Source organism: Salvia miltiorrhiza, chromosome 2, assembly GCF_028751815.1.
Source record: "Salvia miltiorrhiza cultivar Shanhuang (shh) chromosome 2, IMPLAD_Smil_shh, whole genome shotgun sequence".
In the NCBI taxonomy this organism is placed as follows: Eukaryota; Viridiplantae; Streptophyta; class Magnoliopsida; order Lamiales; family Lamiaceae; genus Salvia; species Salvia miltiorrhiza.
Window position 1 is genome coordinate 58,707,324 of NC_080388.1, and position 72,089 is coordinate 58,779,412.

Below are 72,089 nucleotides of genomic sequence, written 5' to 3' on the forward strand. Positions count from 1 at the left end.
GCTCTATCGTGTTTTCAAGGTTCATGAAACCGCGAAACAATTGTGGGAGGCCCTTGATCTGAAATATCAAGTGGACAAGGCAAATACTACCAAGTATATTGTCGCCAAATGGTTGGAATATAAAATGGTCGACTCCCGGCCATTGATGGACCAAGTGGAAGAGTTCCAAAATCTTTCACATGAGGTTCAAGCCGAAGGGATGCCCTTGGCGGATGCATTGCTCGTTGCAATCATCATAGAGAAATTACCTCCTAGTTGGAGGAAATTTCAAAACCTTTTGAAGCATGAGCGCTCGGAGATGTCCGTGCCGATATTAATATCCAAGCTTCAAATGGAGGATCACGTGAGAAGTCGTGATCAAAAGGGAAAAGCTCCAATGGAGGCAAAGGCCAATCTCACCGAGAAAGGCGGTCCCTCCAACAAACGTGGTCGCCCTAACCCTAATAATAAGGGTAAAGGGAAGCAAGGCGGACATCAACCATCAAAGTTTGATGGTGTATGTTATAATTGTGACAAAAAAAGGTCACATGGCTAAGGATTGCCGCAAGCCAAAGCGGAAGAAAGCAAATGGCAACGTGAACAACGTCGAGAAGGACTTCGACGATTGGAACCACGATGACTTTGCTGCCATGATCTCCGAGGTGAATCATGTGGACAACCCGAACGCTTGGTTCGTGGACACCGGCGCTACCGTCCATATATGCATAAATCGTGAGTTGTTCCACAACTACAAAGAAGTGGAAAACAAAACGATAATGGAGGCTAGCGAACGGACATCCCAAGTCCTTGGCATGGGAGATGTGATTCTTCAACTCACGTCGGGCGTGGAGATCACATTGAAAGACGTATTACACGTTCCAACTGTCCGAAAGAATTTAATTTCGGGCTTTAGGCTTACGAATAAGGATTTTGAATTGTTTTTCAAATCTGACTATGTTGTAATACGCAAGTGGGGAAAGTTCCTAGGGAAAGGCTATGCCTCCGAAGGACTTTTCAAACTTGGTGTAAGAGCTTGTAAGCCTGCCAAGGTTAAAATCAATAAAGATGCATCAACTTCTTCTGCTTACTTGATTGAGTGTTCTGATTTATGGCATTGTAGACTTGGACATGTTAATCTAAATACTATAAAGAGATTAGTAAAAATGAATTTACTAAAAGTTGATGAATACAACTCACAAGAAAAATGTGAAGTTTGTGTTGAAGCCAAAATGGCTAAGTTACCGTTTAAATCGGTAAAAAGGAGCACTCAACCATTGGAACTTATTCACACCGATGTTTGTGATTTAAAGTTCGTGCAAACTAGAGGTGGCAAGAAGTACTTTATCACCTTTATAGACGATTGCACAAAGTATTGTTACCTTTACTTATTGAAAAGTAAAGATGAGGCTATTGAAGCTTTTAGAAACTTCAAAAATGAAGCCGAGAATCAACTTGGATGTCGAATTAAGATGGTTCGAAGTGATAGAGGTGGAGAATATGTAGCTCCGTTTGCTGAATTATGCAACGAAAGTGGTATAATCCATCAAACGACGGCTCCTTATTCACCACAATCTAACGGCGTTGCTGAACGCAAGAATCGAACTCTTAAGGAGATGATGAATGCCTTGTTGATTAGTTCAGGATTACCCCAGAACATGTGGGGGGAAGCTGTCTTAACGGCCAACTATATCTTGAACAAGATTCCACTCAAAGGGAAAGATGTAACTCCCTATGAGCTATGGAAAGGAAGGAAACCTTCGTATAAATACCTCAAAGTGTGGGGGTGTTTAGCCAAGGTAGAAGTGCCTTTACCAAAGCAAGTTACAATAGGACCTAAAACGGTGGATTGTATCTTCATTGGTCATGCACTTAATAGCAGTGCCTATCGTTTTATAGTGCACAGATCGGAGATACCTGATATACATGTTGGGACAACGATAGAATCAAGGAATGCTATATTCTTTGAAATTATCTATCCTAACAAGGATAAAGGTACATCGAACTCTAATGATGGAGTTGATGGTGATGCTACAGGTTCTAAACCTATGGAAGTAGCTAGTAATTCTACTCAAGTAGATGATGCCACGGGTTCTAATCATGTACCACCTAATAGGAAAAGACCAAGGTCTAAACCTATGGATGTAGAACCGAGACGTGGGGAACGAGTTAGAAAAGCTAATGTCTATGGACCGGATTATGTTGTCTTGATGCTAGATGGCGAACCGGTGACGATTAAAGAAGCTATGTCTGGCTCAGATGCAGCTCTCTGGAAAGAAGCCATCGATATTGAGATTGATTCCATTATGCAGAATCATACTTGGGTGTTAGTGGATCTACCACCTGGAAGTAAAGCTTTAGGATGCAAATGGATCCTAAAGAAGAAGTACAAATCTGATGGTACTATAGATAAGTACAAAGCCCGACTTGTCGTTCAAGGTTTCAGGCAGAAAGAAGGGTACGATTTCTTCGATACCTATTCACCTGTGACCAGACTAACATCTATTCGGATGCTTCTCGCTATTGCTGCCTTGCACAATCTCGAGATTCACCAAATGGATGTGAAAACTGCGTTCTTGTATGGCGAGTTGGAAGATGAAATATATATGAAGCAACCTGAAGGGTTTGTAGTACCTGGGCAAGAGCACAAAGTATGCAAACTTCAAAGGTCTTTATATGGGTTGAAGCAAGCACCGCTTCAATGGCATTTAAAATTTGACAGTGTTATGTTGTCAAATGGATTCAGAATCAATGAGTGCGATAAATGTATCTACATTAAGAATTCTAATAACGGATATGTTATTGTTTGTCTTTATGTAGATGACATGCTCATCATGAGAAGTAATTCCCGAGTGATTCAAGAAACCAAAGACATGCTAAGTAAAAATTTTAGCATGAAAGATATGGGCTTAGCTGATGTTATCCTTGGAATTAAAATTCTAAGAAGACCTGATGGTATTACTATAACACAATCTCACTACGTTGAGAAAGTGTTAAAGAAATTCAACGCTTTTGACAAACCAATAGCTAAGACACCATGGGAACCTAGTGTGCATTTAAATGTACACAAGGGAGAACCTGTTGACGCGATAGAATATGCGAAGATTATTGGGAGCTTGTTGTATCTAACAAATTGCACTCGTCCCGATATAGCATGCTCGGTCAACAAGTTGAGCAGCTTTACAGCTAACCCTAGTAATGAACATTGGAAAGCTCTTGAAAGGGTTTTGAGATATTTGAAATATACTCAAAACTATGCGATTCATTATACTAGGGAACCCTCTGTACTTGAAGGGTACTGTGATGCAAATTGGATATCTGATGCCAAAGACTCGTTTTCAACGAGCGGTTATGTATTCACTGTGGGGGGTGGTGCTGTGTCTTGGAAATCCAAGAAGCAAACATGTATTGCTAGATCGACCATGGAATCAGAATTCATAGCTTTGGATAAAGCTGGTGAAGAAGCCGAGTGGCTTAGAAATTTCCTCGAGGATATTCCATGTTGGTCGAAACCTGTGTCGTCCGTGATAATTCATTGTGATAGTCAAGCTGCTATCGGACGAGCACAAAACCATTTGTATAACGGTAAGTCGAGACATATTCGTCGACGTCATAATACCGTGAGACATTTGATCACTAGTGGAGTTATCTCAATTGATTATATAAGATCAATTGATAACATAGCGGATCCTTTGACAAAAAGTATCCATCGAGATCAGATGTATAAACTGTTAGGGGGAATGGGTTTGAAGTCCACAAATTAAGGATAATCATAGTGGCAACCCAACCATGATGACTGGAGGATCCCAAGAACTTGGTTCAATGGGACAACTAAGTTATGAAAATCCGTGTGTTGAACACTCGAATTGCCTATTCCTTGTAGAACAGTGAGTGTTCGGAAACCTGCACGTGGTGAGGTTAAGTCTTTGACTTTTAATGACTCTAGAACTCCTCGAAGAGGACAAGTATAGCAGGATACTTGAGTTAAGAGTCACCTATGTAAGTGTGAAGTGGGGCCGCTTCGATTGAAACACTTATGAATCCAAAGAGGTGTTCCAAGGCCAGTAATGGACACAAACGTGAGAACGAATAAGGATTGAAGCAATATTGTGTCAATATTATTGACTAAGTATACACCGAGGAGGACTAGTTCAAGGAACCATATCCACTAGGCCGCCGGTATACTCGATAATATTGACTATGGCAGGTTCAAAGCCACAAGCTACCTCTCCAAATGCAATGTTGTATCTTAAGAGGACTGAGCTAAGTGTTTGTATACTTTCGCATACTGTTTTCTCACTCATGTGGGGGATTGTTGGAAATATGGTTTTAATGCCATATCTGGAAATTATTATTTAATTAAATATTTATTATTTAATTAAAATAATGATTGGATGTTAATCTACATCTCGAGTAGATCAACGTGATATACTTGAAGTCTCAAAACCGATTTCCGATGAGTGAGATATTGTATGTCAAAGTTTGGATGTTGAAGAGGGAAAATAAATGCTATCCCACATTGGAAAACATAGAGATGTTTTTCATGTATAAGAATAGCAAAGCACATGGAGTTGATAAATTGACTTGTGGGCTTGCTAGTGGGCTTGATCTAAGTACTAGCCTCGCGCGCACACACACACGCGCGCCGCCGCCGACGATCGATCGGACGGACGGACGGACGACGACGTCGTCGCCGCCGCCGCCGGACGGGCGGGTCGGGTACGGGCCGCGGCCAAGGACTTGGATCTTGGCAATTGGTGCTTTGGGGTGGTGTTTGGGGCCCAAACTATTTTTTGGACCAACTCCATTGGGCTTTTAATTTTTGGCCCAACAGAATTTATTATTGGCCCAAATGTAAGCCCAGCCCAACACCACAGCTGCAGCAGAAGAACCAGGTAGCAGAAGCACGCCAGTACGACTTCTGCATGGCAACTCCAATTTTGCAGCTTAGTTTCTTCAATGACTGCGCCCACCGGCCATCATCTTCAACATTTACGGCTTCCAGCCGTCGGAGTAGAATTCAAGTTCTTGAATTCATACTTACCACATGCCTATAAATAGGCCTCTGGAGAGCTTGCAGAAACACACCAAGAAATACTGCATTCTGCCAATTCTACACCCTCTGCACAACACTCAGTTCTTGATCCTATTTAGTTCGCCGGAGCTCGCCGGATTGTGGTGCTACATCCGACGAGACGTAGTCGTTTTACCTTTGGGGAAGATACGCCAAACCGAAGAGCACTACCGGGGCGATAATCTTCTTGCGGGAAGAGATTCATCTCGACTCGACTTTGTTTAAACGTATAATTTATTTATACAGTGTATTTCAGTTGTATCAAATTATTTGAGTTGTAATTTCTCAAATTATTTACTTTGTAATATTTTTCAATTATTTTGAGTCGTAATTTCTCAAGATAAATATTTTGTAATATCTCGATCGTGTACCCGGTTCTAACAAATTTTAGAAAAAATATTATATCGAACCAAATTTTAGTTTAAGGGTGTGTTCACTTGGATGAATACGAAAATGAGGGATAATATAAATTTATACCTTTAGGGTGGGTTTTCTTTGGTTGTAAAATTATCATGAGAAAAATGATGGAAATGAAAAGGTGGGAAAATTTTATTATTTCCACTCTTGTTATCTCATGTTCTCTTTTTTTTATCCTATACACATGTTCTCTTTATTGGAAAATGATGGATAAATTGTTAAATGACTATATTATCCTTATTATTTACTTGATTATTTTATGTCATACTTTTAATTTTGCCGTTGACCCACCGCCACCCCACCCCACCCTCTTGCCCTTTTTTTTAAAAAAAAAATTTCATGCCACCCCCACCCAACCCCCTACCCCCACCCCTCCCCCCATTTTTTTTTCAAATTTTCTCGCCACCCCCACCCCACCCATCTACCCCACGCCCCCACCCCCAACCCACCCTACCCTCTAAAAAAATTATTTTTTTTATTTTTATCCAATTTTTCTCGCCACCCCACCCCCCTCCGACGCCCCCACCCATACCCCAATTTTTAAAAAATCGGGGGAAGAGGTGAGTGGGGGTGGGGTCGCAAAAAAAATTAAAATAAAAATTGGGGGGGGAGGGAGGGAGGGAGGGTGGGTGGGGGCGTGGGGTATGGGGGTGAAAAAAAACAAAAAAAATTGGGGGGAGGGGGTGGGGGCGTGGGCGTGGGGGATAAGACCCACCCACTAATTACATTGCTTGTGTTAAGGGCAAAATTGGAAGATCAAAAAAATATACATCATGGAAAAATTTTATCACACCTACAGGTCATGATAACATTATCATGATTTGGGATGAAAATGTGGGAAAAAGGTTGCCTGGGAAAATTTTTCCTGCTGTCCGGAGAAAATTTGCTAACAAAGAGAATACATGAAAAAGATGGAAAATGAGGGAAATTATTTGTTTTCCACCCTTTTCCTACAAAAAGAACGTAGCCTTAAATGTCTCATTTCTTATCTCATATTTTACACAAAAGAGAAGTTTACCATTTTTCCTTATTTATTTTCACTTCAAGAAGGGATAATATTATCCCTTCATTTTGGTGTGATAATATTATCCCTCTTTGAAGTGAAAATAAGGAAGAAAAAATGATGAACTTCTCTTTTGTGTAAAATCTAGGATAAGAAAAAAGACATTTCAAGGCATAAATTTTTGTTATCCCTCCTTTTCCCATCCATCAAAGTGAACGCACCCTAAATATAGAATAATACTCCCTTCGTCCATGAAAGAATTTCCTAGAAGGGAGTGGCACGAGTTTTAAGAAAAAAAGTTATTGAGTGTATTGAAAATAGAGAAAAAGTTGTTGAGTGTATCGAGAGTGATGAAAAAGTGTTCTAATTAATATTGAGAGTTGTGAAAATGTGAAAAATAAGTAATTATAAGTGGTGAGTTATAATCTAAAAAGAGATAGAAAATTTTTTTGTGGACATCTCAAAAAAAAAAGATAAGAAGTTATTTTGTGGACGGAGTGAGTATCAAATAGATTGTTATTTTTCTATATTATATGAGCACATATTTTTAATTATGTTAATAGTTAAGCATGTCCACTTTGTTAGAGACTAGTATACTATCGGCATTGGGTGTTGATGGCTTGACTTTTGCTAAAACTAAAAGCCAAACACTGTTCGGCCAATGATTATTCAGAATTGTACTCGCTCTATTCACCGTAACTATGTTTTTTTTTATATATAATTATTTCCGTGTTCATAATAAATATTGTCTTTTTATTTGTAAGATATATACATTTATATTTTACCTCATTCACACACAATATTTACGAATAATTCTTCTATATATTCTATTTATTAATTATTTAACAAATAAATTCAGTTGGATCATTTCTCTACTTTATACACATCTCTCAATATTTTTTTAAAATTTGTGCTTTCTCATCCACACCACACTTATCATGAACGGATCGAGATCGGAGGTAGTATATTTTAATTACAAAAACAATGTATTATGTCCTTTACTAAAATGTTGAAGTGATCCACTAATTGAAAAGGAGTATTTAAAATTTGATCATTTGCAATAAAATTTAATCTTTTGCTGGAAAATATAAGTAATTGATCAATTTTCTCGCTTTCAAGTAGGTAGTTATCGGCTAAGCATCTCTACAAGATTGAGAAAATCAATCGACTCCTATATAGAACGACTTATTTTATAATTTCCATCCGAAAAATATAGGTAATCAATCGATTTTCTTGCTCTCAAATAGGTAGCCATCGACCGAGCAATTCAATAAGATTGAGAAAACCAACCGGCTACCTATGGAGGATGACTTATTTAATAATTTACATCTTAAAAATATAGATAGTTGGTCGGTTTTCTTGAAGTATGTAGCCGCCGAGTGACTACTTACTTAAGAGCAAGAAATTAAATTGACCGGCTACCTACGTGGGATGATTTATTTCATAATTTACATGACATTGTGAGGTGATCGTCTATTCAAATGTGAGATGCTTGTTTTTTTCAAGTATGAACTGTTCATTTGTCAACACTGATGGACATTAAATTCAAAAATAGAAAAACCTTCATGATTCTCACTTAACATCAATGAATTTTTAAAATTCTTTATTGAAAAAGTACAAAAGTATAATAATATGTACTTTTGTCTTTTTAATTATGATAGGATATTAAAATTAATTTGATCAATGTAAACATAATAATAATAATATTTTTACATACAAATTTAATAAAATGGGCATTTTAAATTTTGAGCCATTGCATTCTAATTTATAATTACTTTCTCCATAAGAAAAGTAAGAATTACACGTTAATATTCCAAAGATTACACCATTTTCGAAGTCAAAAGTAGACTAAAATTGTGGAAACCATAAGATAGAAGAAGAAAAAGACAGGAATATACAAAGAGGTAAAATTAAAAGGAGAGGCGCAGCAGAGCAGACTGCATTTTTATGAAGGGTAGCTGTAACCCGTTTAGCCTCCGCAAACCATACCACTATTTACTATTCCTACACACACTATTATGTACACACACTAGATCCAGAGAGAGAGAGAGAGGGTTATAGAAATAGAAGAATAAATGAATGGAAGATACCAAGGATGAAAATGGAAAAGGGTATCACGTGAGAAGTGGGAGAGAGAATAGAAACACCAAATCCAAAACAAAATCTAAGGAGATCATAGCAACTAGCCCAGTTACACTCTAGTACAACTCTCTATTTCACTTCGCACCCTCCACCATCTACATATTATATTTTCACACTATCAACTAGCATCACATAATCAAAATAGGGTGAAATTTTTTACTCACTTTTGATAAGTACTCTATGTGTTGCACTAGGTATGACCACTTATTTTTAGATTTTATTATTTAAAAAAAATGATTAAAAGATAAATGGGACATGGGGAATAATACTCTCTCCGACCACCAAATGAGTATTTATTTGCGGATAACAAGAGTTTTAAGAATTTAATCAAGGGTCTCACTTTTATTGTATATGAGCTGTGTCGGATACACTTAATAATAATAATAATAATAAATTACTCATTTGGTGAGCAGATCGAAAAAGAAAATATAGGTGTTCATTTGGTGGATAAATGGAGAAATAAATTATTAATTGCATATAAATTACTGAATTTTCAATAAATTCTTATTTTCACACTAATTTTAAAATTTGTATTAAAATTATTCAATTATTAATTATTTTTTTCTCATTTTCATACTCGCTTATTTTTCGTCGTAGTGATATGACATAAATATACTCGTTTGGCCCAAAAATAGACGAGCGAGTATGCAAAATGAGAAAAATAAAACAAAAATAATAATCAAGTAATTTTAATACAAATTTTAAAGTTCATGTGCAAAATGAGAATTTATTGAAAGTTCAATAATTTATAAGTAATTAACCCTATAATACAAATACAAATTTAATACTCCCTCCGTCCCGCCTTACTTGACCTAGTTTTTTTCAGAACGATTATTTAGGAGAGTAAGATTATAGTGTAAAAATGTGTAAAGGTGTGTGAGTCTATATCTGTTGTAGTGAAAATTGATTGCCCAAAAAAAAATATGCCAAGTCAAATGGGACAACCCAAAAAAAAAAGCAGACTAAGTCAAGTGGATTGTTTATGTTGGCCGTCATTAATCATTATTGACTATGGAACAATTAATTCCTTGAACAATCATGCAAATATTCTGTCGAACAATAACACATTATCTTATAGACAATTAACGACGACATAATACTTTGTCTGATGGAATAATGAATTATTCCGTCAGACAAAATGCAGTAAGAGAATTCAAAAATTGATAGATTTTACATATATATTTTTAATAAAGTGTGTATTTTTTACATGCATGTGAGTGAGTATATGGAAGTATACAATTTATTTTCAACTTCATTGGACAAATCATTTGATCGAAAAATAATCTTATATAGTGCTTGATATATTTTTTTTTTTTTCTGAAACTTGACATATTGATCAAGGGTTTGAGTGAGAAAACAAAAATAAGGTTGCTAGCTAGTGTGGAACTTTGAATTCTTTCCTCATCTGCCACGAATAGCAACGGTAGAGTGATACACAGGCTCGGGCTGCGCCTAGGCCTTTTTTTTATTAATAATGTTTTATTTATTTTAATTTTTAATTATTTTCAAATAATTAACATCACACTTTCAACCACAATTTTCAATGTCCAATATCGTAAATTGTTTTAATTTGTTGAACCTACGACCATACGACCATGAACACACATGCCCGTGGTATATGAACCCATTTTTAAGCTCAAAGATCATAGATAAATATACGACAACGAAAAAAACACAAACAATTTCGAATTTTGACAAAACTGATGTCATATATGCGATATAAGAGCACCCACAGTGGGGGATGCAGACGCCCCCCCTCCCATCCACCCTCCGTGCCTGACGCAGATGAGAATTTCATGGGGTGCGTGTCCAACACGCCCCAATCAGAATTTTTCGACAGTGAAAAAAAAAATTACCGTTGAGGAAGGCAAAATGTCTTTTTGGCAGTTTTTATAATATTTTCTTTTTCTTTCCTCTCCCTGTAAATACTACATCTTCATTCACTTTTTTACTATCTCTTTTCTACAATCTCTTCTTAATGAGGAGTAATATATGCAGAGCAGATGAATGACCTTTATCAGGGAAACGGACCTCGTCAGAGGAACGGATGCCGTCAGAGAAACGGTCTTGATCAGAGGAACGGGCCTTGTCAGAGGAACGGACTTCACCAGAGAAATGGCTTCTGTCAGAGAAGTCATCCCTGCCAGAGGAGTGATTCTCGCCAGAGAAATGACCTTCGCCAGAGAAATCATCAAAAGAGCGGAGAAACCTCCCGACTAAGGGCAAACTTACTATTATGCCCTTGACCACGCGGGTCGCATGTTTTAGCAATGAATTTACTATTTTACCCTCAACATGTAATCTATAAATAGACATGCATACGCACTTTGTAATCGAGGCTATCTTCGCTTGCAATACTACAACAATTTGATTTTCGTGCTCTCAACTTTGCTTTTCTCTCTCGATTTTCCAAACAACACTAGGTATAATTCGTAATTCAACAATAATATACCGATTAAATCCCTATCCGTTTAATCATAATTCGCCACTTCTCTATTCACAAATCAAACATTACGTCATCCTCAAACAATTCTTCCTCATCCGATGAAGAAGTTTCCAACCAAGATCATCTTCAATTTCCCGATCCGAATGTCAATCTCGGATTATTTTTCATGCATCTTGCTTTCAATTTCATGCAAGTGGCGAGTACTTTCAAATTTGATCATCCGCCTCAACCGAAGAAGAAGCATGGATATATTTGTCGTGATCGTGAAAGCGGTGGTGACCGTCTTTATCGAGATTATTTTTCCCCCGAAGCGGTGTGTGGCCCCCAATTGTTTCGACGTCGTTTTCGTATGAGCCGGGAGTTATTTTTGCGCATTGTGAATGCGCTAGAGGTCGATCCATACTTCCAACAATGCGACGACGCTTGTAAGCGCCCGGGTTTCTCATCGATCCAGAAGTGCACAACTGCTATTAGACAACTGGCTTATAGTACTGCTGCCGATTGTTGTGATGAATATCTCGTATAGGGGAAACTACGACGTGGACGTGTTTGAAGAAATTATGTAAGGCTGTTGTTCGCATTTTTTATCCGGTGTATTTGAGGAGGCCGACCACCGTCGACGTTGAAAGATTGCTTGCAATGCACAAGGCGAAGCACAGGTTCCTGTGAATGTTGGGGAGCCTCGGCTGCATGCACTGGACTTGGAAGAATTGTCCAATGACTTGGCATGGCACTTACACTCGAGGAGACCACGGCAAGCCCACTATTATACTCGAGATCGTTGCCTCACAAGATCTTTGGATCTGGCACGCCTTCTTTGGAGTCACAGGCTGCTGAATTAGTCGACGCTCTTTAACGACGTTCTTGCGGGGAACGAACCAGCGGTTCACTTTGTGGCAAACAATGCCCACCACACTAGAGGCTACTACTTAACCGATGTCATCTACCCAGAGTAACCCATCTTCGTGAAGAGTTTTGCATTTCCAAGCGACAAGAAGAAGCGGAGGTTTAAAGTGATGCAAGAAGCTGCATGCAAGAAAGGATGTTGAACGAGCTTTTGGTGTTCTTCAAGTTCTTTGGCATATTATCAAAGGTCAAGCTTGCTTATGTAAAAAGGAGCACACAAGCACTATCATGTTTGCGTGCATCATATTGCACAATATGATTATCGAGGATGAGGGACGGGCGCAACCAATTGGGAACCCGACGCTGGGGGCAATGGATCAAGTACCGAGAATCGATCAATGTTCAATACCGGAGCACCGCCGGAATTCGCCCGCCTATATGGCCCGAAGTTCAAGCATGAGAGATAGTCATTTGCACGCTCGCCTCCGAGATGATCTAGTCGAGCATATGTGGGCACGATTTGGTCCCGTTGGTCCATAGCTAGTTGGTTTCTATTTTTCGAAATTATTGTAATTTTTCTTATGTTTTCTTAATTTTCATTTTTTTAATGTAGTATTTGATTTTTATTTAATGAAATTTATGTTATTAATTATAGTGTTAGAATTAATTGAAAACAAACATTAAAATTAAATCTAAATTAAAACAAAAATTTAAGAGCCAAGGGGATTAGCTCTGCAATGTAGGGTGTTGGCTCACAATTGGGGGGGGGGGGAGGAGACCACTTTCAAGAGTCAAAGTTGGTTCACCACTTTGAATGCCCTAGTGTCCATTTTTTTGTTATAGCGTTTCTATTTTACATATGATCCCTTAAATATCAAAAACGTAATTGATTATATGCGTAATCAACAAGTCTTCGAGAGTATAAGTCTATAATCATTTGTAGAGGACAAAGTATATATTCCCTCCACTTTTTCTAAGTGCCTTGTTTATAAATGAATTTTGTTCCTAAATAAGTGTCTGATTTCAAAATTTTATGGTAAAATGATGCATAATTTTCCATTTTACCCTTCTATTAATAATGATTAATTCTTTAAGTTTTTAATTTATCATGTAATAATTTAGGACAAAAAAGGGGAAAATTATACTCCCCGCCCTCATTGATAATGACCCCACTCATTTACCTTTCTTGTATGTCTCATTGATAATGGCCTATTTCAAAAAAGAAAACATCTTCTTTCACAAAAAGTTTTGGACTCCATCATTTTATAACTTTTATCTTTCAATAGCTCTTCTTCTTAATAATTGTACCAAAAAGTAATGAGTCATTATTAATGAAACAACGGCACGAGAAAATTTAAAAAAAGTAGGGGGCAGTGGGTAAAAGTCGGGGGGTGGGGGGAGTGAAATTGAACAAGTGGAGGGGGCAAAATGGAATTCTAGAAAATACGTATATATATACCTTAACATCTGAGAATGACAAGAGTCTGCAGCCTTCAATTCCACCCATGACCCACCCCACCAAATAGTACACTGTTATATGTCTCACTGATCTTACCACCTTTCTGTTTCATTATTTATTATTTTATAGACATTTTAAATTTGTTTTGTTCCTCAAATAACCGGCTCCAAAATTCAGAAATATTATCGATCGATAATAAAAGTTTGTCAGGTAATTGTTGACTGTTTGATTGCTACAAGAGAGGTTTGCATATTGTAAGTATTTACAATATCATGAGTATTAAATTTTTCGGTTTATAATTACAAGATTAAATATGGTTCATGCATGTCTCACTGCAAAAATATTGAATGATATACCTTGTTATACGAGCGCAAATTTTTGGAAGAGATGGTTATCTAACTTTATGAAATATAAATATACAAGAGATCAAATAAATACTATCTCCGGCGTTTTGACTAGTTAGAAACTAATCTGGATTTTATTAAATTTTTATATGTATAATTAATTCTTATAAAAAAAACCATCATATTGTATAATATATGTATATATATACAAATATTATCATAAATCAAGTATTATTTGTTGTATATATAAAGAAACATATATTAATTTTTTTTATTGAGATGCATGTGTACATATATATATATATATATATATATATATATATATAGGGAGAGGTTCAAATAAGAACCACTAATTAAAATTAGAACGGAGAACCATTTTAAGCCATTCGATCATCAAGATCTACGGTGGATGCATCATCTTGGTGGATAAATGCAGATCTTGGGTTCGAATCCTGAAGGCAGCAAAAAATTTATTTTTTTCGGATGCATTAAATTTAACAATGAATGCATTAATTTATATAGCAGATGCATTAATTTTAATGGTTCTTATGTTCTCACGATAATTATGGTTCTCACTATAACCGCACCCTATATATATATATATATATATATATATATATATAGGGGTGGGCTAAAATAAAATACTTCTTAAGATATAAAATAATAATCATTTTCAGTCTTTAGGTCATCAAGATCTACGATTGATTCATCATCATCCTGTTGGATGAATTCATGGTCCTTATGCCACATTACTTTTTTTTTTTATAAAAGCTAGAGCATGACATTTCGTAACCTATCAAATACTCTCTTCGTCTCAATAATAATAGTGTAAAATTATAACCCAAAATTTATTTTATTACTTTAAACAACACTTCCTTATAATTCTCCAAAACATTTGAGCTAAATTAGAGGATTCCAATCGTATATAAATTTAAAGCTGTTCATTTTTTTGGGTAACAATAATTTTAAGATCACACTCTCCGACTAAGGGCATTGTTATTACTTAAGTTATCCGTTGTGATAAAAAGATGAAAGAAAGGAGGCCCCTAATTCCCAAAGGGACATCAAGTCGTGCGATCTTCTGTGTGTGAATAGTGAGGTTCCGAATTCAAACAACACTGCTTTCCTCCCCAACTCCCCCAAATCAAAAAAGAAGAAGAAAGGAGGCCCCTTTAGTAGTACTAGTACTTCATTATTAATTTAGTTAAAGAAAACAAAATAAATTCATGTCTCTCTCTCTAACTAGCAATGATGTGTCACAATCTAAGCCTAATTGTATGGTCACAATCACCATAGATTCCCCCCTTCCTTTAAATCTCTGAGTAGAAAAATTGACTGCCTCATCTTTAACACAAATAGAGTAACAACCTAAGATACATTAATAGATATACCACAAAAACAAATTCAACTTATCTGCACCCTACCCTCTACTACAATACACCCATTTTTTGTTGGAAAAAAAACATTATTATCTCTCTCTCTCTCTTTCTCTCTCATGGCAGTATAAAGACCCAAACACAGGGGAGCTGGGGGTTCCTGTCTTGTTGTATCAGATATTAATTGTTTGGTCCTTCTGCTTTTTCCTATTCAAAGTTTAAATACAATAAACAAAGAGGGGAACTTCAACTAATGCAATAGTCTCAAAAATGTGTATTAATTGGCTTCACCTCTTTTTTAGTTTTCCTTTGGCTATAAATGGATAGTTTACTAGGGAGATTTATTACCATAATACTGTGTTTGGAGATTTTGAGAGCAGACATGTCTCCACTTTTGCCACCTACATTTTAATTGTAAACTTGTCACAAGCAATTCAATATTTTCTTTATTCGCTCTTAAAATTACTTTTCACAATCTATCTCATTACACCAAATATATTGTTGCCTTGTTGGTTGCGATATCAATTGGGCTAATTTAGCCTCTCTTTTTTTCTTTTTTTCTTTATAGTTTGGACCGACCTGGCTTAATTGGACCGACCTGGCTTAGTGGTTCTTATTTGAACCTCTCCCTATATATATATATATATATATATATATATATATAGGGAGAGGTTCAAGAAAGAACCATAAATAAAAGAAGACCGGAGAACCATTTTCAGCCATTCGATATATATATATATATATATATATCTTGATTATTAAATTGAAATTTCATTGAGAAAAAAAATATATATGGAGGAAATTTATATATTTCCTTGATATAAATGAATATTATAATAAAAACGAGCCGTAATTTTTCAATCAAAACAATTGACCTCGTATTAAGTGTGAATTGGCATCCTTAATATTGGATAATGCATGCATCAAACAAATAGTATTCAAAGGAAAATATTTGGTTTGAGTGATAAAGCATGATTGATAAACTAATTCAACTTAATCAAATACTATTTGATTTGTATGATTCATCTCGTGATGGATATCTTGCAGTTTAAAAATGCGAATAACACATTTTTTTCCACCTAATTTGCTCATCCTTGATCTCAGTGCCGAAAAGCAACGTGCCTTGAATAGCAGGACAGAGGGAGTATTTAATATGCATACCAAATTAAAGATCACGATAAGAGCTTTAATTTGATACTCCCTCCGTCCCAACGAAGATGCTACATATTCATTTTTGGGTTGTCCCAACGTAGATGCTACACTTCTAAACATGGAAAAAATAAGGTATTTTAATTGAAGAATTACAAATAATTAATCACTCCCTTATACCTTCTCTCTCCTACTTTATCACTTTTATACTACATACTTAAAACACTAATCTACAACTCCTTAAATTTTATGCCGAAAAGAGATTCATCATCTTTACTGGGACGGAGGGAGTATATTTTATGTAAATATTTTATTTGAAATATAAAAGTTATATTTATTTAAAGATTAAAATTTTAAAAAATCTCTCTCCTCTCTCATCTTTTTTTGAATAAATCTATTTTTTAATTACTTTTTATTTTTAACTTTTTTTTTGTATTTACATAATATCAATTTTTATTTATGAATTCTTTTTTATTTTTTTGTTTTTCAATATTCAAATAAAATAGTCCCTCCGTCGACTAATTCATGACCTAGGGGAGGAAACACAGGTTTTAAGAAAAATGGTACTCCCTCCGTCTCATAAAACACGAATATTTTTTCATTTTGGGGTGTCTCGCAAAAACATGAATATTTCCATTTTTGTACATTATCCCCTTATTTTCAATTCCTCATTTTCATACTTATTCACAAAAAAAATTATCATGGCCCACCACTACTTTTCCTCAATTAACTTATTACTCTCACAACACTTTATAAAATGGGACCCATTTTTCACTCACAATAATTTTCAACTAACATTTCTCAAAACCCGTGTCATTCTCATTTGTTCATGTTTTTGTGAGACGGATGGAGTGTTGTTTATTAGTTGAGTGGAGAATGAACCTACAAAATGTATTGTTTATTGGGACCCACCAATTAAATAATGTATAAATAGTTACTAAAAATGTGTAGGACATGAATTGGTGGACCGACCAAAAAGGAAAGTAGAACATGAATTAGTAGACGGAGAGAGTATATCTAATTAATTAAAGTTAATTTTTATTATATTTATAAATATGATATTGAGTTGATATAAATTTTATATAAATTTAAAAAATATAAAAATATTTCTCGTGCATTGCACGGGGTGCAAGTGCTAGTGTATATATCTAATCCAAATCCTAATCAAAATCCTAGCTCAATCCCATATTCGGGTCAAGTCGATCCCGAGTTCGGGCTAGGTTTAATCTACGTGCATTGTCTGTCACGCAGCTACAATTTCACTCTATTATCATAATTTATATAAAATTTAATATATAATAAATATAATATTGATACTTAATATTACAAAGATTATTTTAATCTAATATAATTAATAATGTATTATGTATACATGTCATTAGCTCGTTTGGTACGGGTGATTAGGGTGTATAATATACCTATGACGTTTTAATACTCCCTTCGTCCCACAAGTCTTGACACGTACTCCATCCGTCCCACGAATCTTGACACGTTTTCCTTTTTGGACCGTCCCACGAATGTTGACACATTTCCAAATAAGGTAACTTCTCTCTCTTATTTTATCACTTTTATTATTTTCTCTCTCCTGCTTTATCACTTTTATCACATTCTCTCTCCTACTTTATCACTTTTATATTTTATTAACTACACACTTAAAACACTAATCCACAATTTCTTAATTCCCGTGCCGAAACCAAACGTGTCAAGATTCGTGGGACGGATGAAGTATTTCTTTTTGGACCGTCCCACGAATCTGACACATTTCCAAATAAGATAATAATTATTACATTATTTCTCATATTTTATCACTTTTATTACTTTCTCTCATACTTTATCACTTTTATTACATTCTCACTCCTAATTTATCACTTTTATACTTTATTACATACACACTTAAAACACTAATCTACAACTCCTTAATTCCCGTGCCGAAACCAAACGTGTCAAGATTCGTGGGACGGATGGAGTATCTTATTTGGTAAGAAATAGTACAAAACATAGTATAAAGGTGGTATACGTAATACAAATTATAATTATAACTATTATTATGCAAATTTGCGTGATTATGTATATCACCTATAAAGGTGGTATACGTAACACAAATTATAATTATAACTATTATTAATTTTATATAATCTTAATGCATCATACTAAACAACATATTATATTTTACAAATATTTTAATGTGTTCGACCAAATATGATATTAATATTGTTGGATTCAATAACGAAAACATAATTTAGACGGTGAGATCCACGGTAAATCACATGTTGATAATTCTTCAGGATCTAGTAAAAGAATGAAGAATGCAGAATAAAGAGATCTATTGCTTTTTTGTATGAAACACAGCTCGTTATGGTCCGTCGTTGTCAGTCAGTAGCTTGTCTTCTTGTGAGACGGCTGGCGAATGGCACTAGGATGCGTCTTGATTTTGAATCCAGTCCTATGATAGATTGACTTCCACATAGATTTCCAGTCTTGTAATTAGAGCTGTCAAAATCGACCCGACCCGATGGACCGGCCCGGTCCGCCCGGGATTAGGGCCGGATTGGGCTCTAAAAATATAGGCACATAAAAAATCGGGCCTAAAAAGCCCGCCCAATGAGCCCGCCGGGTTGATCGAGCTTTCGGGCTAAAAAGCCCGGGATTTTCGGGCTTTTTGGCCCGCCCAAAATAAATAAAAGCCCGGGATTTTCGGGCTTTTTAAATATATAAATTATGGGCCGGTTTAGCCCGACCGCCCGATGACCCGGGAGGGGTTGGGCTGGGCCTAGAATTTTGCAGCCCGATTTGATTTCAGCCCGGCCCGATAAAAGACAAAGCCCGATGGATATGGACCGGGCTGGCCCGACCCGTACCGTTTGACACCTCTACTTGTAATGCACTAATCCCTGGAAGGGTATAATCCAGCCATGTAATGCACTAATCCATGCTTCGTGAATATACTATATTATGACCCGCGATTTCCCTTCTAAGTCTCGTCACACATGTGTCATAATCATGGATGTTGCATATATTACTCCTCATCAAATATTGCATATGATAAAAAAAAACATCATAATCAAACATATCACACTTTATTTCATACCGCGTACCAGACGAGACGAGCTTAGTGAATGAACTATTGATGTACCACCAAATTTTGTGAAGTATGAAAATAATAAATTTAGAAGTGTATAAGAAAGGTGAAAATTGTCAAATAATAAAATACATGGGGATACTTCAATATTTTCAATTTCACTTATTAAAAACAATTATAGATAAAAATCGTTTAAACAACAATTAAATAATATTTAGATTCTTTACACAAACTAACCCCAAAACCACACAAGAGATCTAAAACTCTCAATCCAAACATGCTTAAACGATTTCTCTTTTGCATCAAATGAGATAACATGAAAAATTAAAGAAGTTGGGGATGAATTGATAATTAAAATCTAAACAGGGACCAAAATGAAAATTTTTGGTGACGTGGAAAAGGAGCGGATATAGATAGTGATAAAAGGCGAACCTGGTGAAATAAAATGAAGCAGCAATTTGCCTTGTTAAAAGCTTCCATTATTGTTCAGATTTTTTTTGACAAAATGTGGACCCGCCTACGTGATTCAATTGTTTTAGTAATATTTTTACACCAATTTTTTGTTATTTACTTCTTATGATTTCATTGAAACTCTTAGCTATTTTAATTGTAAAGTACATTTTAACAAGGCTTTTCCAATGCCTTTTTCATATAGTAATTAATACAGGTGTTAATGATGCGGACTAATAAGACAATTGTGAGTGTCTAATTAAAATGTGCATGTGTATTTATATTTTATTTTGTATGTCATTTTTATTTTTATTTTTTTCAATTACAATTTTGTATGCCTTAATTTATCACTTACTTTCACTTTTATTAGCTAAAAATAGATTAATGATAAATTCAAATTTATGGTATATAATTTTTAAAGAATAAATTTTTTGAAATAAAAATTAAGTACTAGTAATTTATAATAATACAATAAAATTTCGTTTTCTCGTTAAAAATATTACTACTAAAAAACAATATAATAGTAAAATATAGTGACACAAATTTTTTTTTTTTTTGATCGGGCAAAGTCATGTATTTTGATATTCATACGAGAGACATTATATAATAGTAAAATATAGTGACATAAAATATAGTGACACAAAATTATGAGACATTATATTTAATCTTGTATTTTGATATTCATACGAGAGACATTCTCTTTTTTTATTAAAGTATCTTTTAATTTGCTTCCGTCTTATGCGTCGTGAAGCTAATTATAGAGCCGCACATATTTTAACAAATTTTGTTGCTTCGTCTTTTGGTGTAAGGGTCTGGAGGTCGGACTTTTCGGTTTGACTGAAAGATATTTTCCTAACGTGATTTAATATAATCTATGATTCTTTTTCCTCAGAAAAAGAAAAAGAAGAAAAATTGCTTCCGTCTTCATGAGATGATATATATACCTTGATGTAGCTGTCGAAATTGTTTGATTAATATATACCTTATTTTATTTAAACTCAAAAATAAAATAATACTACTATTTATTTCACATCACCTCCTTCCAAAAAAAATCGTACAAAAAGGAAATTAGTCCACCAAATTTAGGCGACAAGTTCGGTGATTTTGTTTCTCAAAAGTCCAATATCTCCCCCACAGACCACAACAAAATTTAAATTTCAAATATGATCCAACATCTTCTAACGAAAATTTTATATTTCAAACTCTTCATCATTCATTAATTCTAAAATTTTCGAAGCCCGATTTGTTATTTATTGCAAAACGTTAATTCTTTGTGTCATAGCACAACATTAATTCTTAATCTTATAAAATACGTCATTCTCCTCAATTCTAGTAAGTAAAGAAAAGTTTAAAATCTTATAAATACTGAAGCAAGCAAGATTAAGCCCAGTTGTTAAAAAATATGTCCGGACAAAAAAAAGATTAAATACTTAAACAAAGCAAGAGTATTTTTATATGGACAAAATATGTGTAGACAAAAAAGATTAAATACTTAAAAAAATGATATATTTAAATTTTTAGTTCAAATTTTAAAAGAATTTAGTTAAGTACTTTTTTGCACTTAAAAAATAAAAAAAAATTACCAAAAAAACTACAATATGAAGAAACAATAAAACCAAATAAATAATTTTAAATTTTGAAGTAAATTATTTTTTTGCTGGAATATACTCCTATTTTGTTAAAGTAGTAGTAGTACTATTATTGAAAAAATAAATAGCGAAAATCCTTTGACTTGTTGAGTATAGGCATGTAGGGTTAGATAGGTAGGAAGATGATGTGATTAAACAATCAGAATAGAAAAGGATAAAACTTTCAAAAAAAGAATGGAAAAGGATATCAGTATGGATATGTTTATAAAATATTAATATTATATCTGACAAAATTAGCTCTGGAAATATCAATCAATGGAAGAGTGATTGGCTCTCTCTCTCTCTCTCATTAATGGGAATGTGAAACGAAGCCTAATCTAATCTATCTATATATTTGTTGACGGCTACTTGACAAATCTCTGAATTACAGTCTGTGGCCCTATTCAGCAGACCTATTGCCCCTCTTCCTTTCACACCCAATTATCCCATCTGCGCCTCATAAACATTACTGTATTAATTTATCATAAAACTCAAACTTCCAAGTGTAGAGCTTAAGAAAATAACGTTATTTTATGATTAAAAATTTTAAATACTCAATTTCATTAATTTTATACCTAAATACAATATACGTATTTTATGCTTAAGTTTAAGCGAAGGAACTAAAATATATTTAAATATTGATGGAATTACTTGGCTTTTTAGGAAAGGATTACCTATTTCTTTTTCTTTTTTTTTTCTTTTCTTTTTAGTTACAAGAGGTATAATTGTGTAATAAATGTATAAGAAAAACATGTAACGATGACTAAATTATTGTATAAATCTATTTGGATCAAATTGATCCATATTAATGAAGTCAAAATAGTCACAATATTAAAAATTAAAATATATTTTATCTTAAATACCCCTACTAAAAACTTAAATTAAGTTCGAAATTTGAATTATATATATATATATATACATATGTATTATAATTTTATTTAAATAATTTAACATATTTTTAAAACTGGAATGAAAAATTATAAGTTTTAATTAAATTAAATTACCATTTTCTTAAAATAAAAATATCCACTTAATGATAATTTTTAAAGCAAATTTAATGATGAATTATTATTCAATTAATATATATATATAACTAGTAAATATTCTTATTGAAAATCTACACATTTAATGTATTTTTTGTTCTCAATATATATACATATATATATAATTATATTAAAATTATGAAATGAAAGATGTATAATGGATAGAATGTCTTTTTATGTTGAAATTAAATATTTATTGCATTTGATCAAGATCAAATTTATCCAAATAGCATCGCCCTAACTTATTATACATGCCATAGTATGTAATAATGTGTTGAATAAATGCAATAAGCAAATAAAAAAACAACAAAATTAATTTTTAACATTAAAATTTGATTTTCGACTTTAAATAAATAAATCATTTTGAGCATAGATTTTCATAATAACGGACATTTTTTGTTGAGTTAAATGGAAGTAGACATTTTTCCCCCTATTAACACTTATCTTATCATTCGCCTAAAACAACATCATATATGACATATAATGAGTTGATATTTTCAACAGTTGCGGCGTTATTATCACATCAAATTTATATTTCCGTTCACAATATTTGTCCAATGATTACGAGTTCTTAATATCGACTAATAACTATTTATGAGTTTCACTATCGAACAATTCTTAATTATTTAGTGCATTTTATTATCTTTGTACCAAAGACGCTTTGGGCCTTTAATCATTGTTCAACAAGTTTGGATGTCTCTAAATATTCCCTTCTTGCATTTTTTTTTCTTGGATCTTGAGGATATTAGAAGATCTTGATGAACACTACTCATGAGGCACTCTCCCGTGCAATTGGTTGCACCGTGCAATTAGTTTCCGAATGATACTATTTCAACATAAAAATGACATTTGAAGATCTCATTCAGTAATGTTCAAGTATCATTACACGAATGAAGTAATGTCATTCTAGAAATCTGTGAAAGATATTATGGACTAGATTAGGATATATTTGATATATTCTAATAACACTTAATTAATTGGGAATTAGTTGGACTATTGGACCTATTAATTGGAGTAGGATTGGCTTCCTTAGTAAGACAACTCTTTGGCTTATAAGAGAAGCCAACTCTTTGGCTTACAAGGTAAGCCAATTCTTTTGGCCTATAAGTAAGAGTTCTTGGTCTTACTAGAATGAGCTTTTGCTTGGCAAACACTAAGAGAGCACTATAGTTTCAATCGGAGATTTCCTAGCTGTCGACGATTGAATCGTGCACTTGGAATAGTTCCTGCATCGAATCGACATACACGTGGATACCTTAGTAGTGGATTCGCGGCAAGAATCGAGACGCACGTTTACCACATAACAAGTAAGTTATTCTTATTGTTGTGTGCCTATCTCTACACATGATGCATTTGTAAATCTAAATCTAATCCTTGAATGTATATTCCGCTGCGTATCATTAGATGATGTCAAGGATAACCAACAATCTGTTGCACGTGACTATGTATTTAGGATTAGATTAGGTATATTATGTGTCATTTGTTCTTAAAATAATAATCCACACTCGATCCATTAGTACATAGTTAATATGGGACTGATTAAGTAAACTGATGTCATTTCCAAAATACACATGCCATTTCCACAATTCTCGAAATGTAGTTGCTTCAAGCATATAATTGTGGGGACTCCATGATCCCCACGACTACGAGTAAACTAATATTTCCATGCTACTGAATAATTATTCCAATTTTTATTTTTTTTAGGGAAAACAATTATTCCATTATTAAGGCAACATCAATACGAATTATGCCCTACCTCTGCTCACGCATTTGAATGAAGTTGTGACAACCTTTATTCTCACCATTACTGGAGGAAGAAAAGTTATAAGCTGTAGATGTAGAAATTTTCAAATGAGAATGTAGGATAATCATGTTGTGGGGATTGGTGTTATAAAGAAAAATAAAATCAAATGACTATTGATTGAAGGGTCATACATTAAATGAAAAAGAAAATCGAGATAACATAACCGGCAGCCATCATTTACGAAAGAGCAAAAAAAAAAATCTAAAAAAAGAAGAAGAAGAAGATAATATTCAAATTCTGGGTAAATTGCAGAAAATGGATAGCAGATGTGGAGTCTCCTTGTCTCTTGGATATTAATTTATCCTACAATGATGATCCAAAATAAGAATCCAAGTACTTGAGGCTGAGATTGAAGTAGTACCCACATCACATCATTCATCACCATCTTACTTTCCCTATTTAATTTTCATACAGCTGCATTCTGATGCATCCGGACTCCAAATAAATGCTACATCCATGCATTTTAATTAAGGATCAATAAATCCTAATTGTGAAGGATGCATCCTAGATTTTGATGTATATACTTTTTTTGATATTTTATTTTGGTGATAGTGTAGAATGTAGATACACACTAATCTATTAACATTGATAAATTAAAAAAAAGTAAGACTAATCCGTTGTTTACTTTGTTCATGTGCAGTGAGTGGAAGCCTAACCTGTTTAGATGAAGCGGATGAGAGAGAGGGCATGAGTATGGCTGACTTGTCTTGCAGTGTGTAATAAATAACACTGTCCGTGATGTTATTATGATTTATTACATATTTAGATGAAAGCTTTACTGCCTTTCTATTAACTGCGCATCTCTCATTTCTCAAGGACATGTTTTTTCAGTGCCCAGAAATCTCATTAAATTGCAATATTTGTAATGTCAATGATGTGTTTAATTATCTCTGTATTATTGTTATTATGGATGTGGGAATGATCAAGTCCTAAAGTGAAAATTGGCACATCACATGCAGCACTTGGAACTGCTGTCATACTCTAATATATGCACAATTGGGGCCGTTAGGTTTGAAGGATTAGATAAAACTAGATTAGATTAATCTATTCGTTGAGTGAATACGACCACCCCGTGATTCAATCTTGAGAGAGTGCCACATAGGATTAGTCTTGATGTATGAGTCTTGACTTACCCCCTATGACAAAATTAGTCTTGGGCCAACTCAATTTTAAGTAATATAGTGCTAATTTAATCTCAGCAATAGTGTATATATCACTTGTCATGAAAGCAAGGTCCTCTTTTCACTCACTTGAAAAAAATTACTAGATGATCAAATGGTTGTAAACACACACCATAAAGTAAGAGGAATCTTGTGTGTTTGAGAAGTTTAAAGCTATCTTCTCAAGAAATGTGTATTAATAATACAAATATCAGTATTCTCTTCATTTACACTTTCCTTGTCTTTCAATGACAAAAGGAAGGAATCACAAAAAAGTTACCTCCAAGGAGGATATATAATCGCGGTTAGAGTCGAAAGAATTGCTGTGCTCATCACCATCTTCTCACCAACGACGTAAGCAACTGCAACCAATGTAAATGTTGCTCTATTATAACCATCAGCTGGAATGAGTTTAGCTCATAACAAATCTTCTTAAAAAAAAATTGTTGGTTCTTCACAAAAATATAGTATGTAAATCTTTGGCTAAGATTCATTACACTTCAAATGGGATCAAATACCTAATTGAGGAGACTAACAGAATCACGAAAAAATAGCAAATCATCACGATAAACAGAAACAAAAAACAAAGATACTGAACACCTCTCAGTTGCTGACCATAAAATTTTCGATGCATACCTCAAAAAGTTCAAAAGGGCTGCCACGCTTGTACACGTCATTCTTCTTGCCCTTGTCGGAGGGGAAAATAGTGAAGAATAATGCTCGCCATCCAATAAGTAAAACAGCTGTGCTTCCCATAGTAACCAGCATAAAGTTTGTTGGTGGCGGATGGCCAATTGATAGTGCTCTTATGACTAATCCTAACTGAAATGTATATGAGAGCAAGTTGAAGCAATACATGGTGCACAATGAACATCACTAATATGAACAGGCACAAAAGAAGAAGTTCAAGATATCTATATCAAAAGAATTCAACAAGATTAGACGACAAAGGAAATTATGTTTCAATGAACAAGAATAAGATTAAAAGGCCAACCAGCTATCAACAAGCAACCGGACACTCTCAATCAGTGAGATTGCAAATAGATTCGCAATAGAGAAGTCAATACGCTTATGTCTTCTCCATGAAATGCCAAGTGCACAAGATCCCGCACAACTAATTATAAAGAACCTTATCACTCTACGGCCCTCCACTGCTCCACTAATCTCTTTTTTTCACCACTACTATTCCAACACCACAGCCACTAAACTTGGAAAAAGCTATTGCTGCTTGGTTAAACTTGTCGCCTCGTCCACTCATAACATCAGTGAGCCACCACATATTATATACTAACAATTTCTAGCAAAGAAGTCTCTCTCTCTCTCTCTCTTAGTATGTGCCTTCTTTTTTTGCATTTTTAAATATTTTTTATCTTAATGAAGGGTTTTTGCATCATCAACTCTTTTTAATTGAACATAAGCAAACAAGGTTAAAGCCACAGCAATGTATTCTCTGAGTTCAACATGAATAAGATAAAACATGATATTCTAATAGGTTTTCTAAACTTTATACATCTTTGATGAATTTTAACCTGACCAAATCTCACAAACTTGTTGTTTATAAGCAATGTTCCGCTGAATTTGATCCCTACTTTAATGTCACAGCATTAGCAAATTGTTTTTCTATTATTTTAATACATAATAGTTACATTGGATAGAATAAATCTTACAGTCGGTCGAGAACCTTCCCATGAAATAAATTTAATAGTAGTACTTATTTATACTAAATTATTAAATTATTGGCAATTTTCTGAGATTATATCAAAATTTCCACAGCTTTGAATAATTAAGTTATGAATTTCAAGTTTAAAAATTATTTACAAATTCACGATTTATTGCAATGGTTTAAGGGCATCCGTGGGGCATATTCGAGAGGCATTACAAGTGGACTTTGCAAACAGCGAGTACGTGCAGAGGCTAGAGAACGATTATTTGGAAGACTGAGAATCAGGATGGGAAATGAATAAGTATGTAGCAATTGTATTTTAAGAGTAGATTTTTGTTAGATGCACTTTTAACTGGCTTTTAATCTGGCAAGAGATCTCATCTTCAGTAGGCACTTGAGAATTAGCAATAGAAGATCAAACTAACTAGACAAGTACACGAGCTGAAGAGGCAGTTACAGATGGCAAGCCACATAAAAGTTATTAGAAAACAATCATCCCTTCTAAACAAGCTATGACCTATGAGGTTATAAGTTTTCTACTAAGGTACAGAAAAACGAACTGACCCGCACACTTCCTTTTTCACGAGAAAAGGAAAGTTCGATAGCATATCATATACAACTTCTTCCAAGCATTATCTCTAACTTAGGACTATCGTAATAGTAAGAATTATGAGTATACTGTGCTAAACCATATCCTCACCGCTCTCCAATAATCAAATATCCTCCATTTATCTCCAAGCTATGAAAGTGTCACAGTATTCATCATTCCCAAATATGTCATCAAATTATTTTTTCATGTCTGAAACAACTATTAAATATCTTCACCATAAAACCATATTTCTATTATGCATCTATAGCTGAAATGCGGTGGCGAAACTATGTTCGTGAAAGCTTTTCGTTCTCACTATGACAGTAGTATTATTGCAAGGTGCACTTTTGGATATTGATGAAGCTACTATTCCCTATTTATTGAGTGGTGTTTGCGTCAGAGATTCATTAATAACTAGGGAGATGCCTACCTGATGAGTTTGAACTTCGAAAGGACCTTGAATGAAAGGGTGAATCAACCTTTGGTTTGGCAAGCCAGAAAATAATCATAAAAAACTTTAGAATCAACCCTTGAGATTTCCCAAAACTGTTTTCTGTTCTCCTCACCTAGAGCTCCAACATATTGAATTATCACACTTCTTACTTGCACAAATGCTATTCCATTAGTTCCAAACTTATAGTCAGCTAAAATCGATTACCAACGTCGTGAAGTTCTTCCATATCATCTTTTCAGGGGAAAGTAAAAACAGCATGTTCCAGCAAAAGCTTAAAGATAGCTCTATTAAGAAACATTGGCCGAGAACTTCCCACGAATCGCTAACTTTCTACGTAGTATGTCGAATACAAAAAAGAAAATAATACTCACATTCTCTATACCAACAGAATCTCGGAAAGAATGGGAAAAAAATAGCGGCTAGATTCTCACAAAAAACATCACAAGATCAGTATATACGGGTTTTGTATAACACACAAAAAAAGAATATTAGTTACCGGAATCCCCAAAGACCAGGATTTGGCAGCTGCAACAACAGCACTCTGCAGACCATTCTTCCCTCGGCCTTCCTTGCTGTATCCCCCAAGAAAGTATGCACTCAAAAACCACCCTAATCATTCAAACACACAATAAAACAAACATAATTCGCCTCACGCCACAAAATTTCTCAATTCTACCATACGCATACATTGCTTGAACAAAAGTAAATGCAGCATATATCCATAGAGAAACCGATAAATTGTAAATCGAATTTTAGGGAGCGAAAATGTACCTGCAATGAAAGGGTCGGCGGTTTTGAAGGTTTCAAAATCGAAAACAGGTAATCCATGGCTAGACCTCCCAATTGCCGCAAACAACAACAACATTGCAACATCGCCGCCAGCTAACACGGCCACAAGGCTGCAATCCGCAATCCAATTTCAGTAACACACAAACAAACAGAGAGATAAATATACATAGACGTATGTATGTATATACCCCCATTTAGCGAGACGCGAAGAAGAGTCCGGCTTCTCGAACTGAATAACACCTTCGAGCGGGACCTTTTCTTGGCCCACAAACGAGATAGGATTCGGGTTGGAGCCCTGGTCGTCAAAAGGGGCGGGGGAGGAGGAGGTGCTCGTGGAGGCGGGCTTGGCGGAGGCGCCGCCGGAGGATTCGGCGGCGTTGGCTAGCGTGAGGGGTTTGATGGTGCGGGAGGCTGAGAGAGTGGGGCGGCGTTTCGAGAAAAGGGGAGCGACGGGGTGGACGGATTTGAGGGAGCAGTGGTGGGTGGAGGAGAGCACCGCTCCGCCGCCGTTGGCGGCCGGAGTTAGCAGAGGCATCATTGGAATGTCTGAACTTTTCTCTTTTTTTTTTCTTGTTTTTTTTCCTGCGAAGAAACTGACAAGATAAAATTATGTGGTCGCTAATTATACTATCTATGGAAAATTTTGAAATCCCGAGTCTTTTTTTTTCAAAAAAGAGATCACTTTAAACAAGAGTTTTAAGTTTGGTCAAAAAATAAATTCAGACTCGTAAATGCATTTACACATTTTCTGTTTTCTGAGGTGTATCTAAATTCATTTCACATTTTCCGTTTTCTTGCTGTCTACGATAAATTGGCGTCAATTTATCATCACAAATACTCTTTTTCAACTTGTTGCCCTGTGCAATTAGTTACCAGAATAACACTATTTTATTCGAAAAATAACACTTGAACATTTTCGAATGATCATTCAAAAACTAGTTGCAAAGGATATTTATCATTTACTCATATCTCCTTTTTTTTCTAGTCGCTATTGTTATATTCTCTTCGTAGTGCTAAATGTTAAGACTTTCAAATATGTTGTAATTTTAGTACAATTTTCCTGGTAAGAAAAAAGAAAGAAAATAGTGATCCGACACCCTTAATCATTTTTAAGTTTACGATTTTTTTTTTTGTAGATTTACTAAATTGAGTTGTGCAGAGTGCAATTCCACCCATGTTTCTGATAAAATATTAGTTCTGAAAATTATGACTTAAATTAATAAAAATGTTAAGAAGTCGGTAAGGAAAGAGAAATAAGAAAGCCATACTTCTGTTTTATCCTCTAAATGATGGTACTGAAACCACAATAAAAGTCTTACATTACATATAATAGTTTTAACTTAAGATGGTACTATAATTTGAATTGTTTAACATCATACTAAATTAGAACATAAGGCAATAAAAGTCTTACATTACATATAATAGTTTTTATTAGCTTACGAGATGTGAAGAATGAAGCAGTCTGTATATTAAAAGTCATTAGCATTGTGTGTTTTTAGTGAAGTGATCCGGGTTCGATCTCTCTTGGGAGCGAATTGGAGATTGGAGATATAAGGTGGATCTTGCTGAATGGAGAGATAAGGTGGTTCTTGGAGTGGATGGGGAACTAATTACTAACATCTAACATGACTTTGGCCGATCAAAAAAAAAAAAAAAAATTAGCATTGTGTGTCTGTGTTGATTCAACGGTAAATGATCGATATCTAAAATTAGAAGTCTTGATTTCGAGTTTAATGCAACACGATATTAGAATTTCTCTGTTTAATTGTTAATTTGTAAAAGAAAGAATAGAAAAGTGATTAGCATTAATATATTTAATTTAATGAAAATATAGGAAAAATAAATGTTTGTTGGTGAGGTGTTGGTTAGTGGCCGATGCATGCGCTGTGTTTCGCTTTCATAGTAAATATCGACTGATAAAGCATGTGTGAACAATTAGTACCAAAATTCATGGTTCAATAAAGTGGAAAGTCAAACAAATTAACATTTTTTTTTGAATTACAAACAAATCAACATTTAAAAGCCATTAATTCTTGGTCAATAATTCAAGCACACTTCACTGCTCCAAATCGTATCTCGTGGCAAAGTTGTCATTTGCATGACCATTAAACCTGCCTCACTTTTAGGATCCAGTTATTAGTTAAACATACGCTTATGAAATTCTTCAATTTTTATTTCTTTATGATATGATCATATGTTAGTAATACTTTGTTAATTGACTAAAATCAGTCAATTTAGTTTTTCTGTCAATATTTAAAAATATGACAAATATGTGGACTTAGCTCAAGTAAACTTATTGTCAAAAGGACATTTACGTCCAAGATAGAAATTTGAGAATTGGTAATTGATTTAAATCTATATATTTCTCATGTCATCCAACACTCGCCTCTTAATTTATATGCATGTGTTGACATAATAGTAGGAGGTTAATACACAAAACTTGAGGTCTTAGATTCAAGTTCTCTGCCGCACGATCTTTAAAATTTTTTTATTTACTTAAATAATTTATCAAATACACTAAGTTAAAAATAAATAAATAATGTCTCTTAATTTCATTCAGCTGTCAAAAATATGACTAAGTTAATAATTTTAAAAGAACTGGCTAATATCCGAAAACATAAAAAAGTTTAGGCCGAATAAATACACTATACCAGGGACTTAGGTAAATTTGAAATACACTTGAATGTACTTAAATTTTTGTATTCTCTTCCATATCTAAAACATTTTAAATTCTGCCGTGAAGTGAAACAATTTCGACAGTTGCCTTAGAGCATCCGCAATGGGGTTACATGATAGCTTACATGATAGCCTACTTTATGATGGGGGGACCACATGGTGTAAAAATGCTGCAGTGGGGTTACATGATAGCTTACATAATAGAATTAGTTTTGATTTTTTCATTTTTCATTTAAATTTAATTTCATAACATTAAATTACACAATTTACTTCAAATTTAAATTGCATTAATTTTGAAATCCTAAAAATTACATAAAATTTAATAAAATAAAAACAAATACTACAAATAACTATTCCGGCCCTAGAGGTCCAAAACGTGCCCAAACATGCTCCATCAAATCATATTGGAGCGCGGCGTGCAACTGCCTATCTCGGAGAAGGGCATCTCTTTGGACATATTCCTCGAATGAAACGGGGGTTGCTCGACCACTCTCCGTCGTGTCGCACCTCGTGCATCTGGGTAAGGCGTGTGATGTCCTCCGGAATTGGACGACGCAGATAATGGGCTCCAAAAGCCCGGATGACCGCCTTGCAGAACTTCTTCAGGCATACACGCCCGGTGGAGTCGGCGACTCTAAGATACTCGTCAAAAGTATCCGCACAGAGGCCGGTGGCTAACTGGCGGATAGCCGACGTGCATTTCTGAAACGGGGAAAGAGAGTTCCGACCTATTGCATCAGTGGTCATCTGGAAGAAAGTATCTATACCTTGAACAGCCTCCACGATGCGCAAGAAAAGCTCCTTCTGCATTCGAAAACGCCGCCGGAAAAATGTAGGTCCGTACGTCGGATTGTCGTTGAAGTAGTCTTGCATAAGACGTAGGTGGGCTTCCTCTCTATCACGGTGGACGTAAGATCGGTGACGTTTCACACGTCACGCCTCCGGCGCCGGCTGGCCATAGATGTGAGCAAGCAGTTGTTTCTGCAACTCTATCTCCTCCGTGATCGCATGAGCTACACCGTCGGACGAATCAGACGAAGAACCGTGGTCGGATTCCGCCATTGTCGGAAGAAAGAAGATGAAAGCGCTTGAAGAAGGAACAAGAATGAAAGAAATTGAAAGAAGGAGAATTGTGGAGTAAAAGTGAGGAAGAGAAAGGAGGAAGATGTAGTTATAAAGAGAAGAAAAATTGAAAAAAAAAAATTCAAACGGTCAAATTTTGGCACACAAACCGAGGAGTCAAAGCAGTCAAAGCTGCCAATTTTGAGTCAAAATTCGAATTTCCAATTTTTTTTTTATAGACACGCGCCTATATTTTACCGTTTAAAGGGCTACACGATAGAACGTGTAGCCCTCGTGTAAATCTCTCCCGCAACAGTTACACGATAGCACATTTACACGATAGCCCTATCGTGTAATGGCTATCGTGTAACCATTGTGAGTGCTCTTATAACAGACACATTTACTTTCCAAATATCAGCAACACCAACTTACTTTTCTTGATAATATGATTTGATAATGACATAATTGAAGGGAAAAAGGAACAACATCAACATTAATGCATCTCTAGCTAACCCTAAAGCCAACAACACTACACAAGCTTGTAGAAAGCCATCGCCCATCAATTTTGCAGCGCTGCCAATAATGGGCAGTAATCACAACAACAGCAGCAGACTAAGCATATCCTTCAAAAGGAAGAAGAATAGAAATGGGAAAATGCTACAACTACAACACTCATCTCCACGAAACAAGTCCCAGAAGCTCAGCTTCTTCAATTCTTCAACTTATATTAAACATGAAGGCAACTTATGATAGCTAAAAGATCTAAATACAATACAAGAATGCAGAGTGTGTATATTACATAAATCTGAGTAGCATATATTCCTTTCGCTCGACAGTTAAAAGAGGAAATGAAATTCATCACAAGCAAGACACAAAGTAGACATAGATCGGAACCAAATCATCATAGGCACATCCCAATTCAGAACAACTTCCAAAGATGAGATGACCAGGAATATCATAGTGGGGCTATAAGGTAAAAGGACATACAAGATTATCACAGCTGACTTGAAAATAAATTCAACGCATTTACGAAATCTACTTCTGGTTGCTAGGGGACCAAGAAAAAAAATAATCATGACATACCTTCAGCTAGCTTGATCAAACCAAACTGAGTTAAACATATCAGAAGCTGACTCCAGAGCATGGTCATCAACATTTGTCAGGGAAAGTGGAAACAAGATATGAAAAAAATAAATTTATAAATAAATTATATTACAATAACTGAATCCAGAATCCATTAATTTTTGAAATTAAAAACAAGAAACCACACCAAATCTTTATAAGAATTAGAAAGAGATCTAATGCATGGACATTGGAATAATGGTACCCAACTCCGTCAGTGGGAGAAACTTCTAACATGTCAATATCCACAGTCAAGATGCCAAGTAGTCAGCTTGAGTTAGCAGCTTGGTAAGACTTATCACTAACTCTATGGCTCTGTTTGCTAGCTGCGCCTCCAAAGCTTCTACCAGTACCAAAAGAATTGGCATCTACATTATTTATACCAGTCTGAGAGGGTGCTGATTCAGTCGTGTGTTGAACATCACCACCCAAGATCCCACCATAACCGTTCACAGACATTCCCATTACTCCAGGTCCACCATTCACGTAGGAGGGATAGACAGGAGCAGCACTTCCATAAGGCAGGAAACTTCCCCTGACACCAACCATTGCTGGATTCCAAGGACTCCTCGGGGCAATTGGAGTGAGCCCATAACCAATTCCACTGTACCCTCCAGAAGGATAACCACCACCGAATATCCCAGCTCCATATGGATAGCCAGCCACATTACCATATCCGGGGAAATACCCATATCTAGAATTAAAAGGCGTATAACTCCCTTGCTGATAAGAGTTGAAGCTGGTAGGGCTTCTTCCGCCACCTAACCTTCCATTATAACCAATGTTACTACTACCGATTCCATCCTTTGGCACAGCTCTTTTAACCTCGACAAGCTTTCCAGTCAACTCATGGAAGTTCTTCTGCATAACTTCCTCTACAGAATCCTCTGAGTCAAAGGTAATAAAACCAAATCCCCTCGGCCTATGAGTCAGATTATCGTGCATCACAACTACATCAGTAATCCTACCAAACTTCTCAAAGTAACTTCTGAATTCTTCTTCAGTCAAGTTAGCTGACAAACCCCCTACAAAAATTTTCTTCGTCCTAAACTGGTCGTTGCTCCTACTGTTAGTCCTACTATTATTCCTACTCGATCCCCTATTATTCTGTTGTTGACTTTGTTGTTCGCTCCTAGGAATGGCCCTTTTCACTTCCACCTATAATAAGACAAGTCATAGAAAAGTTTGAAAGATTAGGAAACGAGAAAAATTAAAAATAAACAATGAAAGAATGAGGCGCTAGCACCTGCTAAATCAGAGTAAAACAAGACCTAAAGATAATTACAAAAAAAGGGGGGAAAACTGTTGACAAAATCTGCAAACAGGCATGAAATATATGGTAAGCTTTAACCAAACATAAATCCGTCAATACAAGTTGCAAACAAAAGGGAAAAAAAAGTAAATAAAAAATAATACTAAAAAGAAGTATAAAAGCCTAAAATACTAGTAGAACATTTATGACAGAATCCAAAAACCCAAAAAAATTCCAACAGGAAACCAATTACAGTACAGAAGACCTGCATGCGCGGAAGGAGAAACTCGAACTTTGGGGGGAAAAAACTAGAAAAACATGAAAATAGAGCAGCCGACGCAGAAGAGCAAGCAAAATACACGACGATGTAGACGCCCATTGACCACGACTGTGCGAGTAATCCAGCCATGCACTGGAAAAACACAAAAGAAAAGCGGGGAAGGGGGGAAAATAATTGACCTACACACAAGCGCGAAAAAGAGATAATTTTAAAGAATATAAAATGAGTCGACAAAAAAGCCCTAAAAAATAAAGCAAAGGAGAACAAAACATAAAAACCCTAAAAAGTAGAATAAACAAGAAGCAGACCGTTCTGCTAAGAATTTGATGGGAATCCTGGAGAGCGCGGTCGACGGCCGAAGATTCCGAGAAGGTGACGAAAGCGAAGCCCCTGGGGTGACCGGAATTCCGATCCCGAGCAATCACGGAGCCCAAAACGTCGCCGTACTTGCAAAAATGGTCCTTGAGCACATCGTCCGTCGTGTCCCACGAAATGCCCCCAACAAACAGCTTGTTCTGCTCCGAATCGTCCATGATTTAACCTGAATTCCAATCTGCGCGGATAAATTAGCCAGGAAATGGGAGGGGGCGGGGGAATTCGGAAGAGGCGAAACGACAGCTCGGGAGGGGGGAGAAAACTAGGGTTTTTTTTGGGGTGGAGTGCGAAGGAAAAAATTGGGGGGAAAGAGAGAGGGAAAAGGGGGTGAGAGGGAGGAGAGAGAAAGGTTGTTTAAGTATGAGAGAGAAAAAAGGGGTCCCAAAAGTGAGGAGAGTGAATCTGGATTGGTGGTGTATTTGAGGGGCAACACGTAGGAGAGAGATTGTGTAGGAATCTAATTTCTTGTTGTTTTTTGCTTTTCGTTTTAAGACTGTTGGAGTTTAGGGAGTATCAACTACTTTCATACCTATCCTTCTATCAACTCGCATAATAAATCATCTACTACATAATATAAATTCTACATATAGTATTTATCATGGAACTACCTATATTGAGAATCAAGTGTTTTTTTTTTAATTCGATTAAATCTTTTTTTTGGGTGGTTTGAGTGGTGAAAGGTCTTTTTTTTTTTTGGCCTCAGTGAAAGGTCTATTTAATGTAACCTTGTCGATAAGTTTTTACATTATTATTAGATAGCTACGCAAATTACCAAATAACATGTATAGCACAAACTTAAAGGACCCAATCAAACTAAATGAATTCCTTCCAAAAAAAAAATCAAACTAAATGAAAATTGAGAAAATATTGTGTACAAATGTAGTTTCTCATAACGGGTATAATTTTACATATTTCTTAACCACTAAGGCCTAATTTGGTTCGAAAGAATGGTTTATACAGCATAGATTAAATGTTGGATGCTTTTCACTGATTAACGAAGATTAATAAAAAAAATGAGTATTTGGTATTGTAGTTAGATGCGTCTAATTGTGTTTGGTATACATTGCATTCTTTACCTCTATTGTTAAAATGACATTTCTATCCCTCTATTATTTATGAATATACGAGATTTGCATATTTTAGATGCATATTGTAGTTTACATGTGTCTAAAATTACTCCTCTTGTGTATTTTGAATCACGAAAAACGAGGAAGGGCAAATAGGGGAGAGCTTTACCATTGAAAAATTCCAGCAACCGCATCCGAGGGGGGGTGGTCGGATGCATAAAATGGAGTGAATAGTGATTTATTACATGTCCGCATGATTTTCCAAGGCCAGACTTAATGAATATAATGGAAACCAAATTCCCGTAATATGTAAGATTAGTACGCTAATCCAGCGCATTCTATCTAACCAAACTAGAGGTCAATTACATTAGGATATATATGTGTTGCATTGTTTTTTTTTATTATTATTCTGCATTTTTATGTTTTGGCCGTGTTTGACGACTTCAAATCAAAACATACAAGTAGGAATTTAAACTAATTTAATTTAAAAATCACAAAAACACCTGGGTGTAACGTACATTCGGGTTGATCCGTACCCAAATCCTGACATGCATGCTAATCCAAACCTGCATTTTGACCCAAATCATGTAAATGGCACAATTCAGTTATACAAATGACACTGCTTATAATTGACAATATTCAATTATATAAATGACACTGTAATATTTTAAAATGTTATAGTGTCATTTTCAATTTTACAGTGTTATTTAGAATATTATAGTGTCATTTACAATATTATAGTGTCAATTACAGGAAGTGTCATTTATATTTCTGAATAGTGTCAATTATACACATTGTCGTTCACAATGTTATAGTGCCATTTATATACAGTGTCATTTGTATAACAGAATAAAGTCAATTATATGTAGTGTCGTTTGTAGTCATTTATATTATTTGAGTTAGGATGTGGGTTTGGATCATGATGCGGGTCATAATCTGGGTATGGGTGACAAGCCAAAGTTTTGTGCTCTTTTTCTTTGTTGTGTCTAAGTCTAGATCGAGCTCTTTGTATATGTTTTTGCGTGTTTTTGTGTCTGGGAGGACACTTGTTTGGACAGGGCCTCGTGGAGCTATAATGGGCAAGATGGAGCAAATATGATGAATAAAGATAAGGCACCTCAACGATCAAGTATAACGGAGGCTGCAGGTTGGATGCAATCCAAAGATCGAGAGTCACATATGCTGCCCTGCTACGATGTTGATCAAGTAAGTAGTACCGCTCAGAGAAGGAATTCTATCGAGTCCTGGGCATTTGGAGCAGGTTTCGGGAGAGAGTGTTGCAGCCAAGGCTATCTGCCGCTGACCAAGAGGTTGACCTGACTTACGCTTGGAAACCAACATCCACCACGAGAGGTATCAAGGGCACGAGAAGGGACAAAATGGAGGCATAAAATGTGAACAGGGAAGGATCCATCGTGACCAGGTGTCCAGGGCACAACGCTGACGTGGCAGATTCGGTGCACGAAGATAAGATACAAGAATATTCTTTTCCCATATGCGGAGTGGATATGCATGAAGCTTCAAGATATGTACGGATCAAGGGCGGAGATATCCAAGGAAGAGTCCTCAAGCTAGAAGACTCTATCTAGGGCAACCTGAACACTCCAACTAGAGTCGAACTCTTCCGAAATCCTAGCTGCGTGTTGGCCTTCGGCCCACACCTGAATGGCTGGATTCTTATAAATACTTGTTCCCTTTTCATTTCTAGGGTCGAATTTTGGGTGTGGAATTTTGGTAGTGAAAGGAGTAGGGCGAGTACCAAAAACAATACTTTTCTGCATTTTAGTAGTTAAAGTCCCGTTTGGGCAAGACGTTTAGTTTATGCTTTATGTTGGCAGCATAACATCCTGCCTATTTTTCCCGTATTAAGTAAGTTTACTTTATTTTATTTTCATGTCTTATTTATCTTTCGTTTTCACAATTTACTTTATGTTTAGCTAAGTTTATCGATCTGGGCAAGGCATAGATGATGTGGATATGAACTTATAAACTCGTGAAGTCTAATTGTGCGCTTAAATAATTGCATGTTGTGTTCCCGAAGTGCTGGACATTATAACCAAGTGTCTAAATCGACTTGATTAGTTAACATGCCATTAATTAATTGAGTAAACTTAGATCACTAATAAATCAAGATTATAGGGTGTGTACGATCATTGTGCGTCTTGAGAGTATTTGCGGGCACAGGAGGTTGAAGTAGACCACGGTCTGCCTAAGTTTAATATCGGGTCTATAAAGGGCTAAATGCTTCTCGGTTTAATTGCATGCTCTGAGGTATCTTATTGCATGGTTAGAGTGTCCCTTACCTTGAACACATTTAATGATAGATTTTCTTAGACAATGGAAGTGCACGTGACAAGTGAGAATGCGGGCACAAACCATTGGTAAGTTATAACTGGTAGATACAATATTGTAATTAACATCTTAACTAAGGAGCGAGTGTAAGAGATTATCCACAGATTTGACGTCTTGACCATATTGCCTTTTATTACTAATATTTCTGTTTAGTGTTTTCAGTTTATTTTCGTTATTTCGAGTCAAGTTGAGTTTAGTCTCGAGAGGTGCCTCGTGACTAGGACGATAGTCCACCCCACCATTTTCTTATTTTTTGTTCGTGACAAGAGACAAGATGCACCAACTCCCTGATGGATCGACCATTGCTTTCACTAGGCACTACGTCTGTCTTAGGTAAGGTTATAAATTTAATTTGTACGTTGGCTGAAACCAAAACTTCGCTTAAAATCTGAAGTGCAGCCGTCGTCAACGGGTCAACCCGGGTGTACAGTACACCCGGTGTACCCAAGATCACATCTTTAAAAATCCCCCCATCATAAATAGAAAGTAGTATCATTGTACCTGTAAGCGTTAATAGGTACCTTATTCCTTAAATTGTATGTTAAAAATGTTCTACTTTATAAATTTAAGCATTTTATGCCCAAATTTAATAAGTGACGAACATATTTTATCCTTTGATGATGATGAATTTGCTTGATTTTTCATAAAAGTCTTACACATTTAATCGAGTTGGCAGCTATCAGTTTGAAAAAGTCAACGATTTGACCAGATCATCTAACCGCCCGGTGAAATGATCTGACCGTCCGAGCAGTCAGATGATCTAGCCACACCCACCAGTTAGATGTACTGTTGACTGATAGTTGTCAAATCGTTGACTTTTTCAGACTGATAGCTATCAAATCGGTCAAATGTGTAAGTTCACAAAAGCCAAGCAAACATATCAACATTAGGGTATGTAAAGAAGGGTTATTGGCATATAAATACATCAATTTTGGATCAATTTTGATTTTTAACATGAACTTTAAAAAATGTCAAAAAAATAAAATAAAATACACCAACTTATTGATTGCAGTAATTTTAATACGAATTCTATTTTCGGTCAAATTAAAGATTACTTAATATGTTGAAATGTTGATGTGAACAACTCGTATTGTAGTAATTTTAATACGAATTTGAATTGCCGAATTATATTAAATTATAAGACATTTATTTTGGTTCGTATCGAATTGTATCTATGAAAGTAAATAGAATTCATGTTAAAATTACCACAATCAATAAATTGGTGTATTATTCTTTTTACACTTTTTAAAGTCCATGTTAAAAATCAAAATTGGTCTAAATTTGGTGTATTTATACACCAATAACCCTAAATTATAAGACATTTACTTTGGTTCGTCTCGAATTAAATCTTTGAAAGTAAATAGAATTCATGTTAAAATTACTACAACCAATAAGTTGGTATATTTTTTTGACACCTTTTAAAGTTTAGGTTAAAAACCATAGTTCGTCTAAATTTGGTGTATTTATACACCGATAACCCATATTTAAATAATTTGCATCAACCCACTTTATCTACTAATTATATATTTCTTAATCTCTGTGTCCAAAAGTAATACTCCCTCCGACCCAATAGTAGTGTCTCATAACTTTTGGGCACGGAGATTAAGAAATATGTAAAAGTAGATAAAGTGGGTTGATGAAAATTATTTAAATATTAGGTATAGAGAGAGAATATATTGCCAAAAATAAAATGCGACATTTGTATTAGGACGCCCCATTAAAGAAAGTGGGACATTACTATTGGAACGGAGGAAGTAGGACATTTATAATAAGACGGATGAGGTATTTATTTTCTTTAATAATTATTTATTATTTCATTTCTATATTTTCAATAATAGTTCTCTCTTTCAAAATGAAAATTTGCCATAAATGATCTTTATTTCTTTTTTACCTTTTCTTTTTCATTCTCATTTTTGTCTTTTTCTTTAAAAAAAACATGCGCTTTATTTAATTATAAAATATTAGATATACATATCAAATTAAATGGTGCGTTTTATAGAATATAGGCTCTCAGCTACGGCCTTGGGCCTTTTGCAATGAAGGCCCGATATCAGTATTGGGCTGCACATATTCATAATAAGGACACTTTTCCTTTATTATTAAGGATGTGTTTACTTTGGTTGTAAAATTTTTATTAACAAATGATGGATAAGAAAATATTAGAAAATATTATCATTTTCTCCATTTTTATCATATGTTTACTAGAGATGAAAAGATGAGAAAATATTGAAAAATATTTTTTCACACCCCTACCTTAGGATAATATTATCTAGGGGTGTACATTCGGGTTACGGGTATCGGGTATACCCCCACCCGCCCCGATACCCGCAAAATCAACGATGACAGTCGAGTGCGGGTATTGTTTTTCCAAAAATTGTGCGGGTACCCGCATTAAATTTTAATTAAATAAAATATTTTTTATAATTATTAATTTTTAGAAAATCAAATAGAAAAATAACTCCATTCCACTAGCCCTAGTCACGACTCACACTATAGAGAGCAGAGTTTAGAGGCACATGACGAAGCCTAAGTTTTGTGCTTTTTATGTCGTGTTTAGGTCTAGATTGAGTCATTTTTCACTTTATTTTGTGTCTGGGAGGACACACTGATGGAACAGGGCAGAAAGTGGTGGACATGGACAAGATGAAGCTGATTTATGAGAAAAATGAAGAAACTGAGATACGATGGCATCCTGGGCAAGATGACTCAAAACTCACGAGTCGAATGGAGTACAACTGATGGAGAAGAGAAGAGTGAGACATCTACCTACCATAGTACCGCTCAGACTTGAAAGCTTCGAAGGTGTCTTGCACAAGAAGGAAGTTGACCATAGTGAAGATGGAAGACTGTAGAAGAAGGAGAACAGAAAGAGTTATAATGGGCAAAACGGTGACGTGGCCGAATCTGACCAAATTACGGACGAGGATAAGAGGGATTTGTTTCCTTTCTTGGAGCTGAGAAGATCAACAAGAATCTGTTCCCGATAAGGAAAGGATTTGGGCAGGATAACAGAATCATGTATGGAAAGAAATCTAGGAGATGCTGGGCGAGATAGCACTGACTGCTCTACAAGGAAAGTTATCAAACCCTAGCAGCCAGCCCAAGACTTGTAGTGTTGGGACACAAAAAGATATCCAACCTCCTGGTTTTGATGATACCAAAACTATTAGAAAGCTTATCTTTATTATATTTCTCTTAAGGACTTAAATGTTTTAGTCCTCACTAGTTTAGACTGATGATCAAACAACTGAAGACTGAAGGCAGCACAACTGAAACATATTGTACTGGATCACCGAAGGACGCACCCTGACTAAAATTCATCAGTCACCAGTCAGAGATACTCAAGCATTACATGTCATCGTCAAACTGAAGTTTCAAATCAAGTACTAGTCGAGTTTCTCCATCGGACTGAAGTAAAGAGTAAGGTTATTCACATAAAGCTTAAATTTCCGCTATTGAGTTATTAGTCTGACTGATCATTCAACTGATAGTCAGTGAGATCAATAACTCTACTCTATTTACAAACTCTAGACTGAAGCTTTTCTTGGATATCAGTTAAGCTCAATGCTTGACTGATGTCAAATTACTAGAGTCAATTCAGTATCAGTGTTGGACCAATTTTCTAACTAAAATTTGGTTGGTTTGTTTTGTTATGTGGAAAATAGCCTATAGGTGTATTCCTTCTCCCCCCATACACCTATTCAGTCAACCCTCCGGGACCCCAACATGCAGCCTACTTCAGTCTTCTCCTATAAATACCTAAGGCATGTGCACGACCAAGGGGATCAATAACACATCTTTTCAACCATAATCAACCTCTACGCATCGCTACTTTAGTTTTAGCTTTTATTTTTCGTTAAGTCCCTTTGGGGCAAGTACTTTAGTTTTATATGTTATTTTTCGACGACGTTGGAGTCTATCGTGCACTATTTTCCATTTAATCGTAAGTTTATTTTCAATTTAACTATGTCTTCAATCATTATTTTCATTTTTGTTCTTTACTTTATGTCTAGCTAAGTTTTATAATATGGGTTGGGTATGATGACATGAATATGAACTCTTAAAATCGTGAGGTTATTTTGGGCGTGAGGATCTGCATGTGTGTTCCCGAAGTGGTTGGCTTGATTCCAAAAAGGTCTAATTTATCTTGATTAGTTAATAGGCTGTTAATTAATTAGGTAGACTTAGATCACCAATAAATCGAGGTTAGAGGGTGTGCATAATCACTTTGCGTCTCGAGAGTATCGTGCGCACGGGAGGTTGAAGTAGACTAAGTTGTACCTGTGTCAATACCAGGTTTGTCTAGGGCATAATGCTGCTTGGGTGATTGCACTTACTGAGGTGTCCCTCGTGAGTGGTTAGTCAAGTAAGTTAGCTTGCATAGGGTGTCCCTTGCATGTCTTTAAACCGTAAAGACAAATTGAACCAAGAATGGAAGTGCACGTGACATGTGACAAGGGGGTACATGCCATTAGGGGTTTACAACTGGTGGACACACACTGTAGTGAGTATCTTGACCAAGGACAGATCGAGTTCATGTTTGCTGATTCATTGCCTTGCCTAGATTGTCTTTTTATACTGATCACTTTCTTGCTTAGTATTTCACTTTACTTTTCTCTGTTGTCTTCTTGACCAAGTTACTGTCCCTTGAGACCAAGTCTCTCGTGACCAGGACGACACGTCCACCCATTCCCATTTCTTTTTTATTACCGTGACAAAGAAACAAGTTACACCAACTCCTTGTGAGATCGACCATAGACCTACCGCTGGCTATGCCCGTCGTGGGCAATAGGAACTTATAAATTTATTTGTGCGAAGAGTCCAAACGACGCTCTCGCCAGCACAGTCAGGAGAATTTGGGAGCACACTATAGAGAACATGTAATTTTTTGTGAAATGAGGGATAAAATACCCGCGGATAAAGAGGGTACCCATAAATTGCGGGACAAAAATACCCTCCAGCGGGACAAAGTACCTGCAAAATTAAAATCCACCAAAAAATTACCTGCTGCAGGTGTGAGGGTACCCGCACAGTGCCCGCGGGACGAGTGAGGGTAGGGTATTTTGTCATTTTGTCCCGCGGTACCCGTAATTTGCGGGTAGGGTACTCGCGGTACCTGATTTTACACCCCTAATATTATCCAACATTGGAGAGAAAATGAGTTTAGAGGGGTTGCCTGAGAAAATATTTCATCTTGTCCGGAAAAAAAAAATTCATCATAAAAACATGTGAAAATGATGAAAAATTTGTGAAAATATACTTTTTATCTCATTTTCCATCAAAGTAAATGCATCCTAAAAATAATTTATAATGCATGAACTTACATTTATTTTGGACTTTTAGCTTTTAACATAATCTTTAAAATGTTACTACTATTGTTTCACTCCCTTTCAATTTTTATTAAAATTAAAAAGTTGATGTGGCATGTTTTCCTGGAGTTGGCTTCACCAAATTGCGGTTGCACGACTTCAATATTTTGATTCGATGAGTATTATGATGGATATGTCAATTTTTCGAAGACAAAAATGAGATGTTAATTTTGCAACAAATTGAAGAAAAAAAAACTGAATTTTTATTTTATCAAAAATTGTGTTAAAATTGCGAAATGGTGAAAATTCGTACATAGTTGACAATTATTAACCCATTAAAAACTAGTGAAATTGTAAAAAGATTAAATTTTCGACTTTTTTGAAACCATATTTTCTACTATTTGAGTACGAACTTGAACATCTGAGAATACGTCGCTTCGTATCAATTGCCCCTCTAACTGGCAAAAAGGAGTCCAAAATTTTAGCTTAATGGCGTATTTTTTTTTTTTTGAAACCAACTTAATGACGTATTTACATCTAAACATAACTGTAACATATATCTAATTTTAGACCTTTTAAAATCTGTACTTAATCAGATTAGATTCATCTGAAGCAACATGTTTAAAGAAGGGATTTTTGTTTCAAGAAATTAAATGCATAAGGAAAAAAAAAGAACAACAACAACTTTTGATCAAAAAATCAGAGAGAAAAATAACTGTTCTCCTTGTTTTTAAATGGTAGTCTTGCATTAATTAGCTATACATATTGTGTGATGGAATTATTTATCTCAACTTTTTTAAGCTACATCGAAATCGGGTTCTTGAATGCATCATCAAAACCCAAATTTGTTCTTCAAAAAATGGACCTTCAAAATTGAATATAAGGTAGTATGATACAAAATGGACTATGATACATTTTCCATGAGCAAAACATTCTTCATCAATTTCAGAAGCATTAGCAAATCATCTTCACTTTGTGAATCGGAACCTGCTGAGAATCCCTTTTGATAAATTTCTTCCAGGAAAGGTACAACCTTATGAAGCTCATTTTTCTTTAACAAACTCTGCACAACAATGTTGTATGTCACCCTATTGGGCACATAACCACGGTTCTCCATCTCTACAAGCAAACGTTTTGCCTCCTCCATCGACCCTTCTCGACAAAGTGAACCGATGATCATGTTATACATGCGAACATCGGGTTGCAAGCCTCTAGAAGGAAGTTGGTCGAAAAGATCTCTTGCAACATCAAGTTCTCCATTCTTGCATAATCCATTAATGTAAGCCCCATACGAGACTATGTCAGGATTAACTCCTTTCACTTCCATCATGCGCAGTAACAAAAGAGCTTTGTCAGTCTCCCCGTTCCTGCACAACCCGTCCAACAGGATATTAAAAGTGTACAAGTCACGATTCACTCGTTGAGCTTCCATGTCCTTGAAAAGCTTCCACCCGTCAGCAAACTTATCTTTACTAAATAACCCGTGTATCATGGTATTGTAAGTATAGGTATTATGCTCCAAACCTTTACAAGGAACTTCGAGGAAGAGAAGCCAAGCTTCATCCACTCTCCCCGTTTTGCAGTATCCATTTATTAAGCTGCTATAGCATATAATATCGGGTTTAAGGCCCTTCTCTACTATGGAATCAAATATTTCTCGAGCCCTGCTCATTTCCCCTCGCAAACAATATCCATCCATCAATGCGCTATAAACGAAAATGTTGGGAAGGATATTCCGTCCCAACATAACTCCTAATTCATCCTCGGCCTCTTTCATCTTTCCTTCCCTGCACAACGCATCAATCACTATACTGAAAGTAACGACATCCAAAGATATATTAGAAGCCGCTATCTCATTCAACAGATCCCTCGCGTCCTTCATCCTACCAACATCGCACAACCCCTTAATCATCGAGTTATATGTGACAACATCAATTGGAACACCCTCATGAATCATCCTCGATAGAAGTTGGAGGGCATCATCAACCATTCCACCCTTGCATAAGCCGTCAAGCAACGCGCTATAAGCCTTAACATTAGGCCACCACCTACTTGTTTCTAATCTACGAAGCAAATCATTAGCAGCAGCAATTCGCTTAGCTTTGCAAAGCCCGTCTATCATGGTCAGAATCATAACATGATTAGGCTCGCATATTCTAAAACGTAAAAGCTTTTCAAACAATTTCACGGCCTCATCGGCCTTATCACCCAAAAAGAGGCCTTTGATGAGGGTGCAGAATGCAGCGACATTTGGCTCGTGGCAGCTCTTGAAGAAGACGCCCAATATAGCAAAACCAAAGTCTACACGTCTCAGAAGACAATAGCAATTGATAGCGATGCTCAATGTGTACTCATTCACCGGGGCGCCGCTCTGGCGCATTTCGTCGAACAGGTTGAGGGCGACGGAGTAGTGCTTCATTTTCACGACGGAATTCAACAGTTTCGTGAAATCGACAACTGATGGGTGCGGCCGCATTCTCAGCATTTTGTGAAACAAGTGAATAGCATCATCTAATTGTTTAACACAACTGAAATCTATACTGGGCTGCTTGGGTTGAGAGGGCCTCCAATCGTTGTGGAAGTAGGAAGAGAAAAGAGGGAATGGAGGAATCAGAGAAGCTGCAAATGCTCTCGTACGAACCAGATCAACAAGACTTCTGCTCATCTCTTTTCACATTGAGTCGAAGAAAGGGAAGAAAGAGTTTAAAGCTACGACCATCAGAAATTGATTTGTATAATTTGAATACATCAATTTTATGGTCTGGGCCGAGTTGGAGTTATATTTTTGAGGGAGGAGTAATTATTTTTGTAATTCTATGTTTTGGTGTTTCTTTTTTCTTTCTTTTCTTTATTTATTTATTTTTTAAGTTTATCATTTTTAATCGGAGATGATTATTTGATTCTTACAACTTTTAGGTTTCTTTATTACAATTGTTGATTGCATATATTATTATTTTATTAATTAGTGTTTCATTATGAGGGTTTATTTTTAATTTTTAAGTAAATAATTATTAATTCTCAAAACTCGCATAAATTATACATTATACACGGTATTGCCACATAAGCAATAAACAGAGTAGATTTTATATTTGGAATTGTTAAATTGAGAGTGGTTCAAAAAATAATTAAGATGGCGAAAAACGACTCAATTAGTGACATGTAGTTAAAAAATATATTTGTAAATACACAATGACATCTGAATATCCAATAAGCCACATCAGCATTAGTAACCAAAATTGAGTGTAGGATATTTTTGATGATTCAGGATACTTTATAAAGTGAAAATAGTTTGAAATTTGAAGTGATATTTGGCCTTTATATTAAATATATTCAACCACTCAATGGTTAAACAACTACATAAAGTACACAAATATAACATGTGAGTATAATTTAAGAAATCTAAGCTATAAGGATTGAGACAGAAATTGATGAGAAACGAGATGTACAAGAAGTGGTGATATGGAGGAGCATCTATGCAAGTGAAACTCCAAAAAATGGCGTCTTGCCAACTGAAGGTGGCCGTGCTCGTTGGATTATTCGCTGACAGCATCGGTGCGGTAGAGCAGTGTGGATTTCGACATTTGAGGCTCTCTTTCTAATACAGCAATCACATCCCTCACTGAAATGCTCAACAACTTGATTTCGTCCCACTTTTCTGATCGATGCTCTATGCAAATATCCAACAACACAAGCCTGAGGTGTCTAAATCTAATACATCCAATTTTCATGGAAGGTGACAATAAGACAAACAAATATAACGAAATTCATACATCACAAGTATTTTTCTTTGCAGAGGCTTCAGTAGAGAAAACGCAGTATCACACCAGTTCGGGAAGATATCAATATGTTTCCTGGATGCTACGTGAATCTTTTCTCTTCATTTTAGCAAAACTAGTGCACAGGTAAAGTGCAAGCACTACTTTCTGACAACCTAATGGTAGGAAGAGTCAAATTTATATCTATAACATAAGAGAGTCAAAATGAGCACATAGCCAAAGATGCTAAGGAAACCACATAACTTGTGCAGTTTTTTTTTTCAAATGCAAGTTCCTCTAGATTTTCTAGTGGAGGCTCATAAGTTAAGATTCTAAGTAGCACTGTACCAGCAAGCTGTAAGGAGTTACTTTAACTACTTGTTATTACCAACTTACCAGGAGTTGTAAGAGAAACAGAAGAATCCGGCTTTTCGGATTCTTGATTTTCCCTTGTGTTTCTTGTAGAGGTTGCTATAGGCTTTCGTCCCACGTCTTTGTTAGTCTGAGGACCTGATGATATGTCGGTTCCTCCCTGTTTCTGCTTGGCCTCAATCATTAATTGCCATCTTGATGTAATATCACCCACTCCAGTAGCAGCTCGAACAGCAACATTTGCAGCTGTCGCACGCATTTTATCATCTTCCTCTTTGTTAACCTGAAAAACAAGATAGGGCTTCAATTAATGCTATTACACATCATATGCAGCATTAGAGGAATTTCAGTATCGATACCTTCACTGATTTTCCACGACTTTCATCCTTCTCCTTATCAGCATCAGCTCCTGTACTACCTTCAGACTGCAAATTAACGAAATCAAGATACAAAGTTCACACAAATTCTACAGAGATCACATAAACTGAAAATGGTAAGACTTGATGTTTACTTCACTCAGTTTCTGGGACTTTTCAGTTTCAGCCAGCTTTTTCTCCCAATCTTCACGAGCTCTGGAATTTATGGCCATAATCTGTTGTCGAACATCGGAGGTTATAATAGTCTTGTGCCTTGGCTTCTCCACATCGACTCGCTGCAAAATTGACAAGAAATCAGGCAGATAAATATTTCTGATGATGCATACTTCGCTCCAGACATATAATGGGGGGGGGGGGAAGGCACATCATAAAAAGTGAAGCATGGAAAGTACCTGTTTTGAAAGTCTGATTATATTAGATATGAGTCCACGCATTCTCTCTTCTGCGCACTAAAAGGCAATATTTCACAAAAATAAATTAAATAGTTAACTGATGCTTCTGCAAAATTTGTCAAGGAAAAATTGTGAAATAGTAAATGATGGAAGAGATTGGAAAATATTCCTCTAGTTCTGACATCCTTCAGAGTCAAACAAATCACAATTCTTACGATAAAGACAGGGAGTAGAAGCTTTACAGACTGCCTAGGAAAACTATTTCAACATAGTAAAATAACTTGTAGTGCCGCATGGTGATTATATTAAAATATAGGAAATTCACATTTACAGCATAATGCAGATATCAGAATCTTACCAAGGACAAGCATCGCTCCACGTCATTACTCATATTCTTTAAACCACATTTTGCCACTGTCAGGAATCATACAGATCACAAATTAATTAACCTAAATGATGCAAAAAATGAGAATGAATCTCACGAAAACAAGCAAAGTATGGCCACTTAGGAAATACTAACTTATCTCCACCATCATTTTCTGCAATATCAATTTCTCTTCTTCTTCTTGAACAACCCGTCGAGACGCCTCTGAAACGCGGCTGTCTTCCTTGGATCCAGAAAATAGTTGTTCCTCCTCCTCCTTTTTATGTATTTCAATGCAAGTAGCAAAGCATATTTGATTATATAAGATAAATTTTATCCAACATCTACGTTTAATCACTAAAAATCAGTTGTGGTAATGAAATCAATTAAGAAATTACAATCCATTCAACTCAAAAGAAATAAAGTTAAAATTTCATTCATACTGCATTCTTTATAGACACCAACCATATGAATTATTTCATTATTTTCCTTTCATCACTCAATTCCCAAACTCATTCTATTCCTATCCGATTCCATTCCTAGATGCTAGCCACCGATTTAATGTCCAAGGACTACAGGCAAAAACAAGGGAGAGGGACGAATATAAACATAATTGTGTTTCAAGTATGATCATGTTGAGGTTGAAGGAGGGTTACCCTGAGATTAACTCCGCTCACTGCAGTCACATCGTTGAGATGCTCAATGCTTTGATCAACAAAGGATCCAGACACTTTTTCGCTTCTTACTGTCGGAATATGTTTATGAGAATTCATTGTTAACTAAAGAACAATATGTTCAAGTATTTCAACCAACAAATTTGTTGATCCATGAAACTAAATCGCATCACCTTGATGGAGGTGAAGAACCAGGAGCTTCCATTGGCTTCTTCTGGCCAACCAGAGGCTTTTTTGGGGGAGCCTTGGAATTATTTCCAGGACCAACAGGAGTTGTAAGAGAAGGCATCCGAGAGCTTGACTGACAAGATGAGAAAGAAACAATATAAAAGATGAAATATATAATAATATTTTAAAGAAAAATATATAACAAGCCTGAAATGCTTTAAGTCACAGGAGTTTCTAAATTACCCAAATGAGAAACTACATCAGGATAAGTAACAAATACAAGTTAAATCTCAACAGAATTCTTCTCCTAAAAGTGCTTTACATTCTATTTCTCTAAAGAGGTCATCTAATCTTCAGTGAGGAGTCAAAACAAGGAACTCTCTAAGAATTTACATTTTAATCTTATCAAAACAGATGGAGATAGATAATAAAGCAGCAAAAAACAATACAATAGCAAAATATAGGGAAGACATGGAAGGAAAAATGATATGCAACAACCAGGTATACTATTAAATGAACTCAAACTCACTAGATAAACCACTAGTTACTATGAAAATCAGCAGCAAACTAAATTCAACAATACTCTTGGGGTACTATTGAAGAGAGCATCTTTTTCCACTATTCCTCCAAACAGATAGTTACCAAAGCAAAATACTTAAGATCAATTCCCAGAGGCCAATGTTTACATCTACTAAGTTACCAGAGAGCTAAAATCAGCAGATATTTTTCCATCCGTATCATGGCTTGTAGAGGGCGCATCAGAAGTTCACAGCCCCCAGTTTTCATGGATGCCTTATACATGACATGTGCACAAAATAGGAATCACATTAACCTAGTCTGAAGCCAAGCATGAAGGGAGACGCAACAGAAGAACCAGAGATCCTCAAAATACCATAATGTTGGTCTCCGTCATGCTGGGACTTGGAGAGGAAACTGAGCTCGATGGCAACAGAGTTGCGGGTGCTGTGAGTCCTGTTCTTGATGACTGCATCTCAAAAGATTCATCCTTCAAATTCATATTCCCAGAAGCAGCACTGCCCAGTTTACTAGGTGCAGGAGTCAAAGAAGATAATCCATGTGAGGCAGACAACTGGGATTTGTGTTGTTCATTTAACTGATCCGATGGTTCCTGCTTAACATGACCAGCGGATGATGAAATAGAAGTTTTCTGCTCTTTGCTGGTGGATGATGGCCACTGGACTTGACTTTGTTGCAGCATTGGGTTGCTATTCATGTGAGGCAAACTTCCAGCTGGAATTTTCTTTGGATCAGTAAGCGAATGAGGCCTATCAAATGTAGACATGTTTGTCACATTCATGGGCCGGGATGTTGGCCCCAAGTGATTAACAGCGATATTTGGATGAGATGGAGCCTGCCTCATCTGAGAATCATGCGACTGTGGTCGGATAGGTGTGGAAGAAGCAGCACAAGTTGGTGGGAAAGGTGGGTAACCACTCCCAGCACCTCCATATGTTGGAAAGGATGTCTGTGAGAATTGCATATGCTGCTGCTTATTAAGCCCCTGTGCTGGAAATGCAGGATGCTTCCTCTCATGACTTAAAGCACCTGAAATGGAAGTTGACATCTGGCCTACTTGTGCTCCATGTGAATCTGCTTGCCTCTCCACCTCACGTGATTTTGCTGCATTATTGTCGCTTATTGAATTGCTCAAATCTGTTGGCAGTTGTGCTACAAACAAGCGAACAGGAGATTTAGCATTAGAGGTGGTGTCTGAAGAAACTTTTTGACTGGCTAGGTTAAGAGAGGGATTTGCACCACCTGAAGGCATCTGCCGTCCAGAGGCCTGAGGCTGCGATTGAAATTGATTGGGAGCAGCTTGAGAAGCTTGTGAGTTCCTAACAGCCTGATTTTCATTTTTGCAGTAGATCAGACTCCATTTCAAGGATTCAAAACAACCATGAATGCATTATATGGCATGATGCTCATAACATACCTGAGTCTGCAGTTTGTACACTGCCATTTTTAACATCTGGTCTCCGACAATACTTCTCATGTGCCGGACAAATCCATCTTTAGAGATCTCATTTTTCTGGAAGCGGATATATTGTTGTCAGGATAAAACTAATATGATTTGGTTATTCTGGAAGGATAAACTATTCTTCACTAGTAACAAGCAATTAGACTACCTTCAGTTCAAAAAGTAAAGAGTGTGAAGTTGCATAGCTCTGTCCTTGTCAAGTTGGGGTTGTATGATAGGAAGCAACATGCCAAAGGGAACTTGTTTGTTCAATTTCAACGCAGTAACAGACTGTTGATTACTGCTCGTCATGGTCTGTGGATTACTCATCCCTGAGGTAATTGCTTGTTGGCTAGTAATTGGCATTCCTGTAGTTTGCTGATTCAACGGAGGCATGACATTGATTCCCATACTTGTCTGTGGATTTCCTTTACCTGCTGGCAAAATCTGTTGATCACTAAATTCCATTGACAGGGGCTGTTGGTCATTTGACCCCACTGCCATTGATGGATGTTGGCTAATATTCTGTAATTTGTTCATCTGCAATTCTTTATCTGGCTTTGCTTCGTGATCCAGCTCTCCGGATGGTTGCCCGCTCGCTGTTTGGGGTAAGGGGAAGGTGTTCTGTTCATCCTGCTGGTTGGCATTAGGCTCATGGGAGGAGCTATCATCCTCTTTCCTATTCTGGGAGTCTGAGTCATGTCTATGCAGCTCCAATTCAGAAGAATGCTGGTCTTTTTCCCCCACGGTCGCAATATCTTGCCCACTTTGGAAATTAGTAATCCCATCATGACTGGACGTGTGCCACTGTGGAAGAAACTGACCTGTCATATAACTGCTTCCTTGAGACAAGGCTGCTGGAATATTTAAATTGCATGGAAGAGGAAAATTAGTAAATTTTGTTAGAAGGTTATCAATAATGAAAAAGGTAAAAATAAATAAATAAAACTAACAGTCATATACCACACTTTTTTGGACTGAAAAAACAGGCACTTTGTCTTCAATCATAACTCTCAATAATCCTTCATGCTTAGCTATAAATAGATAAAACTAGCTTGCACAACAAACTAGTTATAACCTCTCATTCAGAATAGTTTTAGCATTAAACTCATTAAAGTAGTTATGAGAAAAATGTATAGGTTACATAACGCACTGTTCTAATCAGAAAGGATGATGGACGATGTAACAAGTACCAAACCATAATGACAAAATATGTCATGAAAATTTATTTCACTGAAGTGTTCCACATAATTTACTTAAACTAAAAAGAAACAACATCATCAAATGTTCATTGTACCTCACTTTGTCTCGATTATAGACCCTAAAACCATAAAATTGCAGCCTATAGAGGAAATTGCACAAATCCACATCATAATATTTCTTTCTTTTCTTGAAAATATCCAAACCCCGCCCCAATTACGCTCTGTCTTAACAACCAAAGGATGAACTTTATAAAACATCTAAGCCAGCAAGACATAACAGAACCACAATGAAATTGACATCAATTCACAAGTTCAACAAAACAACTAAAGTGAATAATTACCGGCGTTGGAATCAGAGGGATCCTCCTGTATCGAAGTATTCCCTTCAATGTCTCTGTTCAATTCTGCTGTGAAGGCCTCCACATCTGCACCTGAATGCATAGTTTCATCCTACCAAATTATATCGTAGAATCAAAATGACAAAAACTCAAATATTCATACAAAGAAGATGGAAATGCAGATGAAAAATAACATTCTACAACGGGCCCGAATCAGAGAGCATAACTTGGTAAAGACTGTATGAGTACATCATTATGGCGGGGAACTAACCTTGTCTTCTTCAAGGAATTTCATGATGTTAGGGTCCATCGGAATTGATTCCCAGTTATGCCTCTCTGCAACAATTCTTTGTCTGATTCGCAATTTGGTGCTTCACCCGGAAGAAATTTGCTGGGAGGAAAATGGCTTGACCAAACAAAAACAAAACCCACAAAAAAAGGAGAAAAAACGAGGATCTTGATTCTTGAAAATTGATTTTCAATCAAAACACTTCCGATTTCGAAAATCCGGCCTTCTCAACGGAGAAAAAGTTTAAGCATAATTTCGAAAAAAGACGTCTCTTTCTTTTGTCTCTGAATTTACGAGCTCGTATGCTTCTGCTGGCATTGAAGATGAAAGGGGGAAGTAAGCCCTTGAGTATTTATAAATTATGGAGTAGAAGTATAAATAACTATTTAATCTATAATATACTCTTAAAAAGTAAAAATTTCAATTTTTAAATCAATTTCATTACCAAAAAAAAAAATTGAAATCAATTTCAAAGTTTGGTGTCAGTTGTTTAGTTACGATAAAAATGAAGATTTTATTATTATTATTATTATTATTATTATTATTATTATTATTATTATTACACACACACATATATATATATAATTTTAATTTTTATATTCTTAATTTTTTATTTATTTCTTTTAAAAATTATAAAATTTAATTAATTATAAAATATTTAATATGCATGTCAAATTAAAGATCACAGTGAAAGTTTTATTTTATATAAATATTTGATTTAAAATATAAAAGTTATATTTGTTTAAAGATTAATTTTTTTAATAAAATATCTCTCATTTTTCTTTAATAAATTTATTTTATTTTCATCTTTAACTTTTTTTGTCTGATCAGAATATAAATTATTATTATTATTAGTAGTAGTAATTGAATTTATTTACATGCTCTTCCCTTTTATAATATAATATAGATAATTCATAAGTAAGTATTTTACTGATAATTAAAAATGTAAAATGTAAGTCATCGTCAGCAAACAATAGTAGGAGTATTTCAGTTGCAACCGCCAAGCTAAAGTAGTGCACCCTCTTCCACAGACACTCTCACTCTTCCACCATTCCTCTTTGGAATAGGGATTTCACAAACAAACCCCTCAACAATGAGATTTCATTTTGCTACCGATTTCACCGCCACCGCGCTCCGCCGCCGTTTTGCTGCTTCGTACAATCAACAATGCAGAGCCTACGCTCCATTCCGCCGCCCCCACCACTTCACCAGAAAAACCTCTGTTTCTGAAACTCCGAATCGCATTTCCCCTTCCTTCACGATATTCCGCCGCTTTTTCTCATTCAAATCATCGGGTTCTAGTATGGGGTTGCTGAGCTGGTATTTGGGCAAGTTGGAGTCGCATCCAATTCTGACCAAGAGTCTGTCGTCCGCCCTTATTTACGCGGCGGCTGACACTACCTCACAGGTAATTCAGCTTCGATCTTAGTAATTCGAGTTAACGCCATTAATTTAATGTGTTATGTGATTATATTGTGTTTTGGTTTTTGGCTGTTACTTGCTTTTTCCATCTCGCGTGATTCGGACCTGTGCGATTGTTTTAGATATTCTTTTGTGCTACTGTGGATTTTATTCTGCTGCATCTTCCAAGGTCAATTTACATTGAGGATTTTTTAACAGGATTTGTCGATAAGCAACATTTTGCATTTGATCAGTTAAACTCTTGCTTTTGGAATTAGTTTACTTTTTATTATATGAATACAATCACTAGGTTTTTTAACTATACTTAATATATATTTAACTGGTTAAGTCTGTACGGAAAACTGTAAATCCAAGATTCACTCGCAGACCAACAAGATTCTCATAAGTTCATAACAAGGCGGTGGTGTTAGGTATGAGTTCAGTCCATCAAATCCCTAATTTTGGATCAATTAAATACATGAACCAATTGTACAATAGAACGATTCACTGTACGTATAGGTGTTTGAATGGATATGCTGAATTTTTGTATTTTAACTCAAGAACTAAATATGTCGATATCTGGAAGGATGTAGGACTAATTTTGTTTTGTGGGACATAAATGATGTTTCTTGCAGCCTCAATTTTGCAAGATTGTCTGATAACTTGCCTTTACTACATACTGTCATACATTGGTAATTGATGGCTTGCCATTTTTTTGTTGGTTATTACGAATATTTTGATTATTAATGCTACAGTTGCTTAATTTGTAATTGATCAGGTATGTACAATGGAGGCCAACGGTACTTGGGATCCGATAAGGACACTGAGGATTGCTGCATTTGGGCTGTTTATTTTAGGTCCGTCACAGCATTTTTGGTTTAACTATGTAGCAAGAGTATTACCAAAGCGTGATCTGATATCCACATTGAAGAAACTAGCAATGGGACAGATTGCTTATGCGCCAGTGATCAATGGCACATTCTTCTCTTATAATGCAGCCGCTCAAGGTATACATTCTTTCTATGCTTCGAATTGTGATCGTGATTTCAGAACCCTCTTGCTTCAATATCTGCAGTTCGAAATTACGGTTACTGAACTCAGCTGAATAGCGTAACAGAGTGCTTTGGCTGCAGCTCCACATGTTACCATGCTATTTTCAGATAAAGTTGTTATCCAAGTACTGAGTTAGTAATTTTTCTGCTCATCATCCAGCTTAAAATATGAAGAATCCATAGTTCTTAGGTTTTAGTGGAATATATATATATATATCTGCCATGAACGGACTTTCCAACCTGACAAGTCAGCACTAGAAATATTAAAGAAGAGGGCTTTTGTAACTTCAGTATCATGATTGTGTTAATTTCACTTCTCTTTCTCAGAGAATGCAATCATAATGACCTAAGTTTAGCAGTCTTGAAACTAAAGCTGCTGACTTTTTCCATCGTTTGTGTCACACTTTGTCACGATTCACTATCAATTCAGTTAGTGCCCTCAACATATTCTTAGCTCCTCATACAATTACATGGATGTTTTTGTGACGAGCTATCTTGATAGTTTCTCCTTAATGAGGTAGAAAAAATTAGGAATTTGGATGGCAATGAACTTATGCAACATACAGAAAGCAAACAAATGAACTGTAAATATTCAGGCACCAACTTAAAGTGAAGTGAAACAAGTTATCATGTTTGACATAACACGACACATGACATGGAGGGAAAAGAGAAGGAAGAAAGAATGTCAGGTAATATTGACTATAATACAAGGATGGGAAACTTGAAGTAGGTGAAGGAGCAAAGAGAGAGTAGTAACCCTCTAGCCTGGAATAGCAATTAATCCAATCTGTTGATTTGCATAAATTTTGCTCTGCATAAATGATATGTGTGCTTCAAATGCCATAATTTTTTTTCCTCCCAGTGCCATAACATTGTTTATAAGCAAACATCTTAACATCTTGCTTGTCAAATAAAAGAATTTCACCAAACCATTTTTAGATTTGAGTGACTTCTCTACAGTAGACTCAAGCTTTCTCTGATACCCGTGTTTTCAACGTCATTAACAATCCTAGCTAGCTCCTTCATTTGGAATTTTTTAGCCTTTTTTGCTTCACAAGATAGCTTTCCTTGATGTTATAGGATTTTATGCTATGGCTCAGGAAAAGTGTCCGCAGTAGTCAAACTTGTTCACAAACTTCAGTTAAATGCTCATAACCTAGTTGGATAATCAGTTTGTTGATGTTAGACTATTCTAGGTTGGTGACTCCAGTTGAAGAGCACTGATGCGAATGCTGGTATTGTAGTCTAAAATTTTCCTAGGGTTATCCGCTAGCTTAATTTTACTTTTGTAGTAAGACGGAAACATGAAATCGGATCCATCACTTTCTCTTAGGTGACATTTGATTGGAGGATGGGAACTTATTTCAAATTAGTACATATACAGTGGATTTCAAGTCCAGCAGAATCAGTCAAAAATCTTTGGAGCTGAGACTTATATGAATTCATTGTTATTGAAGAATGAATATCCAAGCTACCCAATGAAATTGTAATAATGGATTCCAGTCTGTCATCTAAATCCTTCAATCGATTTGCAACATTTTTATTTTTCTTTTGGGAATTGATAAAGGAAAAAATTTCAAATGTGCCGCATTGAGTGGATTCAAATCCATGAGATCACTTTAAGGGTATTTGAAATAAGAGTGACAGATTTCCGATCCATCATAGGATGAACTCATCCAATCACCTCATTGGACTGTTATGGATTTTATGCACCCTCCAAATTGATCTATCCAAATGCGTACTTACATCAATTCTTGACAAAAAGGTTTTTATGTTCTTTACATATTAATAGTAGAGTCCATTTTTAGGGAGGCTACAATTTGGATTCCTCTCAAGTAATTTAACTAGCTTTCTGAGAAACAAATTCTTATACTATCATGATCAGAATTGCCAACCTTTCTTCAAATGTCTCTATGAATTACGGATCGCTGAAGAAATTATCAATCTTGTGCAAAATATGTACCAGTTTCGTCAATCACATATTGTTCCAAAAAAAAATGAGGGTTGCCAAGAAAAAGGTTAGAAGAATCTTTATCAAGATACGGAGACCACTCGATACATGTCCTTTGTCATGTTCAGCGCATCGTAGATCGCAAGACTTTTTTTAGTGATGGCTTTTGGGTTGTTGCTTCATCAGTTCCTTTCTCGCTCACTTTCCGCATGCTTGATTGGAGCTTTGAGATATTATTCTTTTTCCATGTTCAGGAGAAAACGGGAATGAGATTGCTGCCAGATTGAAGCGAGACTTGATTCCGACTTTGCTAAACGGTCTTATGTACTGGCCTCTGTGTGACTTCTTGACATACAGAGTCATCCCTGTCCATCTACAGGTACATCGATGTCATGGTTGATGCTCTATTACATATTACAGTATACATACACAGTTGAATGGGTCTCAGGTTTATTAATAGTCTCACATCTTCTTCCCTCTTAGTAGTAAATTCTAATATGCTTATGAAACATTTGATTGATATGGTTATTTCATCTCACTTGTGCAGCCCTTAATGAATAGTTCATGCGCGTTCTTGTGGAGCATATATTTGACGTACATGGCAAGCTTAGAGAAGGCTATTCCTACTTAAAGTTGTGTTGTTGGAGTAGAGTAACTCTTTTCAATTTTATCTGTTTACACTTGACCACAAAGAAGTCGAGATCACTTCAGTTCCATCTCTAGAAGATGCCGAATCAGCCGAGACGTTTACTTTCAAATGAGATATATTGGTAAGGCGCTTCCCTCCAACCAATAGGCCAGGGGCAAGAGGCATAATAGTGGTGGTGAGTAATTATGTATTGTCTCTTGAGATGTCTCTAAATCCTTATATCTTCCTCCTCTTCTTCTGCAATTTCCAGCCATACCTTTATTTATCTTGCTGGCCTACACTCTTTTTACACAAACAGGTGATTGATTTTATTTTAAATCTATAATTCAATTCCCTTTTGTGAATATATATGAGGTAAGATTTCACATTTATAGATAACCAAGGGGAGGATCTTATGTGTAAAGCTGTAAAATGGTTTTAGGATCACTCCACATTGCTATAAATTAAGCAGATACTGAAACACTTTCGAAATCTTGAAGTAGAAAATTCATGTTTATCAATTATCATACAGTATCATGTCTATATGAGAATTCCACGTCTTCGGATAGGCATAAATTAGTTTTCAGAATAGATATTCTGAGTGATTCTAGACATTTATATTGATTCCAGACCCAACAACAAATTAAATAATTAAGAAAATAACATGTAGGTGAAAAAATTAATTACCCTGTATGTTACCCAGATTTGTCTGGTGTGAATTTATAAAGCACAGCTGTAAAAACAGAAGATGCTTTACCAATGATTCAATATTTATATACTAGTTTCCCCCCAAACAAATAAAATTAAAAATTATATAATAGTGAGGAATTAAAAGATACATCATCTTGTTTAGTTTTTCAGATGCCAGAGATTTAAAACTCTTTGTATGGGTGTCAACCCACTTGATTTCAAATCAAGATATTCGATTTCAGGTTATTTTCGGTTAAGCCAATCTGAATTTTCTTATTTTATTTTGATGTGATCTAATTTGTACTAGTTTAGTTATTGTGTAAATTATTAAATTAAGTAGCTAGCTTGGTTATTATGTGAATTATTAGAATTAATTTATAGCCAATTCATGATATAATATGTAAATTTATATTGTAGTATTTTCAAAAGAATCGTGACATGCCATCATTTTAAAAAATAGGTTTAGAATAATAATTTGATAAAATATATAAACAGGAGCATGATGCATAAAGGATATACTCCATACTCTGGTTCCCCTTGAAGCAACAATTTTATGCGAATTATTAAAGGCTGAAGCTACTGGGGACTCAATTAATACGGCCATTTATTAACTGCTCATCAACTAATTTCGCGGCGCTGCAGCCTGCAGCTTTATATAAATAAAATGGAAGTTTTGTTAAAGCTAGTTATATTGTAATATATGCTGGCTATGCTATTCCTTTTTTTTTTCATATATATAAGTTAACAATTAAATAATTAAATTTAAAGACCACTAATCACTTGACCAACACACGTATACTTATCTTATCCTTTTTGTTTTGCAAACATATGAATTCTATTTATGCGTATAAATCATTGGTTTGAAGAATTATATGGTAGATGCTACAGTTACAAATACATTATGAAATACTTTTGCATGAAAAGTATGTTTTTGGTCTATTATTATTATTAAAGTGTTTATTCTTATCTCTAAAATAGTATTTATTCTTACAAATTTTATGTTCGAAGAATAGTTTAGGAATTTATCTCCAAAAGTATTTATACTTTTATAAGTTTCCAAAAATTGAAGATACATATCTCAACTCATGTGACACAATCTCTTTCTTCTCTCCTCTCTCTCTCTCACACACAATCTTTCTCTCTCATGCACTTACGTTCCTTTGCTCAGCGGCTCAGCCGCCACACCACCCCTTCTTCACCTACAACCCTCCTGCTCTCGACCACATGCCACCGGAAAATTGATGGATCTACTGCAATTTCAATCAATATATTTGTTTCGTTCAAACACTTCGATTTGTAGCAAAGAATTCATGATTCATAATGGCTTACTAATTTGTTGTGTGGCCTATTGAATCATGGCTAAATGGAAGCTCTTCATTGTTCATCTTGAATGATTTAGGATACTGTTATGGTTAGCTTAGAAATTGCAAGGTTACTTTCTCGCATGGCATGTACATCTATTTTGATTTTTTTTTTTTAAATATATTTTGATAGAACCGATACCACAAAACTCAATCGCTAATAATCAAGTTTGAAAATTAAGAAAATCTAACCATACAAATTAAGATTTACGTGGTTCGATACCACAAAACTCAATCGCTAATAATCGAGTTTGAAAATTAAGAAAATCTAACCATGCAAATTAAGCTTTACATGGTTCAATCAATTGATCTACGATCTCGGGAAAATCATTGAACTCGCAAGAAATTTACAATATCTTTTACTGAAGATGAAAGAATAACAACTTTCAAACTAGCTACTAGTTAAATAAAAGGGTTAATTGCTCCTAAATACACAAAATTTCACAAAATTTTGAAATTGCACATCACCTTTAAAACTTGCTCTCTAATACATCACCTTTAGTTATTTTCTGATTTTCCTACGGAGAGTGTTTCTTCTAAATGCGAAATTGACGATTGCGACATGGACTCCTCGGACGAAAAAATAAAATGATATCATCCTAACTTAATGTAAACGATGTCATTTTATCAAAATTTAATTTTAATTTTGTCTAATTTCTTCCCAATTTGCTAAACATTTCATAATTTCTCTCTCGTTGTCGGAGACGGACTAGCCCAATGCAAATCCCACCATTCTCCACGCCCACCAAGAAATTCGACGTGGATCAAGTACCGTTCAACAGATTGAAAAAAAAAATTAAACAAAAATGACACCCCTTAAGATTGCTAACCATAAACCCTAAAGAGTACATACTTGTCTCCCATCGCTCCCTCGAATAATGTCGCAATGCTGCGGCAAATTGGGGAAGAAGAAAGGAACGAGACGATAGAGAAATTAGGAATTATGAAATGTTCATCATATTGGGGAAAAATCAAAGTAATTAAAGTTAGATTTTGATAAAAACGATCGTTTGCATTAAGTAAAGATGATGTCGTTTTATTTTGCCGTCTAACAACTCCATGTGTCAATTTTGGTTGCCACGTCAATTTCATGTTTAGGGAAAACACTCATCGTAGGAAAAATCAAAAAATAAGTAAAGGCGATGTATTAGAGAGCAGATTTTAAAGGTGGTATACAATTTTAAAATTTTGTGAAACTTTGTGTATTTAGGGGCAATTAATCCAAACTAAAACAACATCATTTTGCTTTGAGTGATGTCACATCATATTTTTTTTTTTTGATGAAATTACATTATAAATAATACAAACCACACACACACCCCACCTAGTGGTTATTGTGGCCGAGAGTATTCGAACCTGTGAGAGTGATGTCACATCATATTCAAATTATGGAAAAACCAATACAATCTTTAAATTCGTGTATTTATTGACAAATTTCAAAATTCATGTAAAAAGTTAAAGGGCTAATTGACTGTAAAATGTACTAAACTTTCACTAAATACTGATTTTACACACACTTTAAAAAATAGCACCGTAATTATCGAATTATTGATTTAATCCGATTTTGCTACCAATTGAGATTCTAATCAAATTTACTAGTGACATGTGTTTAGTCATGTTTGTGTCATTGTTTATTATTAGTTTAGTCATTTTTTTATTGCAAAAGTTGTGTTGAGTAGTGGTGATTTTGTGTTAATTTGAGCTTAATGGTTAATTGTGATGCTTTAGGTGTTAAATGAAGAATGTCGATGTTAAAGCATTTGAAGATTGTGAAGTAAGCTCACAACGATGCAAAAGAGAGTGTTTGAGCATTGCTAACCATGGCTCACAATGAATCGGGGATGATTAGAAGAAGATTGGGAAGAGAAGGCAGTGAGCCGCAGCGCACTAGTCAACCGGGTTGACTGCTTGAAGGAAAATGGGCAGAATATTGAGTGAGCCGCGGCGCGCTAGTCAACTGGGCTGACTCTGACGTTTTTCTGACGGGATTTCTCATAAGAAAGACAGTTTTTAGAGATTCATGGAGATCTTTTTCACTTAGAACTTCCATCTTTTTTTTTTCTCTTTTGAAGCAAGAACAATAGGAAACCTTTAGATTATCATTTTATTTCACTTTCTTTACGCATTTGGAATGGATTACACTTTTATTTAGCAAGAATTTCTTTATTTTTCATCTTTGCTTTCATTGTATGGATTACTTTTGCTTTTTCTTTTAATTCTACAGCATGATGAACTAATTTCCATAATCTAGGGTTGGTGATTCAATTGGGTTTAATTGATTTGCTTGTGAAGTATCGATGCACTTTATCCGATTCAATTGTTTGATATTGGATTTAGCACTTGATCACTGCTTGATTGTGTTTGAAACGTGTGAGATCGAGAGAAGAACTCGTTGCTTGACCGTGGTTGAATTAGAATTAGACTTAATCGGAAACGCGTAGTCTAATAATTGATGAATTCATGTGATTTAATTAGCGTAGACTCATGCTTGAATGTGAAAACTATGGATTGAGCACCTACGTTAGGAGAATTTTGTGAGTTTATGAATTGTGCATGATCTTCACTTGTTTATTGATTTCCCGAGAAGATGATCCGTCGCCCTAGAATCTTTAATACTTGAGTTTCCGTTTGTTTTATTACTTTGAATTTATTTCTCGTTGTTTTAGATACATTACTTGATCACTTGAAAATTGGATAGAATGTTTAGGATTTATTTGCTTTCTGTGTGTAACATATAATCACTAGCCCTGTTAAGTCTTCTTCGTGGATACGACTTGGGCAACTTATCACTCTACGATTGACCTCGTTCTCTTGCGAGCAATCTAGAGGTACACTTTAGGTTGAACAATATGACTAGCCGAAGAATATTATGAATTTGCCTAATTTTGAATAGTGGTTGCGTTGTGCTATCACATACATTGTTTTATTCTCTCGTCAATATGCCACGTCAATTATTCAACTAGCCATATCAATATTAAATTTGGCCGAAATTTTGATTGGTAGTAAAAATCAGATTAAATCAATAGTTCGATAATTATCACGTTACATTATAAAATTTGTATGCAAAATTAGAATGTGACGAAAGTTCAATAATTATCACCATATCTTTTAAAGTTTGTATGCAAAATTAGAATTTGATGAAATATCACGTGATCTTTTAAAATTTATACACAAAATCAAAATTTAGGGGGGTGTATTAGTTCAAGATTTATGTAGATTTTAAAAGTCCGTGGATTTTAAAAGTTTATAGAATTCTCACTGATTCTTCATGATTTTGAATGAATTCTTGATCGGATTTTTAATGAATTAGCAAGAATTTGGCGTGATATTTTCGAACTTGGATCCACAAATCCAACGAGCGCGGGAAATGAACGAGCGCTAGACCCACTTCCAGCGGCCGCTAGGAACCCATGAACGCTGGAGACCCAACGACCGCTAACACTACTAACTCCAATAAAGCATATGTATGCTCTCTAACACTCAGGCCCATGCAAGGGGCCAATAATTCAATGAACCAACAGACTCAATAATAAAACAATTAACTAACTACTACTGATAATAAATGATAAAAAAAAAAAACTATTTGGAGAGCTCCAAAACATCGGCAATGAAATCTGTGGCATGCCAACACCCAACTTTATTAAAAAATTTGCTTTTAGAACCAAGTGTGGGTGTTATATCTTTCATGTCATGTTGCTGGAATCGTTGGCAACGACCGCTAGGGTCCAGCGGCCGCGGACGCTGGCACCCAGTGAGCGCGGGATTTTGCAAGATTTGTGAATTCTCATGGTCTGTGTTCGGATTTGTTCATGCCTATTTTTTCAACGAAATCAATGAAAGTCATTCCAACTTTAAAGTCCATAGATTAACGAATACACCCAGATTTACATAGACTTTTAAAAGTCTTGAACGAATACACCCAGATTCTTATAGACTTTTAAAAATCTTGAACGAATACACCCAGATTTTGATAAACTTTTAAAAGTTTTGAGCTAATACACTCAAACTTTGAAAGTATGCAGAAATCTATTAAAGTCTTGAACTAATACACCCCCTTAACGAAAGTTTAATATGTTACAAGAAATTAATCTAAAATTAAAATATACCCGGAATCCGTAAATGTAGAGCAAATATCGCTTATGAGATCTTGTAGTTCTCGTGAAGCCTCAATTATTTGATATGTGTCGGTCAATATTTTGTGAGGATCTCTAATTAATTGGAATGTCCTTTTAAGTTGGAAAGTTGATACGGCACTATTATTACTTACCTAATAGAATAATTGCTTCGTTTATTTTTGCCCACACATTCGGATCTTGTTTCGAGCAAATCCACCCCTCGATTTATTTTGAATTTGATGAGGTATATTATATTCATTAATATTTATGTACATCTAAACGTACATAATATATATAGATATACGAGCATAGAGCTCATTTGGTACGGATGATTAAGATATAATATAATATATCTATGACACTCTAATATCTTATTTTATTTTTTTTTTACTTGAGGGAGTTGGGGAGGGGGAGCAGTGGAGTTTGAACCCGGAACTTCACTGTTCACACAGGAGATCGTACCGCTTGGTGTCCCCTTGGGAACACACTCTAATATCTTATTAAGAGCTCATTTTTTTTTTTGATAAGAAAAAAAACTTTCATTAGGGCACCAGTGATGCCATAAAGAAGAGTTACAACAGTTTAGAAATTAAACCCGACGAGCACCATTCGACAAAACTACGAACACTCCCAACAACCTTAAACTCACAACACCAACTCCAACTCCGAGCTTTGACTTCCGACACAATACATTCAACAGACCGGACCTTACCTTCGAAGCGACTAAAATTCCTTGATATTAAGAGCTCATTTGACACTCTAATATGAAATACACGAATTTTTATATATTAAAAGCCTGAAAATATTATATTGATTTGAGAGATTCTATATGCCACCTACGGATATAAATCTTTATTATAATTATTATTAATTTGATATAATCATAATGCATCGTACCAAACAATATATTATATTTTACAAATATTTTTATGTATTTTACGAAACATGATATTGATATGACATTTAATAAAAAATATCTCAGTAAAATATATAAGATATTATCCGTGCCGCGTATCAAATAAGCTCTGCTGAAATAGAAATTTTATTAAGAAAGAAAAAAGAGAGAAAAAACCCCTGAAAGCATAGACGCTAACAGAGGGCCGTGTCAAAAAGAAACGTAAAAAGCAAAACAAAAACCACAGAAAACCCGCAAAGGACCACGGGTGAACAAAATCAGGAACTATGAGGAGAAATCTAAATAAGCTTCGTCGTCCCCAACATCGTCGTCATCCACCTCTTCGTCGTCCAGCATGTCTCCCCATTTTTTCTTTTTTGTAGAGACCACTGCCGACATAGCTCGGGCTGCGTCTGAAGAGGAGTGTATCACAAAGTTTTGCAGAATCGCCCCTCTAGACTGAGCATGCTGCACTTTATTCAAGAACTCCACCGGTGAAGCATCAAGAACAGCCCTCTGTAAAACTGCACCAGCAGCACCGCCTGCTGCTTTTTGGAAATCCGAAGACATGCCATTCTTGATGATACGCCGGAGTCGATGCTTGATAGAGGAGTCATAAACCTTTCCCTTCTTAGTAGCCCCCTTTGGTCGCCCTCGGCCTCGAGGAATGGGGGGATCCTCCATCGTCGTCTTAGCTGGCGTCACAACCAAAGCTAGATCTAGATTGCTCTCGGGAACAGTAGTATCCGACATAGAGGGCCTTTGTGAGAGAGAAGTATCAACCTCCATAGTGAGCTGCTCGCTTGAAGTGAGCTGCCCGCTAGAAGATTGAACAGAGACTAGCTCCTTCCCATTAGTAGTGTGCTCCAGGTGGTCAGATTCTTTGTCATGGGGAATGGAGTCCGTTGTGCCATCCTCGGCGAGGGGACCAAAAGAATTCTCCTGATTGAGAATCTTTGGTATCGGGCGCCAGTTTGGAATTTTTCTCGGGCCCTGCACAACAGTGAATTCATCCACCGCTGTTGTCGTAGAAGTTGGCTTATCCACAGCAACGGAGTTCACCTTCTGACAAACAGTAGAAGCATGACCAAGAACTTTACAAACCGTGCAAAAATAGGGAAGATTCTCGTACCCAAATTCGACAGTAAAACATTTATCTCCGCAAGTAACATCGAGAGAGTCAAGCACCGGATTAGAAACATCAATTTCGACCAAAGCTCTAGCGAAATGCCCCACAAACGCAGCAGCAGATTGTCCGTCCACATTAATCGGATCTCCAACATGTCGAGCAATCCCGGAGTTAACTTCAGGGTGCCATAATTCATGAGGCAAACGGAAAATTCGAATCCAAACCTGAGCAGTGGAAGAAGAAGCTTTGTAAGGATTGAAAAAAGGCACCCAAGCCTGGGTGCGTAATATGCCTTGCCGAAGCCGCAAAGAAGGAGAGGCTTTTGCAGCATTGAAATCCGCCGCTGACGTGAACTTTAGGGAGAAAAACCCTTTTCCCAGTGGTATAACTTGCCATGGGTGAGTCGTGTTCCACAAGCCGGAGAGCTCTTTGTGCAGATCGTGGGCGAATCTAGGGATGTCACCCTTACGAAGTAAAAGACGAGCGTGAAGAGCCTGAGTGAAAGATTTCGCTTGTCTTTGGTGGAATGCTGGTGAGAGAACGAGCACCGATTTATCGTCGACGATCGTCGGCTTAAGGACATCAAAATCATGTGCAGGTAAATCAGGGGGCCGTTCCGATTGGTTTTTAACCGCACTGGCGAAAGAAGACCGCAAAGTAGGGTTAGAAGCAAGAGGCGGTTGTTGTGCCCGAACCCTAGTCTTTGCTTCCGAGATTTGTGGAACCCTAATTTCTGGAAAAAGCAGATCCGAGGCAAGGGTAACCTCGGACGAATCAGCGGCGGCGCCGCTATCCAAAACCGATACAGCAGCAACCTGTTGTTTCTGCCCCAAAATCAAGGCTTCCGGGAAAAGGTCTTTAACCGCAGACAAGGAGAGGCCGTGAGAAGTAGGTTGCGGATTAATGAGAGACGTGTCTGCCGCAGCACTAGGGCTAGGGCATCGAGCGAAGTTATTAGAAATTTGCGGGAGTCTGAGCGAAGCCATGGGAGAGGAGAGAGCGCCGGCTGGAGAAAGCCAAGCGCCGACCGGCGAAAAGTTCAGGGGGAACCCTACTGGACGGCGGTGGAGGCACCCATCCCGTCCCTACAGATTTTTTCGAGCAACTAGGGTTTAAGAGCGCCACGTATCAAATAAGCTCACAATGTACTTAAAAATTAAACCAAATCGATTCTATTACTTGAATTATTGTCATTACTAAATTGCCCTTAATTTATATCGAAAATTCCTAATGATGTTTTTCTTTTCTCCTATTTTTCACTTTAATAATTTTGGAAACAAATTATTAATTAATTTCCTAAAATATGACCACTTTCTTTTAGAAATGATATATGACAATCTTTTATTTTAATATGTTCACTAATCATGATCCTTTCTCGAATTTTTTTCAAATAATAAAAAATCATGGCTAAGGTAATACGATTTATTTTCTTAAAAAAATCCCTTAAAAATGTCTAAAATATTCCTCTAATATTTTACAGTTATACAATGTACTAGTATAATATAATAACTTTGTCCGAAATTCATTTTTCCCATGATCTTTAATTTTTTTATCAAATACTTTGACATTTGTTCAATTTCCCCACGATTTTTTTCTCCTTAAATTGAAATCGACGTGGCGCTGATGTGGCTCGCCGACACACGTCATTCCTATAAATGAAACGTTGCGCTCAGTGTAAACATTAAAACCCTAGTTCCTAAATTACAAGCATCGTCCACATCAGAAAAATGAAAAAGCAGCGTCTCTTTTCTTCCATTTTTCCTCTTCTTCTTTCTCGTTTCCTTCTTCTTCAATCTACAAGATGTCTTATTCTTCCTTCTCTTTTGGTTCTCCCTCTAATTTCATTGTTTGTATGTGTAAACAAGTAGAAAAGATTGAAATTCCAAATATGCAATTCTTTCACACCAAATCGACGTATTTTCCGGTGAAGCACTGGCCAGCAATCGGCGTATTGTCCGGAGAAGCACCCGCCAACAATTAGCCCCATCAATGGGCGAACCACCAACGCCAACAATCGGCGCCAGCAATCGGACATTGGTCTAGAGAGGAACCCTTTGACAGAGATGGTGGAAAGGAAAACAATCATTTTTTTCTAGCGCAAAAAACAATCTTTGATTTCCTTTTGCCTGAAAAAATGAGAAATTAAAAGAAATTAGGACTTTTTTATTATTATTTAATATTATATGTGTAATTTAAAATTCATATATATTCCACGTCAATGTTACGTGTAAAATTAAATCCACGTCACTGTTATGTCATTTTTCCGATCATCGGGAAAAAAAATCGTGCGGAAATTGAACAAATGTCAAAATATTTGATAAAAAATGAAATCATTAAATATCATGGGGAAAATAAATTTCAGGCAAAGTTCGTGATATTATATGCAATTAACCCTATAATATTTTTGTCTTGTTTTTCCTATACATTTTCTTTTTCACTTGTGTCTTGTTTTTTCTTTTTCGATGTTTTTACTTTTTTGTTTTCATTTCTCATAATATCTTATAATATAATTGTATTAAGTAATGGATCAGTGTGCACAATATATGACATTATTTTTACAATTATAGTAATTTTTTTCATTTTTTTTATTTTTTATTTTGAGTTCATTAAATTTATTAATGTCATTTAATATAATTTCATTGAGTAATCGATCGATGTGCTCAACGTATGATATTATTTTTATAATTATAGTAATTTATTCTAATTTTTAAATTTCGAGTTCAATAATTTATTATGATATGTTATTCTATAGTATATTTTTATTGAGCTATCGGATCGATGTGAACAACGTATGACATTATTCCCACATTTATAGTCATTTATTTATATTTTTTAATTTTTATTTCAATTTCACTGATTTGTTATGATTTTTTCATTAACTTATACTTTTATGAAAATATTCAAAGAATGCAGTTAACGTATGATATTATTCTAACTATTTTAGCTATTCCTTCATATTTTTCTATTTTAAGTAATTTATCATAATACAATATCCTACGATATACTTTCATTGAGTAATCGATTAATGTTCTCAGCGTATGACGTAATTTTACAATTATAGTAATTTCTTTTATATTTTCTTATTTCAAGTTCTCTAATTTATTTGTATAATATTGATGAGGAGTAATATATGCAGAGCAGAGGAATCGTCTTTATCAGAGGAACGGACCTCACCAGAGGAGCGGATATGTCAGGGAAGTCACTCCCGGTCAGAGAAATGGCTCTTGCCAGAGAAGTCACGTATGCCAGAGAAGTCGCTTATGCCAGAGAAGTCGCTTATGTCAGAGAAGTCACGTATGCCAGAGAAGTCGCTGAAGAGCGGAGGAACCGCCCGCCTGGGGGGCAAAATTACCACTATACCCTTGACCACGCGGGAAGCATGCTTCGAGGGCAAAATTACTATTTTACCCCTAGCATGTAATCTATAAATAACCGCATGTACGCACCTTGTAAACTTACGTTATCTTTACTCTCAATACTACAACAGCTTTTTCTCGTGCACTCAGCAATCCCACAAACTTCTCTCATTTTTCCGATCAATCTCTAGGTAAAATCCACGATTCACCGATAATTCACCAAACAAACGATCACCGTTCATTTATGCTTTACCAAATATAATGTCCTATAGTATAATTTCATTGAGTAATCGATCGATGTACTCAGCGTATGACATTATTTTCACATAGTCATTTCTTTTTATTTTTTAATATTTTTATTCCGAGTCCACTAATTTATTATGATATGTTGTCCTATAATATTTTTGTATTGAGTTATTGATTGATACGTGTAACTTAAGACACTATTCCCTCAATTATAGTCATTAATTTATATTTTTTCATTTGTATTTCGATAGCACTAGTTTGTTATTATTTTTTCATTAACCTATACTTTTATGAAATAATCAAATAACGTAGCTACCATCTAATATTATTCTAACCATTTTAGTTATTCCTTCATATTTTATATTTTTTTATTTCAAATTCACTAATTAATTATAATATGATGTTTTAATATTTTTCTTCTTCCGATATTCCGTATATTTTTCATTTTTTTGTTAAGATTCCTACATCTAAAGTTTTACGAACCTAAAGTCATGTGAGGTATAGTATCTGTTGAGTTGAGTTTTAGGCTAAACAATAAATTTATAAAAAATGAAAGAAAATCGAGCTAAGAACGAAGAAATCAAATATGGAGAAAGCTTGGATAAGAAGAATAGAAGATAGCATTTGTTTGCTTTATTTCTTATTATGGATGTTTTTTATTATTATTATAAAAAATTTACATTTGAACATAAGGTTTTTTTTTTTTTTTTTTTTTTTTTGCATTTGAACATAAGGGTTCTATTCATGGCCTATTGTTGAGATACAATACCAAGACCCATTTAACTTGATTTCGACACTAAAAGAATAATAAGAATACAATTCAAATTACACACGCTTTTATCTTTATGGACTGACCAAATCTGACCAGCTTTAAGTCTGCTAAGTGTCTGGCTTCAGATTTGGCTTTTCGCTTTTCTTCAGGTCTGACTTTTCATATTTGAGAGTTCCAAGTCTGAACTTCTTTTTGACC

General features: G+C 35.5%; 4 protein-coding genes and 1 pseudogene across 5 annotated transcripts; 1 reads left to right on the forward strand and 4 right to left on the reverse strand.

The window, feature by feature from the left end:
• Positions 1-25,547: 25,547 nt before the first annotated feature.
• On the reverse strand, positions 25,548-29,643 carry LOC131010664 (uncharacterized). 2 transcript variants are annotated; one of them, XM_057938301.1, is made up of 5 exons: positions 29,080-29,643; positions 28,874-29,001; positions 28,599-28,711; positions 26,033-26,218; positions 25,548-25,758 (listed from the first exon to the last, which is right to left on the reverse strand). In XM_057938301.1, exons 1-5 carry the CDS (start codon positions 29,427-29,429, stop codon positions 25,729-25,731), a joined length of 807 nt encoding a protein of 268 aa, XP_057794284.1. In that variant the 5' UTR covers positions 29,430-29,643; the 3' UTR covers positions 25,548-25,728. The 2 variants fall into 2 exon arrangements, with proteins under 2 accessions (XP_057794284.1, XP_057794283.1); XM_057938300.1 differs by lacking the exon at positions 25,548-25,758 and having other exon boundaries at positions 25,808-26,218; positions 29,080-29,539.
• Positions 29,644-33,811: 4,168 nt separating this feature from the next.
• On the reverse strand, positions 33,812-36,120 carry LOC131010667 (heterogeneous nuclear ribonucleoprotein 1-like). Its single transcript, XM_057938303.1, has 2 exons — positions 35,592-36,120; positions 33,812-34,909 (listed from the first exon to the last, which is right to left on the reverse strand). The coding sequence occupies exons 1-2, from the start codon at positions 35,814-35,816 to the stop codon at positions 34,019-34,021; spliced, it is 1,116 nt and encodes a 371-aa protein (XP_057794286.1). The 5' UTR covers positions 35,817-36,120; the 3' UTR covers positions 33,812-34,018.
• Positions 36,121-45,230: 9,110 nt separating this feature from the next.
• Positions 45,231-47,550, reverse strand: LOC131010665 (putative pentatricopeptide repeat-containing protein At1g12700, mitochondrial). The gene has a single exon (XM_057938302.1). It carries the CDS (start codon positions 47,049-47,051, stop codon positions 45,291-45,293), a length of 1,761 nt encoding a protein of 586 aa, XP_057794285.1. The 5' UTR covers positions 47,052-47,550; the 3' UTR covers positions 45,231-45,290.
• A 131-nt stretch (positions 47,551-47,681) lies between these two features.
• On the reverse strand, positions 47,682-54,638 carry LOC131010668 (transcription initiation factor TFIID subunit 4b-like; annotated as a pseudogene).
• A 625-nt stretch (positions 54,639-55,263) lies between these two features.
• On the forward strand, positions 55,264-59,694 carry LOC131010669 (uncharacterized). Its single transcript, XM_057938304.1, has 4 exons — positions 55,264-55,703; positions 56,475-56,703; positions 58,954-59,078; positions 59,247-59,694. The coding sequence occupies exons 1-4, from the start codon at positions 55,389-55,391 to the stop codon at positions 59,328-59,330; spliced, it is 753 nt and encodes a 250-aa protein (XP_057794287.1). The 5' UTR covers positions 55,264-55,388; the 3' UTR covers positions 59,331-59,694.
• The last annotated feature ends 12,395 nt before the right edge of the window (positions 59,695-72,089 follow it).

Bases quoted from the DNA above. Each gene is read 5' to 3' on its own strand.
- LOC131010669 (XM_057938304.1), top strand. From the start codon at position 55,389: ATGAGATTTCATTTTGCTACCGATTTCACCGCCACCGCGCTCCGCCGC. The intron at 55,704-56,474 runs GTAATTCAGCTT...GTAATTGATCAG, and splicing joins CGGCTGACACTACCTCACAG to GTATGTACAATGGAGGCCAA. The intron at 56,704-58,953 runs GTATACATTCTT...TTCCATGTTCAG, and splicing joins TTATAATGCAGCCGCTCAAG to GAGAAAACGGGAATGAGATT.
- LOC131010664 (XM_057938300.1), bottom strand. From the start codon at position 29,429: ATGATGCCTCTGCTAACTCCGGCCGCCAACGGCGGCGGAGCGGTGCTC. The intron at 29,002-29,079 runs GTATATACATAC...TGCGGATTGCAG, and splicing joins TCGCGTCTCGCTAAATGGGG to CCTTGTGGCCGTGTTAGCTG. The intron at 28,712-28,873 runs GTACATTTTCGC...TTGAATGATTAG, and splicing joins CGCCGACCCTTTCATTGCAG to GGTGGTTTTTGAGTGCATAC.
- LOC131010665 (XM_057938302.1), bottom strand. From the start codon at position 47,051: ATGAGCAGAAGTCTTGTTGATCTGGTTCGTACGAGAGCATTTGCAGCT.
- LOC131010667 (XM_057938303.1), bottom strand. From the start codon at position 35,816: ATGGACGATTCGGAGCAGAACAAGCTGTTTGTTGGGGGCATTTCGTGG. The intron at 34,910-35,591 runs GTCTGCTTCTTG...GTCTTATTATAG, and splicing joins ATCAAATTCTTAGCAGAACG to GTGGAAGTGAAAAGGGCCAT.